Below are 72,089 nucleotides of genomic sequence, written 5' to 3'. Positions count from 1 at the left end.
CTTTCATTTGATATCTTATTGGCAACCTAACTAATCATGTACTGAAATTCATGGTCGTTTAATGTTGGCCCAAAACTCATACTTAACATAACTTTGCCAAATTTCACATTTACATTTTTTCCAAAAATGGTTCTTTCTAATTCTAGATCTTCAAAATAGCGGGGTGTTACAATATCTCCCCTTTGGAACATTTGTCCTCTAAGTAGAGTAAGGGTGTAACATCTAACATTCAGCTCAAACACCCAACAAGAAAATCTGACACATTCAGTATATCAATTAAAGAGTATTAAGAAGAGAATTAGTACCTTGATCTGGAATGTCTTCAGACTCAAAGAGATGTGCATATCTCTTCTTCATGTCTTCCTCAGCCTCCCATATAGCTTCCTCAACAAATTGATTTCTTTATAAGACCTTGACTGATGCTACCTCCTTGGTTCTCAATTTGTTATCTTGGCGGTCTAGAATCTGAACATGAATCTCCTCATAAGACAAGCTATCCTAAATACCAATATATTTAGTTGATATGATAAGTGAAGGATCGTCCATACACTTTTCCAACATAGAAATGTGAAACACTAGATGAACTGTTGCTAAGTCTTGCGGTAGCTCCAACTCATAAGCTGCATTACCAATCCTCTTGGATATTCTGTGAGGACCAATATACCTGGGACTAAGTTTCCCCTTCTTACCAAATCTCATAACACCCTTCATGGGTGAAACTTTCATGTATACCCAATCATCTACTTCAAACCCTAAGTCTTTTCTCCTAACATCTGTATAGGATTTGTGATGAGTCTGGGTTGTTTTTAACCTTTCTTGAATAACCATTACTTTCTCCATAGCGTGATGAACTAAGTCTGGTCCTATCAACCCAGCTTCACCAATCCCAAACCATCCAATAGGTGATTTGAATCTTTTCCCATTAAGAGGTTCATAAGGAGCAATCTGGATGCTAGAATGATAACTATTGTTACAAGCAAACTTAAAAAGAAGTACGTGATCATCCTAATAACCCTTGAAATCAATCACACAATACCACAATATATCTTCCAAAGTCTAAATAGTGTGCTCTGCTTGACCATCTATGTGAGGATGAAAAGTAGTACTTAAGTTCACCTTCGAACCCAAACGTTTCTAGAAAGACGTCAAGAATTGTGCAGTAAATCATTCATCTCTATCTGAAAGAATCAAAAATTGAACTCCATGAAGTCTTACTACCTCTTGAATATATATCTCGGCATAATCCTCTACTGAATGAGTAGTCTTTACTGGCAAGAAGTGGGCTGATTTGGTCATTCGATCTACAATCGCCCAAATGGAATCATGTTGCCCGCGAGACTGCGGAAAGCTAGTAATAAAGTCCATATTTATCATCTCCCACTTCCATTTTGGAATCTCTATATTCTGAGCCATACCATCGGGTCTTTTGTGCTCTACTTTTACTTGTTGACAATTCTGGCACTTAGCAACGAACTATGCGATACCTTTCTTCATACTATTCCACCAATATACTTCTCTCAAGTCAGGATACATCTTTGTGCAACCCAGATGGATAAAATATCTGGAACTATGAGCTTCCTCCATTATCATCTCTTGGAGTTCATTCACCCTTGGTACACACAACCTACCTTGATACCTCAATAAACCATCTCCTCCTTGTTCAAAAGCCATTACTTTTTACATATGAACATTTACCTTCAACTCAAACAAAATAGGATCTTGGTATTGTTTCTTTTTCACTTTTGACAATAATGATGATTTAGCCTCATTCATCACCACCACTCCTCCTTCGGTGGAATCCATTAGTCGAACTCCTAATATTTCAAGTATGTGCACATCTTTTGCTAAATCACTCTTTTCTTCCTCAACATGGGCGGTACTACCCATGGACAACTTACTCAAAGCAACATAAACAACATTAGGCTTACCTGGGTGATATAGAATACTCATGTCATAATCCTTGAGTAACTCCAACAACCTCCTTTGTCTGAGATTAAGCTCTTTCTGATTAAACACATACTGAAGGCTCTTGTGATCGGTGAACACATCTAGATGAACACCATAAAAATAGTGACGCCATATTTTCAAAGCAAATACTACGACACCCAACTCTAGATCATGGGTTGCGTAATTCTTCTCGTGAACTTTCTGTAAGTTTACCATTCTTCACCAACACAAAACCTAATCCAACTTTGGACGCATCACAATATACCACAGAACCTTTCTTACCTTCTGGTAAGGTCAATATTGGGGCAGTAGTCAACCGCTTATTGAATTTCATGAAAGCTCTTCTCACAAGCTTCAGACCATTGAAACTTCACTATTTTCTGAGTCATCTTACTCAATGGGGATGAAATAGATGAAAATCCCTCAACGAACCTTCTATAATATCCAGTCAACCCCAAGAAACTCCTAATATCAGTTTGAGACTTGGGTCTAGGCCAATTCTACACTGCCTCTATTTTTTGAGTGTCAACTCGAATTCCATCACCGGAAATAATGTGACCTAAGAATGCCACAAACTGAAGCCAAAATTCACACTTAGAGAATTTAGCATACAACTCTTTGCCCTTGAGATTTTTGGAGAACTATTCTAAGATGGTTAGCATGATCTTCGTAATTCCTCGAATATATTAGAATGTCATCAATGTATACGATAACAAACATATCTAAATAAGGCTTGAATACTCTATTCATAAGGTCTATGAATGTTGCAGGAGCATTACTCAAACCAAACGACATGACCAAAAACTCATAATGACCATAACGGGTCCTCAATGTTGTCTTAAGAATATCACTTTCTCTTACTCTTAACTGATGATAGTCATATCTGAGGTCTATGTTAGAAAAAACAAGTGGAACCCTGAAGTTGATCGAAGAGATCATCTATTCTTGGAAGAGGATAGAGTAACCTTGTTCAACTGATGGTAATCTATACACATTCTAAGAGAACAATTCTTCTTCCTCACAAATAAGACTTGAGCACCCCAAGGTGAGACACTTGGTTGAATAAAACCCTTCTCAAGGAGATCTTTCAACTGCTCTTTTAACTCTTTCAACTCTGTTGGTACCATTCTATATGGTGAAATATAGATAAGAAGATTAACATGAAGAGTATTTATACTAAAGTCTATTTCTCTCTCAGGAGGGAGTCCGGGAACATCATCTAGACAGACTTCTTGGAAACTCTTTTACTACTGGAACTGACTGAATAGGTGGTGTCTCAACACTAGAGTCATTAACTCAGATGAAGTGATAGATGCACCCCTGTGAAACTACTTTCTCACCTTAACATACGAAATAAAATGACCCTTAGGCACTGCTAAACTACTCTTCAACTCTTTAACTGGCTTATTAGGAAACTGGAACTTAACAACTTGAGTTCTACAATCGACAAAGCCATAACAATCATGAAGCCAGTCCATACCTAAAATGACATAAAAATCTACAATATCGAACTAAACTAAGTCAACCATGGTGCTTTTGTGATTGACGGAAATGGTACAATCACGATAGACTTTCTCAGCTACAATAAACTCACCAACAGCTGTAGAAACATTGAAAGGCTCAAGAAGTTGCTCCGGAAGGACATCAAAATTCATCGCAACATAAGGAGTCACAAAAGATAAACTCGCTCCGGGATCTAGCAAAGAATAAACATCAAAATTAAAGACTTTGATCATACCAGTGACAACATTTGGAGAATTCTCTTGTTCTTGGCGATTGGTAATAGCATATAGACGGTTTGCCCTTCCGCCGGTCCCTGAAGTAGCTCCCCTCGGTGCAAATCTGTCTTGTGCAGTAACTGAAGAAGATTGGGCTCTAGTTTCCCTATTTCCACCGCCCTGTCTGTTCTTAGGACACTCTTTCATGAAGTGACCCGGTTGACCACACTCGAAACAACCAGTGGAGCCATCGCAACACATTCTTGGGTGGTTCCTACAACACTTAGCACATGTAGGAGCCCAATTACCTCCTTGTGACACACTACCTTGAGACTATGTAGGCTTAGCTCTTAAATTATGCAAACTCTGATTGTTTAACTCACCTTGAGACTATGCATGTCCTTATGTCGCATTACTCTTTTGCTCCCCGGATTCGTTCCTTGTCTTAGCTTTCTTGCTCCTAAACTCTTCTCTATCCCTCAGCTTGTCCTCCTTAACCTACTACACGTGGATCATCAACCTCGCTATGTCCATATCTCTTATTAGTATTGTTGCCTTGCCCTCCTTACTTGACAGACGAGACAACCCAGCAAGAAACAAACTCATCCTGCTTCTCATGTCAGTATATATCTCCGGAGCATACCGGGAAAGTTTAGTGAACTTAAGATTGTACTCATGAACACTCATAGATTCCTGCTTAAGTTTGAGGAATTCTCGTACTTTTTTTTCTTAGTTCACAGGGAAAGAAACGCCACATGAAAAGATTCTTGAACATAGCCCAGCTCAAAATGGGTTCACCCTCAACTATACCCTTTTTCCATTGGTCAAACCAAATCCTAGCAACACTCTTCACTTGATAGGCAACTAGTTCCACTAGCTCTACATCGACAACGTACATAACCTCAAACACTTTCTGTAGTTCCTTTACAAAGTTTTCTGGATCCTCAGAGACACTTGAACCAGTGAAGCTTGGAGGATTCATCCTGAAGAACTCAAGGATCCTTGAAGTATCAGACACTTCTTGTCGATTCTCTCTCTATCCAACTTAATTGGTCACAGCTCGACTCAACATCCGGATAGCTACCCAGAACTCAGCATTGGTGACCTCTCCTGGGGGTTGTACTTCAGGTGCATTAGTTACCCCTTGTTCCTCAACATTCCTCCTAGCTGGATGACCTCGAACAACTCTTCGTGGAGGCATGATTTGAAAGATACATGACAACACAAATTAGAAGAAACTTTTTAAAGATAAACTTTATCACATGAAATGAGTATGAAAGAAGTGAGATAGTTCCTAAATGTTGCAGCCTCCTAATTATAGATGTGGCGGGCTTCACACTGATAACTAGGACTGTACAAACACGGCTTCATAGACTCGCTAGAAATCTTGAACTCAGTGCTATGATACCAAGTTTGTTATTCCCCGAGCCTACACCCTGGGTGGGACTGGCACTCGAGAACCAATGCTGGCCCCGAAAGAACACTTGGCCTGGCTACACTCTCAGCAGAAGACTATAAGCTTTAATAAAATAACAAAAATGTAACTTTACTGAACTGTCTCAAAATAACTTAGAATGTTTTAGAATTAAACTTCCAACTAGCCAAAGTGGCCACTCAAGTTTTATAACAAAACAACTAAAATACAAAGACTAAAGAACTATAACTATCTGCCTATGAAGCCTCTAATACTATAAGGGATGTCAGGAAAAGATCCCCGATCATCCTAACAACTAAAATGATAAAGAAACAATAAAGGGATCCTCCGGAAAGCAATGAGGCTCACCAAATGACTCTGAAATGTTGAAATGGATCAACCTGTAACACCCCATAAATTTTAAAATGTATACGACTAAGTTAATACTGATGAAACTATTTAGACTCGAGAAGTAAGGTGGTTATTAAGCTTAAATTTCAGAGTTGAGTGTTAACTTTAAATTAAAAGATTAGAATTTGGAAAATGAGATAAAATAGGTGAGGTGTTTGCTTGACTAAATTAAGCTAGTAGGTAACAAGTAGGTGCATCACCTACTTAGACTTTTTGAAAAACTTAATAAGTGTAAGTAGCTGCATCACCTGCCATACCTAAAGATTTAATAAGAAGAAGTAGCTGCATCACCTAGTTTGACATTTGAGCAGCTTAAAAATGGCCAAGTAGGTGGATTACCTACTTGGCAATTTGTGGACAAAAATGAAGAAGATAGAGGCGGTGGAGTGCCAACAATTATAGGCCATATTTGGCTCATTTATATCTTAATTCTTGCATAGGAAAAAAGGAATTTATGTCCAGCACTCTCTCTTTCCCTCAATGATTATCACAGCTATATCAAAAAATACTCCATGGGTTCTTAAAGAAACCCTCCTAATTTCCAGCTAAGGTAAGTTCTCCCTGTTGAATGGCTTGGTCTCCCCGGCCGGAATTTTAAACCTTATGGTTTAGCTTGATTGTCCCATGAGATTTCATGTTTTTCATGTTAAAATATGGTGCAGACCTTTCCCTAAGTTTTCTGCTCATGTTTTCTTTGTTATTAAGAGAGTTTCTCTTCTTATTTTGTTCAAGTGTGAAGGGTGATTAAAACTGTTGAAGGAGTACAAGTTAAGAGAACAATTTTCCATAATATGAGGTAAGGTTACTGCCCCATTTTGTCTCACTATAGATATCAGATTGGGTGAGATTTCCCTACGTGTTTTACTACAAATTCATGAAAAAATTATCGGAAGCAGTGAATCAAAGTTTTATTGATTATTTTAGAAAGGTTTGGGGCTCTCTATACGTGGTGAAGTTTGGAAAAGCACTGAGTGGATGGTTGGCTCTATTAGTGGTAAAAGGCATGGTTTTATTCCTATATATGGTAGTGAGAATGTTGTTTGTAAGTATAAGGTCGTTGGGTGTTGAAACACCATTTATGAACTGTAGAGCTTTATGCCTACTAGGTGTTCGACATAATGTCGTAGTGGTCCATTACATGACCTATTGACCCGATTGTGATGTAATCGATATATTTTGTAGATTATCATTTGTAATATTTGCTAACCTTAAGAGAAATTCATGTAAAATTATTTAGGGAAGAAATGAAGATATACCATTTGAATTGTGGGTTGTGTGGGCATACAACCCCTTAGGTGTGTATTTACTGTTCTGGATGTTGTAAATCCCAGGTAGTGTCGGATGACCTCATGGGAAGGTCATAAATGGTGTAAACACGGTGATAAAGGAATTAATGAAAAGAATACCCATTAGTAGAGGGGTTTTGAGCTTGCTACCAAACTACAGTTTTGGTAAGTCGAAGTGATCCTACCTAGTTTATTAGCTGCTAATATTAGCTCTATTACTTGCTATTAATGCAGAGTAAGGCCTCAAGGAAAAGGTTGATTCATGGTATCACATAGTATTGGTCGGGATACAAGGTATGTAAGGCTATTTGATCTCATGTCTTTCGGCATGAAGTCCTATATTCTGTGTACCAACAAATTGAGATCTCTAATTTATCCTCATGGTAAAAGATACAAGGCGAGGGTGTACAATCTCCAATGTAGCTAATGGTCTTCCTTATACAGTCCAAGTTCTCAAAATATGTCAGACTACTTCTATACATGTTCATTTTCCAATATTGGTGTGTTTTTTCTTCCAAGTACTAGTTGACAAAGGTACTTTAAACATTAAGTTTCATGAGTTATCCACCAAGTCAAATGAAGTTCATTAAGTCAATTAGATCCTAAATTATACATGCTACAAGTTTTTATATGTCAGATGCATATTATGTCAATTGTTCATTTTATGTCCCCTTACATGGAATGTACAACCCTTATTTGGGTTCTGTCACGGGCTTCATTAGTTTGGATGTTTATGCACTCTTTAATTTGATATCGTATGCTAAGTGTTTAGCTATCATATCATCCTATATAGTCCATGTCTCTACATTCGAGAAGTTACAGTCTCTACTAAGTTCTAAGTTATAGTATGCCCCATGCGAAATGTCCAAAGGTGTTTTAAATGAACCATCTTGTGAGAAGAATTACTTCCTAAACTACTATACATCTAAAGGAATCATTTACTTCTTGTAAGGTAGTTGCCACACACCTTCGTAGATCCTCTGTATATGTTCTTTGTGCCCAAATAAAGTTCACGAGTCATATAAGTTCCTCAGTAGCACAACAAAGTTACATTTTTTTCCTATATTATCCTTTTCTGCCTCAATTAATTTATCCACATGTCCACATTACTAGTATATTGGCCTAAATCGCAAAAGATTCATGAATATCAAAAGAACAATCTCAAAGATTAAAAAGACAAGGTAAAGTGAATTTATAAAATTATGGGTGGCAGCTCAGGGGTTAAAATACCTAGCATGGGCCGATCCTAATTCTTATGCTTAAGGGTGGTAGCTCAGGGGTGGTAATACCTAGCATGGGCCGATCCCAATCTATATAATTATGGGTGGCAGCTCAACGGTTAAAATACCTATCATGGGCCGATCCTAATCTATATTATTATGGGTGGCAGCCCAGGGGATAAAAGCCTAGCATGGGTCGATCCCGATTTGTATATTTATGAGGACCGCATCCCATGGGTTAAAATGCCTAGCATGGGTCATCCTCTCCTACCACTGATCAGCTGGTCATTGTGTCACATGCTACAAAGTCTATAAAGAAAAGATGAGTAAACTTAAAGCCAAGAATTTAATGTACATGATTCCCAAGTATAACCAAAGAATGTAATGTACATAATTTCACAAGTATAAGAAAAGGTGAATGTAATGTACATGATTCCTCAAGTATAAGAAGAGTTGAATGTAAGGTATGTGATTCCACAAAGTATATTCAAAGGTTGTCTCTTATCTTATCTGTACAGAATATTTGTGCATTGTACCTGATTTCAGTTGAGCTCTTATTTTACATATGATTACTTTATACTTCACATATTCAGTACATTCTTTTGCATTGATGTCCCTTCTGGGGGATGTTGTTTTCATGCCACAGGGACATGTACTCAAGCTAATAAAATCTCTCAATATAAGCATAGGATACTCAACTATCTTTGGTGAGCTCCAGGTTGCTTCAAGCTTTGTCGAGTCTCTAGTATATTTTTGAGATTATATATTAGTTAAGGGGTATGATGGGGTCCTGTCCCGTTATAAGCTAAGTGTCTATCTTTTAGAGGCTTTGTAGAACATTGTCAAAGTGAATTGTGATTATGTCTTGTTTCCTAGTAATTAAGGCCTCAACGACCAATCAAGTATATCTATTTTGGGCCTATCTATGTTGGTATTTTATCAGGGTATTTTACGTTTACTCATCAAAGATTTATACTTCATTTGTTGCATGTATGATAAGCAAGGGTTATATGTTGGTTCTCTCAAACGTTTGGGGCATTGGGTGCCTGTCGGTCTCAATGGGACTTGGGGCATGACAAAAGTGGTATCAGAGCAGGTTATCCTAAGGTGTCTACAAAGCCATGACTAGCAGAGCCTTACTGAAAAATGTGTTGCGCGCCACATTTTTAATTAGGGGGCTGCTTAGACATTTAGGAAATGTGATCTTGTTTTATATTCTAGATCGTGCGATTGAATTAAGTCAAGTATTATATTCTTAGTACTATGATCTATGGCATCAAGATTACACCTGCTACGATTAAGTTAAAGGTGGTCAAGGGGTAGTATATGTTTAGACACAACCTTCAGAGGAACATTTCATGTTATCAAATTTTAGAGAAAGGCTTTTAGAGGTTTCTACGTTACTTATACCTACAGTTGTAATAGTACCACTTGTAATATCTTGCTTTTTATGAGCAAGATATAGCATGGTCAATAAATGGTTACATAGTCATATAGATGGGCTGCATCATTTCCTAATAAAGATTTTTAGAATAATGTGATTGGTACTTGAGTCTGTAATTTCCTCAAATATGACTCCTTCTTCAGTGATTATAGTATCTAATCCTATGAAGTACATTCAGTATTTTGTCAGTAATATACATAGAACTTTTAGGATTATGTATGTATTAGAAATAGAATTGGTTGAGCTGGATTTGTATTATTTAAAATGTGGCATTATCATAGTTCGGTAAGACATAACAATTCTATTTGCAATAGATACTCTTATTGGGCCAATAGATCCCATATTTTTATTTATCATCATGTGTATTTTAGGCTTGAATTTTAAGATACGCATATAACAGGTTAAATTAAATGACTCATTGGGTTGTAAAAAAATTAGAGGATAAGTATTTCAATTGCTTTGTATAAAAGTATATGTGCCCCACCATTATTATGTGTTGGTCATATAGGAACACATGAGTAAGGATTTAGGTTGAAAATATTGAGGGGTTAGCCAGTAGTTATGATTTATTAGGTTATTCAGAGTACATGAAGGCATAGATTAATAATAAGTAGGAGAATAATTGGTTATATATGAAATAAAGGAGAAAAATATTTGAGTACTACAGAATAGTAAAGTTCTTGGGTAGTATAAGAAGGGAACATATGTGAATATTAGAAGAAACATTGACATAGATTGTGCCCTTATTACAGAGGATGTTTATCAAGTATTGACGTAAGAAAGAAATATCGATTCTTTAATTTTAACCAGCTCCAATGGCATACCTAAAGATATTCTCTGAAAAACTTTTCAATTTTTTTTAATTAGAGAGAATTCATTTTTTATTGACATTGAATTTTGGCAAGAATAGAGAGTGCGATCAAAAGGACACTTCTGTAGGAGATAAATTTCACCTTGTATGGTTCCCTTAAATACACTTGCATCATTCGTATGAAAGAAAGATGGTTTCTTACCTTAGATTATTATCAACTTAGAAAGGAGGAAGTTCTGACGCTTGGAATAATGTGTCAGCACTGGAAGATGGCATGGGAACAATTGCATATGCTTTATGATGAGTAAAGAAACACAAGTAGAACTACACCATCAATGAGTTAGAACTAGCAATAGTGTCCTTGCACTTAAGATTTGATAGAATCTTTCTATATGATGTCTCTTTGTTTGCAAAGGCTCTATTGCTTATATGGTTGTACATGTTACATGTCCTATGCCTTATTATGGATTATTTTTCCCATTTGTTACATATTATTTTTTGGATTACTTGCATGTAGGTGTTATTTGCTTCATAAAGCCTCACTTTTGTTATATATTTCATATGACCTTGTTCTAGTTCACCAATTACGTGCTACAAATCACTTGTTCATATTTTATTAGCATCATATATTGTGTTTAATATTTTATCGACATTATAAATTACTAGCTCATGAATCACATGTACCATAAGTCACTTGTCTACATATTATATGCTTCATAGACCATATATGCCACATGGATCATAGCCTATTTGTTTACAATACCGGGGTAGTTTATTTGTCCATGTAGATGGATGGAAAAACATGGTGCCCTGTCAAGATGCGAGGAGCATAAGATAGAGTATTGCATTGGCAATCATGTATTTTTACAAAGTACGTCTATTATAGGCTTCATGTGATTTGGGCAGAAAGGAAGTTGTGCTCTTGATGTGTTGGACCTTAACATACACAGAACTGACCAAAAAAACCTAAGGTAGAGCTACTTCAAGATTTATATGTCATACACCTACTATTTCACATTCTATGAAGTGTTAACATTTAGGGGACCCATAACTTATCGTAATATTGAAGTCATAGAGCACTTGTCACTAGAGAAAGTTCTAATGTCTATCCTTCACTAATATATTATAAAGTTCAAACTTAAGAATTCAGTCTCCATTAGAGTGTTGTGTAAGAGTCAAAGAGATTAAAAGGGCCACTTAAGAATTGAAAAACTCTACATAGTTCAAGAATCCATGTTGTTCCAAAAATTTCATGAGATTTTGATATCATTTATCCTCTTTACCTGATTATAAGGTTCACATGCATATATTCACTTGTTAATAGGATCACCTGATTACTTGTTAACATCAGTTCATTTGATATTTTAGCCATCCGTCATAAGTTCAAATGTGTAGATCATACTTGGGATTGCCTACGCAAAAAAGTTCCACATCAAGCTAGTGCATAAGTAAAAAGATATAAAGGCAGGTCATACCATATAGAATTGTTTCACCTGAAAGTATCTCGCAGGGAGGAGCCTTACATTTTATTTTTGACTATTAAGTATGCTTCAGTTGTTTAAATGTCGTGCAAGGCTTATTCGTTTACAAAGGAAAATTTGAAAACCTTTTTACAAATATGCTAGAGTACACATTATTTTGAGCTATACCACTTATTCGAGGACGAATGATCCAAATGGGGGGATGATGTAACACTCCATACATTTCAACATGTATAATACTAAGTTAATACTGATTAAAGTATTTAAACTCGAGAAGTGAGGTGGTTATTAATCTTAAATTTTGGGGTTGAGTGTTAACTTTAAATTAAAAGATTAGAATTTGGAAAATGAGATAAAATAAGTGAGGTGCTTACTTGACTAGATTAAGCTAGTAGGTGACAAGTAGGTGCATCACCTACTTAGACTTTTTGACCAACTTAATAAGAGTAAGTAGCTGCATCACCTGCCATAGCTATAGATTTAATAAGAAGAAGTAGCTGCATCACCTAGTTTGACATTTGAGTAGCTTAAAAATGGCCAAGTAGGTGGATCACCTACTTGGCAATTTGTGGACAAAATTGATGAAGATAGAGGCGGTGGAGTGCCAACAATTATAGGGTCATATTTAGCTCATTTATATCTTAATTCTTGCATAGGAAAAAAGTAATTTATCTCCAACACTCTCTCTTTCCCTCAATGATTATCACAGCTACCTCAAAAATACTTCCTGGGTTCTTCAAGAAACCCTCTTAATTTCAAGCAAAGATAAGTAGAAACCTTATGGTTTAGCTTGACTGTCCCATGAGATTTCATGTTTTTCATGTTGAAATATGGTGGAGACCTTTCCCTAAGTTTTCTACTCATGTTTTCTTTGTTATTAAGAGAGTTTCTCTTCTTATTTTGTTCAAGTGTGAAGGGTGATTAAAACTATTGAAGGAGTACAAGTTAAGAGAACAATTTTCTATAATTTGAGGTAAGGTTACTGCCCCATTTTGTCTCACTATAGATATCAGATTGGGTGAGATTTCTCTACGTGATTTACTACAAATTCATGAAAAAATAATCGGAAGCAGTGAGTCAAAGTTTTATTGATTATTTTAGAAAGGTTTGGGGTTGTCTATACGTGGTGAAGTTTGGAGAAGTACTGGGTGGATAGTTGGGTTTATTAGTGGAAAAACACATGATTTTATTCCTATATATGGTAGTGAGAGTTATGTTTGTTTATATGAGGCCGTTGGGTGTTGAAACACCATTTATGAATTGTAGAGCTTTATGCCCGCTAGGTGTTCGACATAATGTCGTAGTGGTCCATTACTTGACTTATTGACCCGATTGTGATGTAATCGATATATTTTGTAGATTATTATTTGTAATATTAGCTAGCCTTAAGAAAAAGTCATGTGAAATGTTTTAGGGAAGAAAGGAAGATACACTATTTGAATTGTGGGTTGTGTGGGCGTGCTGCCCCTTAGGTGTGTATTTACTGTTTTGGAAGTTGTAAATCCCAGGTATTATCAGATGACCTCATGGGAAGGTCATAAATGGTGTAAACATGGTGATAAATGAATTAATGAAAAGACCACCCATTAGTAGAGGGGTTTCGAGCTTGCTGCCCGACTACAATTTTGGTAAGTCGAAGTGATCCAACCTTGTTTTTAGCTGTTAATATTAGCTCTATTACTTGCCATTAATGAAGAGTAACGCCTCAAAGGAAAGGCCGATTCATTGTACCACATAATATTGGTCGGGAGACAAGGTATCTAAGGCTATTTGATCTCATATCTTTTGGCATGAAGTCCTATATTCTGTGTACCAACAAATCGAGATCTCTAAGTTATCCTCATGGTAAAAGATACAATGTGAGGGTGTACAATCTCCAATGTAGCTAATGGTCTTCCTTATACAGTCCAAGTTCTCAAAATATGTCAGACTACTTCTATACATGTTAATTCTTCAATATTGTTGTGTTTATTCTTCCAAGTACTAGTTGACAAAGGTACTTTAAACATTAAGTGTCATGAGTTATCCACCAAGTCAAATGAAGTTCATTGAGTCAATTAGATCCTACATTATACATGGTACAGGTTTTTATATGTCAGATGCATATTATGTCAATTGTTCATTTTATGTCCCCTTATGTGGAATGTACAACCATTATTTGGGTTCTGTCACGGGCTTCATTAGTTTGGATGTTTATGCACTCTTTCATTTGATATCGTATACTAATTGTTTAGCTATCATATCATCTTATATAGTCCTTGCCTATACATTTACAGTCTCTACTAAGTGCTAAGTAATCGTATGCCCCCATGCAAAATGTCCAAACGTGTTTTAAATGAAGCATCTTGTAAGAAGAATTACTTGCTCAACTGCTATAAATCTTGACGAATCATTTACTACTTGTAAGGTAGTTGCCACACACCTTCATGGATCATCTGTATATGTTCTTTGTGACTAAATGAAGTTCACGAGTCATATAAGTTCCTAAGTAGCATAACAAAGTTACATTCTCTTCCTATAGTATTGTTTTCTGCCTCAATTAATTTATCCACATGTCCACATCACTAGTATATAGTCCTAAATCTCAAAACATTCATGAACATCAAAAGAACAATCTCAAAGATTAAGAAGACAAGGTAAAGTGAATCTATATAATTATGGGTGGCAGCTCAGGGGTTAAAATACCTAGCATGGGCCGATCCTAATTCTTGTGCTTAAGGGTGGCAACTCAGGGAACTACAACAAAGTGGAGATACAACGACATTTTCTAAATATCATATTATGATGTTTAAATGTCACAAATTTGTTTACCGACATTTATTTTACATTTGGACCAAATGTCATATATTTTTGTGTCGGGGATTTTTCCAACATTTAGGTAATTGTCGGGAAGAATTTGTGACATTTATTTTGTGACATTTAGGTAAATGTTGAAAAGAATTTGCGTCATTTACTTTGCAACATATATGTAAATGTTGGTAAGATTATTAGGACAATTACTTTTTGACATTTATGTGAATGTCGATAAGAAATATATGACATTTATTTTTGACATTTAGGTGAATGTCATTATGAGATATATGACATTTATTTTTGACATTTAGGTAAATGTGAGTATGAGATATATGACATTTATTTTCGACATTTAGGTAAATGTCGGTATGAGATATATATGACATTTATTTTCAATAATTAGGTAAATGGTGGTATGAGATAGATGACACTTATTTTTGACATTTACGTAAATGTCGGTATGAAATATATGACATTTATTTTTGACATTTAAGTAAATGTCGATATGAGATATATGACATTTATTTTTTTGACAGTTATGAAATGTCACTTAAACTTTCTGACATTTAGATTAAATGTTGGTAAAACAAATTTCAAGACACTTACTTGTGATATTTATAAAATGTCACATTCAAATTTCCAACACTTTAGTTAATGTCAACAAATGCTATTATTGAATGTCATATAATTTGGTGATATTATTTTATATTTTGTTAAATGTCATATTAATATTTTAATGTCGCTACCAAATTTCTTTAAACATACCAAAAAATTCTATATATAGTTTTTCTCAAGACACAAATACATACAAACAATCCATGCATTCAAAACTATCTTCTTCATGATAAGCAAGAAATATCATATAATGCAAATGTTTTATAATATTATAATCAAAGAACAAAATAGCAATATAATAAGTTTTCTGTAAAAGTAAACAATGTCTAAACAAATTATCTTTTTTATCTCAAGTAAAATTGAGATCCAACTAAATGTAATAATCTCAACATCAAACCAACTAATTAACTCCTAATTCAAATGGAATTAAAATCTCCAGTAAATTTGTAATAAATCTTTATGAAATCATCAATCCAAAAGTCGAGTATGTTGAAGTCGATACTTGACCTCAATTTCCTTAAAAAATTCTGCACAAGAAATGCACATAAGAAAATTTAGAACTATATAATAATAGAAATTAGATACCCATTAACTCGAACAACATCTGATCTAGAGAATTAAGCCTTTCTAGTCGGACAACTGGACTGGTTTTGGTCCCCTAGCTTCCTAGTGGCCAAACTTTGGATAACATTCAGATCAAGGATAAATAGGTGGAACAATGAGATGCTACAAAATATTTGTTCCTACAAATCCAGCACTACATCAACCATATCCGAATAGGAAAAACATCAATGACACTCACAAAAGACTTCCTTTTTAGATTGGAGGATCATAACCAAGAGAGTCCCCCCAGATGATACCATTGTGAAGTATCAAAAGAATAACGTTAATAATGGATTTCAACAACAAATATGCAGTCCTAGCTTTCAACATCAGACTCCAAACTGCACATGTTTTCCCACTCCTAATCTTTTTCTGGAAAAGATATATTCCAATAAGGTATGGTCTTTCTTTGCCAACTCTCTAGGAATACTTCATCAAAATCATAGTAGCCTCATATTGAGTTGGTGGGATATCAAAAATTACTAATTGATTTTTTCTAAAAAACAAACATATTAAGGAATTGACGCAAAAGCAGTAATTATTTATATACATGAAATTTTCCTCCTTTTGAAAGAAAAGAAAGATTTTGTAGTTTTTTCAAACATACCCACTTCTTTTTATTTGTCCCAACTACGGTAGTTCCAGTCTTCTTGATCATGTTAGCCTGAAAAAAATATTAAATTGATTATTTTGATACTTTACGAAATACAAAACTTAACATTTCATTGAATACATAAGTGTGCCAATTTTTCTAGAAGGAAAATAAAAAAGGAAGATATATGATTTCTTCAACAAAACAAACATATCTTTAAGAGTCAAAGCAACACAATACCAGAATTTTGGTATCCTGCTTGATACTTACCCATAGGAAAGAGACATGACTTTCCTAGTTACTCTGTAGCAGTTCAAACATTAAAAGCAGAACAACAATAGAAGTTATGTAAACATTATAGTCCAAAGAAATTGTTTATAGTCTGGTTCAGACTTGAATCTTTAACAGAAATCTCAATAAGAGTACATCCAACAATCCAATAATCCTCTCCTAGGTCGAGTCATTTTAAATATCTATTGTACCACTTACGAGATCTTTGCTTGGGCTTGGCATCAAGAAACGTCACAACATCATATGAAGAAGTTTATATGAAAGTTCAAAACTTCCTCTGATGCTTCTTCTAACTTATCCATGTCCATTTCCGAGAAAATCATCAGTTTTTCCAACCCAAAAATGATGGCATTCTAACAAGAGAAACATGTATGCTTATGAAGGCACATACACAGACATCATCCTACCCTCTTTGCTTTCAATTAAATACAGAGGGGGGGGGGGAGAAAAAAGATGATGGGAGAAACACTAAATTTCAAGTTTACTTGACCACCCCAATGAATCTAGCTGGTTAATATAAGAAAAGAAGCAGCTTTTAGCCACCGAACAGAACGCATTATAATGGTCAGCAAGTAGAAAGTTTCTCACATTCCTTTTTTGTAATGATCTTATCTAAGTAAATTTCCTTTTATTTCTTTTTAAGTATTTCTGATAGTTGAAAGACTCATGTCCCAAAAAAAACTTGCAGTTCCCAAAAAAAGCAGAAACCATAAACTACTTAATGAAACAATATTTTCATTATTGTAAGAACCCATTCCCCGACCCCACTTGTGGGATCACACTATGTATGTTATTATTTATTGTAAGAACTCATCTTAAAATAAGCTAAAAATTCCAGCAAACAGATTATATAGCACACAATAAACAATATAAGACCTTATCAGATTTACATATTCAGTTAAATTATTTCCTCTTCCAGAAGGAAATGACCCAATCTCTAGAACTAACCACCTCTTTCAGTCGCATGCAACAAGTTCATAGAACTAAATTCATATTCTAGTACATTATTACCAACATCTGCATTGGTACTGCATGAGTTTCAAATATACTTGAACTAATCTTAAAATTATGTTAGCACACATCAAACAATATAAGACATCCAGAACAAGGTCCCAAATCTAATGTAAGCAGATCCAGACTGCATAGACATATCTATAATCCGTTCCAGTGATAACTTGACAACGACAGATTCAGTAACAACATTTAGAGAGTTCAGTGTCACATTTTTGTTGCCGCACATTATTAATAAATCGATATTTAGACTGGGTCTATTCAGACAAAAAAAAACAAACCTGGAAACATCTGAACAAAACTACATCCAGAATTATCTGGTAATAAATAAATACGGAGGAATCATGCTATTTTCTTCGACTAATTTCCTGGACAAGTCAACAAGAGAATCTACAAATTAATTGAAACAAGCTAACTATTTTAGAGAAACAGGACAAATGTGAAGCAGCGTAGCAATGTGCAGGAGGTGCAAACCCATAATCAGCAAAATAATGCCAAAAATAAGGTAATCCCAGAGCTTGCACCTTATACTGTGATACAATCTTTTGTGGTTAAATTGAGGCATAATGAGGATTCAAACATGGACTCTAGGCAGAAAAAATGAACAAAAATAAGGATGATCAAGTAAGAACTGAACAGCAGAATATGTAGTCGAGTGACAGGAAAAATAATACAACATCACAGATAGACTCAAGGCAACGTCATTACCAAGAAGAAGAGCCAAATTAGCAAGAAGTACAGTGGCAAACTCAAAAAAAAGAAGTATAACAAAAACAATACAAATAATGAGGAGAGACCTAAGACACCTCAAGAACAGATGGATCAGGCCAATTCCCAGAAAAGTCAGTCATACTAGTAAAAATATTATTACTCATAACTCTTATATTGATCATGTTGAACCAGATCTGCTAAACAGTCCAGGTACAGGCAAAAATCATCATGTAGAGAAGGCACCGGCTGGGAAAACACAGGCCAAACTAGGGGAAGATTCTGTGTTACCAACCCCTATATCCCAAAATCCTCCCTCTATGCCTAATGTACTTGCAGGTATGGACAAAGAAGGAAATACAAAGGCCTCTAAGATCAAAGGTATTGACTCAATGCTCCTATTACCCCTCACCCCTTTAGATATTTGTTTAATTGTTCTGGAAGTTGTTGGAGTGTTGGATGGAGGGTTGGAGGAGAACATTACTAAATTGCAGGAAGGGGTATCCAAAGGGGGGGTTTTTGCATCATGAGAATTTACCCACTGACCCTAAGAAAGACCCTAGAGATTCTGCTACCACTTCTCATCAGACCACACAAGAGAACCAGCACAATCATCTCATCAATCAGGGAAAGGTTTCCGGTCAGGGACACACTAAACAGAATGATCAACAAGGTAATCTTAATACTTCTCATAACACTCAAAAAAAGAATCAGAAAAAAGAATGTTCATTAGAGAGAATAGGAACAAAACTTACAAGACAGTAGGGGCACAAACCAAGGGCAAACTATCAACAATAAATCTCAGGGAAAACTAAGCAAAAAGAAGAGAGAGGCCATCAAAAGAAGGCAACAACAAGTAGCAGGGGCAGAAGAGAATAAGGGGCAAGAGCTACAGGTTCAAGTTGGTCAAAATGAACATAGCAACATCAGAAATACAGATTATGAAATGATACATTCTGAGGATAAGTATGATTAGGACACAGTCTTTGATGCAAGTTTTTCAATTTTGGAGGCTTAATGCATGAAAGAGTTGACTAGTGTCAACATCCGAAGATTCTGATGTCGGATCAAAATTCCGTCAGTTCCATCAGCTACGGATGGGTCCTTTTGGTTTAATGTGATGTTTGGTTCAGGTTTCGAGGCTTCTATTTGGAGTGTGTACGATTAGGCATTTTAGCTTTTGTGGTGAAAACTAGAAATAATATGATAAATTAACACAGTTTATAATTTCACTATACCAACTGAAAAACAACAACAACAACAAGAACCAAAAGAAAAAGATGATCAGTTTGACTGTTTATTTGTGCATAGCGCGCAATTAATAGTTTGTCGATTAATCCATATTAAACAAGAAAGAGGAATTAGATGATCTCGTGATCATATAAATGTTAGGATTTACGCAATTAAAATAAAATTCAAAATTTTAATGAAATTTTCTCTAACCTTTCCTGTGTGAACACCTAAAACAAGTGATGATGGTTGTTGACAATCTTCAAGTGGGTTATCAGGAACCTGTGAGCAACACAATTATTTCACCTGCTCGGATTTTAAATTTGCATCAATATTAATTCCCAAAGACTCTACATATGCTTGTATTCCTTCCTTCACTTTATCCGCTATAATTTCTTCCATATCCATTTTTGCTTCCGATAATTTTCTCTCCATCACTTCGTTATTCTCTTTTGCTTCCTCTTTCGCTTCTAACAACTTTTTATCCATCGCTTCCATCTCTTTTTTTGCTTCATACATCTTCTCTGTCATCTCAATTTTCATAGCTGAGGTAGCATTTTGAACTTCCATCTCAACCCTTGTATCAAAATCTCTTTTTTCAGCCTGAGATCGTGTATAAACGGAGTCATTTACTAAGCTAGGAGATGCTTCTTTTCCTAGAGTTCGGACAATTCCATGAGTGTCTGATCCAATTACTTGGGAGTACACATCATTCGGATCACTTCCAGGGACATTCAACTCATGATACACCTCGGCAAGATCATCCATTTGTTTCTTTTTTAAAGAAAGGTAAAGTAATGAGAAGTTTTTAAACAAAATTGTAATAGAAAGAAAGTACCTATATATTTTTAAAGAGTAATAGTTTACCATAACTTCACCAGCTATCTCATTTACTGGTTGTTTATTTGCTCTAATGTGAAATTGTTTTAACACCTCAATACGAGTTGGCTTTACACCATTATTCATCTTTGTCATTTGTTTGAATAGTAAGAGATTGACATTGAATATTCACGATAAGTATTATTTAATATATAAAGTATAGAAAATAAATAGTGATTACTTCGTACATCGTCTATAATTTGAGAATGACTTTTTCTCCCTGATGTGTGTGGCATAGTCAAATTTTTTCGTCTTTCTTTGTTTCTCTCACTCTTTTCGTAGAAATTTGAACACAACAATATATAAGAGGACATTCGCAATCTTGAATATATCAAAGAAATAGCCAAGAAAAATATAAAAATGCCGCATAGTTGAGTTTCACAAATTGCAATCAATTTCAATACAAGAACATTTTGTGCAGGTTGGAAAACTGAACATGTACAACAACATTATTTCTGCCAATTACAAGAAAGGGACAAATCAGAAAGAACTTCTAGTTGTTCTACAATAAGAAGTATAATCAAGGAAACACGACTTTAATAATTTATGACAACTTCTATGAAATTCTCATTTAGTAGAGCAAATGCAGAAATAGAAATCTAGCACATACCTTTGCTTCTTTTGAGCTCCAATAATGAATTAATGAATACCACTGATCTTCTTCAACTCTATCTGGATAATGAGCGAAACGCTCAATATCAGTGTTATATGGGTCATATTCAATGGTTTTTGCTTCATGCTTTGATTCTTTCCATTTATATCCAAATGACATCATCAGTATGCGCTTCATGTCATCAGTTGCGTCAATATTTTCCTGTACATATATTTAATACACAACTCATTTATAAATAAAATATAAAACAAAACATCTTAGTATATAGGTTTTGTGTATACTAAGAACCTTTGATATGAGCCCATATTATATCCTTGTACATACTAGGTACAAGCCTCCAATCTTTATGATTCAGTGGCGCTAGGATGCCATTTAGTGCTAGGACACCAAGTTTTGAACTCAATCTAGTTCCTTCTAACCCAATAACTTGACCATGTTCATTCAATTCAATATTTAAATTTCCACCATCTTTCCCCCATCCCGAGTGCATCATAGTGGGACCCCTAGTTCGCTTAGATTGCTCTTCACTCTCATTAGAATCTATAAATAATCAAAGATAAAAAAAAGGCAAATTTATTATTTATATAAAAAATTATCTAAATACTTTATACTATGAAAGGAATAATAAATATCATGAGATTTAATAGTTGGAAGATTTTTGTATCATGTGATTCATCTCTTTCATTTTGTGGCCAATTTTGGGGCGCTTGAGGCATTGACTTACTTCCAATTTGTTGTTTTTGCTGCTCAGAATCTAGAAATAATCAAAGATAAAAAGAGGAAAATTTATTATTTATATAAAAATTATGTAAGTACTTCATACAATGAAAGGCGGAATAAATATCATGATATTTAATACCTGGAAGATTTTTTGTATCATGTGATTCATCTCTTTCATTTTGTGGCGAATTTTGGGGCAGTTCAGGCATTGACATATTTCCAATTTGTTGTTTTTGTTGCTCCGAAGAATCATATAAAAGATCACCTTGACTAGAATTTCTGTCTTTCTCTTGCAATTTCAACAAAGTTCCTCAACAGTTATGAATCCTGCCGAATTTAAAGTAGTTTCTACTATACAAAAGTATAAAATAATATCTAACTATCATATCAAATAATAAGACATATAAACATATGAGATTTTAACAGCTGAATGAAGAGTAAAAATATCAAAGTCATTATTGTTCAACAATCAATTGTACTGAAATAGTGATTATACTACTATAGTAACAAAAACTAAGATATACTTTCCAAAGTTTCTGGGTCAATTTCTAATCTTGGTACTCCTTCTCTAACCCATTCAATGTCTTCTTCAGTTTCAAATGTTGTGTCATCCAATTGTTGTTCAGGCCACAACTCCATATGTCCTTCCTTATGCTCAATTGTTGGTGTGTCATCACCTAAATCATAAAAACCTCTTGGCTTAAGTTTAACAACCATTCGCCACTCCTTTTCCATAGGATGATCGACATAAAACACTTGTTAAGCTTGAGAAGCAAAGACGAATGGTTCATCTGATAACTGATGTCTTGTATAGAGTAGATGATTAAAATTCACAAGAGTAAATCCATAATCATCTTTCTCAATATGCCCCTTGTTATTGTTTACCCATTTACATTTAAACAATACAAACTTGAGATTCTTGGAATAATATAACTCAATTATGTCTGTGAGGATTCCTTAAAAAGAAACCTCTGCCAATATGGGATTTTTATCCTTTGTGCTTGCATAGCTTTGAGTGATAGCCTTTAACATGATACCACTATTTTGAGTTTTTCTCTTAACATCACGAGACTCTGTTAATTATCTAACTCCATCACATATATAGCCAGTCATTCTTTTTGCTTGTATTAATGGGCCAATAGCTAAAGTTTGAATATCCTCACATATATTTTCACCAGCCATATGCATCTTGTCGACCTAGCATTCAAAAATAAAGATGTGATCTAAAAGTTATAAATACTTATATAGTAATATATGGGCCAATATTTTAGCTAGTTGAAACTTACATGATTTCTAAACCATAGTTGAAATCTTTCATTATGAATTCGATCCACATTATGTCTTGATAGACGAGGATTTTCCTTCTTGATTTCTTTTATATGTTCACTACGGAAGTAAAACACATAACTATTTAATAAAAATTGAAAGAAAATTATTTAATAATTAATTACTAAGTATAAATTATGATTGAATACTTACTCGCGATATGAAGTTATGGAGGTAGAATTAAATAAAACATATATGTGGGCTTGAGCACGTGTAATGTCATCAAGCTTAAATCATTTCTCTCTACTTGATCGAAGACCCTCTTGGTCTGTTGTTTCATTAGATAAAACATCATTTCCTATAGGTGGATTAGACATAGTCTCGACGTCATCTAAATACCATGAGCAAAACGTCATTAACTCATCTATACAACGTCCCACTTCAATCGCACCTTCTGGATAACGTTTATTCTAGTTTTTTAAGACAAAGCAAGAACCTAAAATAGACAATTTTAAGAATACAAATACAATTTCTTGTAAGTATGATAAAAAAAATAACAAAATGATACCGTTCGATAAACCACATTAAGCGATATTGTGAAGGTCCTCCCAACATTGCTTCTTCAGCTAAATGGATAAGTAGATGTTCCATGAAATCAAAGAAAGATGGAGGAAATATTCTCTCCAAATGACATAGAGTTAATGCAACTCGATCTTGGAGTTTTTCTAAGTCATATATCTTCAGATCTTTTGAACAAATGCCCTTAAAGAAATTACTTAATTCAATCAATGGCTTAAGTACATTCACTGGTAGGAGATTCCGCAAGGCAATAGGAAGGAGTTGTTGCATTAAAATATGGCAGTCATGACTCTTCAACCCATGCATTGTGCGTTGCTTGAGATCAACACAACTTGAGATATTTGAAGCATATCCGTCTGGCACTTTCACATCTTTTAACACTTGTAATAGATGTATTTTTGTGTGCTACTCAATGTGAAACATGCAGGAGGAAGATAATATTTTCCATTAGCCTTTTTCTTAGGATGCAAAGCTTTACGGATACCCATCTCTTGTAAATCTAAACGGGAATTTAAATTATCCTTTCCTTTTCCATCAACATTCAATAATGTCCATAACATATTGTCAAAGACATTCTTTTCAATATGCATCGTATCAAGATTATGACGAATCATATTGTCTTTCCAATATTCCAACTCAAAAATATGCTCGTTTTGTTCCATATATTTTGCACCAAATTATCAACATCATCCCATTTCCTTTTACGAGATTTGGCCATTAGATCTTTACCAAATTTATTTTTAATATTATTAAATTGCTTAAGAATCTCAATTCCCGTCAACCATTTAGGTGCTCCATCTAACTCCACAAGGCCATTGAATGCAACTTTATCTTTTCAAAACTTGTGTCCATCAGATAACCATCGCCTATGAGACATGAAACAATATTTTCGCCCATTTTTCAATCTTGTAGATTTAGTTTTGGAAAGACAACATGCACAAGCATATCTAGTTTTCACACCATATCCTGATAAGTTACCTAACGCTGGAAAATCACTAATTGCCCAAAGCAATGCTGCACGCATTTGAAACATGTGATTGTTTGATGCATCATAAGTGGCAACACCAACCCACAATTCTTGTAACTCATCAACTAAGGGTTGTAGATAGACATCAATATCCTTACCTGGTGCACGAAGACCATCAATAATAGTTGATAATATCATATATGGTTGTTTCATGCACAACCATGATGGCAAATTATATGGAATCAAGATAACAGGCCATGTGCTATGTGAGATAGACATAGACTTATATGGACTAAAGCCATCTGAATCCAATCCAAGTCTAACATTTCGAGGAACTCAAGAAAAAATTGTATGCGCTTCATCAAATTTCCTCCAAGCAATATTGTCTGCAAGATATCGCATTACCCTATCTCTAGTGCGGCCTTCAGCATGCCATCTCATTTGAGTAGATGTTTTAGCTAACATAAATAGTCTTTGAAGTCGTGGTATTAATGGAAAATATCTAAACACCTTTAATGGAATTTTTGATGTTTCTGAAATGGAATTAGTTGATGCACCTTTGAACTGTTTGTATCTTGGAGCTTTGCAAAACTTACTAGACGTTCTATCTTTCGTCTCATTCCAATAAATCATACAATCATTTGGACATGCATGTATCTTTTTATATTCAAGTCCTAAATCTTTAATAATCTTCTTTGAATCATAGAAGGACTGGGACAATGTTTCACCTTCTGGAAGAACATCTTTTAACAACTCTAATAGCATGGAAAATGATGTGTTACTCCATCCATTGAGACACTTTAAGTGTAATAGATGAACAAGGAACGCAAGTAGTGAATACTTGCTTCCAGGATATAACTCACGTTCAGCTTCTTTCAGTAAGCGAAAGAATTCTTCATTCTTCTTATCAAAACCCATGTTATGTTGATTTGACCCATCAAATCCTTCAGCACTAGTGTCCATATCAACAAAATTAGATGTAGGAGGAATTCCAAATGCTTCATGTAACATGTCTTGCATCTCATCACCTTTATCTAACTGATTGACCAATTTTGATGAAAATAGCTCCTCACCATGATATATCCAACTAGTGTAACTAGTTAGAAATCCATCAACCATAATATGTTCAACAATCAAATCTTTTCGAACAAATTTCATATTACGACACTTTCGACATGGATACAATATTGCAGATGCATCTGGCCTATCTAATGATGCAAAATGAAGAAACTCTTTGGCTCCATTCTCATATAAAGGATCAAGCCTATTCAATATATTTATCCAACTTTTATCCATTAAGTATATAACCTATACATATAGCAAACAAGAATTATACCATCATACTATTAAAGACTAATACCTCCATACTATTAAAGAAAACAACAAAACACATACTAACCTGCAAAGTCCACACAAAGAGTCCTGAAATTGATATGCAGTCGACTGACAGGAAAAAATAATACAACATCACAGATAGAGTTAAGGCAGCATCATTACCAAGAAGAAGAGCCAAATCAACAGGAAGAACAGTGGCAAACTAAAAAAAAGCAAAATAACAAAAACAATACAAACAATGAGGAGAGACCTAAGACACCTCAAGAACAGATGGATCAGGTAGATTCCCAGAAAAGTCACAGTCATATAGGTAAAAATATTATTACTCATAACTCTTATACTTATCTTGTAAAACCAAATTAGTCCAACAGTCAACGTACATGCAAACATCATCATGAAGAAAGGCACCGGCTAGGAAAACATGATCTGTCTGAAAAGGAAATTCAAAGGCTTCGAAGATCACAAGTATTGACTCAATGCTCCTATTACCCCTCACCCCTTTAGATAATTGTTTAAATCTTGTGAAAGTTGTTGGAGTGTTGGATGGAGGGTTGGAGGAGAATATTACTAACTTGCTGATGGTGATTTTTCCCCTGTTCTCAGGGAAGGCCAAAGTTTGTACCTTTCAATGATGAATTGATCGAATCCACTATGCAGATATACAAAACTTGTTTTGCTTTTAGGAATAGGTAATGTAGTTTTGGTGGATTATCTTAAAATAATGCTTGGCAAATTGCAATGTCGTTTTTGTCATATGTGTTGTCTTTTTCCATATTTGTTCTTTGTACTATCTTAGTGGGGCTGATTCAGGAAAAGAAAATGTTCATTATTCTTGTTTTTTACCGTCAAGCCACAATACTTCGACATCGTCTTGGACATGAATTAATTTTGGTTTTCACCTAATATGTTCATCTCATCTGCAGTACTAAATGTCACAACTTTCTTTTATTGGTTGTCTCATACTATTTTCTTATATTAGTATAGTTAGTACTGGTAATTAATTGAGTTCTGTTGTAACTATTCTTATTTTCAATTATTGTCATTTTTGCAGAGAATTCCCAATTGAGAATGGGAAGGCATTGCAGTTCATTTACAGCAGCAAGCAGTTCAAGACAAAGGGAGGTTTGGCAGCTGGAAGTGCAACTACCAACGTATATCGTAACACACATTTCAAGAAGACAATGAAGGCAATGCAAACCCCTTAGGAAAGATAACCATTAGCTTAATGACATCCTAATATCTTACTCTTTGGATACCTTTAAGAAAAGATAACCATTCTTAAAGCATGTCTCTAGCACACATAGCAGCAAATGGAAAAGAACAGAATACCTTAATGTAATTTCTAAATTATAAACATAAAAAGAAACTACTTAATAAACATGAATGTTTTTCAGTGAACTTCAACACTAGGTTCCTATTGATATGATTTTTATGTCAATCTAGTTCTAAATTTAATAGAATAGGCCAAAAGTGATAATTTTTCTTGACACTAGTAAACTTATAGCCATTAAGTAACACGAAGAAGAAAAACAATTCGACACCAAGCTAATTCAAGGCCCTATTCAAAACTGAATACATGAAGAGTATATAAACTATAAAGGAAGCAGACTGTATATGGTACCAAAAATCTCTACAACGTCGAGTTCTAGAACACTGAATCTAAATCCGCGATATCAACAAGAAACAGATTTTTCGGCATATAACAAAAAGCAACTATAGCTATTAATTTGGACAGAGAACTAAAGAAAAACAAGATAATATTTACGCAGAAGTAAGACGAGCAGTAAAGATTAATCACATACTTGACAAGTCAGTAGTTCTTTTTCTGATATTATTAGCTTCCTTAACCCTTTACATGTTGATGCTAACGGTAGCCATCAAGATCACAACACGTGAAAATTAATATCCAGAACCAAAAGAAAACATGAATGCTTTAAAAATAATATAAAAAGAAAGGAGTTGAGAAGAGCAGTTTCTGAACTCCATTGGTTTTTCTTTCTTTGCTTTTCATCCCTCCATTGATTCTAAGGAAAGTCATGCTCAATCAAAGGAGGAATAATCAATCACATGAGTCCCCAAACCGAATAAAACAAGCCTATTATAGCAGCAAACAATCGATTAACAAATAGAAAAGGTGCATCTATTAACAATTTTCCAGTGCATCCATCAACTGTAGTAGTCAATTTGCTTGGTATAAGAGGAGGGGAACTCATTAAGAACCATTACATTAATAACCACATCATCATTGACTATATCCTTTAAATGAGCTATCTTTTCCATATCTATTACTTCTCCAATAACAAGATCAAGTCTTACAACTTTCTCAACTAGGAAATATGCAAAGGCTGCTTATGGTAGAGCATCCAAAAATTTAACCAGTACGTTTGTATTACTATTAGTGCTAATAAAGAGTCTTGTTTGAATTTAAGGCATCGATGAGGTCTTGTAAGGCTTCATAAACATGGTTATATATGATTTCTAGGCAGCATTGGTGATGATTTCTTAAGAAACAAAGCCACGAGTTTAGAGTCACTGTTTAAACCACAAACTCAACAATGCAGACCAATTTAATTGGTATTTTTTTTCTCTACAAAAGAGCAAAGTTCAAAAGATCAAAACCATCACATAAAATTCCTAAACATAAAAGAAGCAAAAGAATAGTGAACCCCACGATTTGAACACAAGCAGAAAACAATGGATTATGAAACTAGAAAGGAAAATCGATTATGAGCATGCTAAAACTAGAAAAGAAAAAAATTATAGTAACTTGTTCACATATTCGTTCACAGTACCGTAACTCAATGAAAATTGAAACTAAAACCCTATGCACTCAAAATTATTGAAATTAAAACCCTAAAGAGGAAGGAGAAATTACAGTACCTCGTTCACAAATTCCTTCACAGATTCAAATGCTAAGAGGGACGACGGCAGTATCCAGTAACTCTGAGAGAGACGACGCCAATATCCTCTCAGAGAGACACGCTAGTAACCTCTGCTGAGCCCAAAGTGATTTAATAAAATCACAAATCGTCACAATTATTAAAATACCTGGGAATCAAAATATTTGTAGGATGAGATTAATCCAGTAAAACCTACAAGACAATATAAATTAAGAACTAAATTGTGAAACCTTGAAACATCACATGGTTCCGAAAGTCAATACCTTTTCAATTAGTTAACAGAACTTGACCCCAAAATCCCAAAATCCTACCTGATCAAAGATTTGTTTCAGTAAGACCATAAGTTTGTATGAAATAAAAACCTTAGGATTACCTGTGGATGGAGATGGCTACCATGAATTTCTTTGCTTGAGCAATGTGTTGAGGGCGTGAGGCAATAAACAAATAACTCTAGACTTTAAGCAGGAGTAGGGTTTTTATTTTTAAAGTATCTTATTACTAATAGCAGGGAATATTTTATCGTAGTAGAAAAATTAGAGGGAAAAGTTAATAAATTTTCTTTTACTTTAATAAACTTAAAATGAAAGTTTTATTTTTAAGCCAATTATTTCAACTTAAACTATAAACTTTCACTTAAAAGCTGGAAAAAATCTATAAAATTCAATCACTACAACTCAAACTATAAAGTTGCTCTAGGACTACATAAAATCCACTTACTTCCACTCAAACTATAAGCTTTCACTCAGAAATTGCATAAAATATACAAAGTTAAATTGTTTCCGCTGAAACTACACATTTCGCCACAAACTGCATATAATCTATAAAATCCCACTATTTTCACCGAAAAATCTAATTACTACAAAATTCAACATTATTTTTGCTGAAACTACAAAATTAATTTCACTAGAAGCTGCATATATAATCGACAAAATCAAACTACTATCAATCAAATTCAACTGATCTTCTCACTAATAAATTAGGTTTAAAATGGATCGAAATGTGTACCGTCACGTTTGAGGGTTTTAGAGTGAACGAGAGCGCTTTGGATCAATTCATTCTTTACCAATTTGGCCACTCATCGCAGACCCTTTCATTTCTCCCTTGGGGTTCACAATCACACCAGCATTATCTTCAAAGTACATGAAGACACCGTCCTTTCGGCGCCATGGCTTGCGCTGACGAACAATGACACCATCATTAGTTTTGTATACAATGCTATTTAGTTTTGTGAAATGAATTTAGAATTTTATTAGTTATATATTGTAATTTTAAATTAGCTTAAAATTCTACATCCTTCAAAATCAAAAGGAAAATGCATTTTCCTATCCTTTGAATTATACACAAATGAACTTATTTGTTTGGATAGAAAATTTCCTGATGTAAATAAACGTGATTTAATTTTAGTTATATCCTCTTTTTGTGAGTTTGCATCTATCCATTTTAAAATACATATTATTATTATTATTATGATCATCATTGTTATTATTATATTTATTATTATTATGATCATCATCATCATCATCATCATCATTATTATTATTATTATTATTAGTTAACAATTTTCCTTTTACATTTAAACTGTATTACTAAAGAGGAAATTTTAAAATTCAAATTAAAAACAATAACAAAATTTTAATTTTAGGAAGAAAAAAAAGAAACTTAAATTATTTAGTTTATTACTCTTTTTTTATTCTTTTTGGTTAATTTAAAAATCATGTTCAGACGATTTTAAAATTATTTAGAAACATAGAACAGATGTATCATTTGCTATGACAATCAACAAGAGTTAAGGAAAGTCTTTATCTCATGTGGGCTTATTTCTTAAGAAGCCAGTGTTTACACGTGGACAATTTTATGTTGCTCTTTCCAGAGTGACAAAGAGAAAAGGATTAAAAATACTAACTTTCGATGAAGATGGGAAAATAAGTAATCAAGCTACAAATGTAGTATATAAAGAAGTATTCCAGAATTTAATTTGACATAAATTGTATATTTGGATGTTTGTATATATACTGCAATTTTTTGTGTTTGTTACAAAAACTGTTAAAGATTTGCATATATAAGTACAAAAATATTCATAGTTACGTATTATTTTAACTATTTATAACTTTGTATAACTGTAATAATTCTATACGTTCATTGAATTAACATATTTTTATATTTAAATTAACTGATTTGCTGGTTTTACTTATTATATTAATGTATTCTATAGCATATGGAAGTAAGTATCGTTACAAAGTGTACTTTCTAATAAAAATGCATCACAGTTAATATAAAGACCCAATACAATGAAATCATTTTAAGTTCTAATCTTAATCTCTACGTTTCCATTATTCATTTACAATTACTATGTTTTATAAGGGTTTAGAATTATACTAACTAATAATACTATAATCAAATTAATAATGATGACTATATTTTTGACAATTACACGAAATACAAATGATCTTTTGAGCTTTTGGATTGAAATCGATGGTAATAAGATTGTGTATAAATGGAGAGATACAATACACTTACACATATGATGGACAATTTCACGGTTTAATAATTTAGCATTTTTTTAAACATATTATCAGGCTATTTAATTATGTGAAATGGAACCACATTTTAACATTAGTTATTTGATATTACCTATTTTCTATATATAAACAGTGGAAGGATTTGTTTTAGGTTCTTTCAAACTTTAGTATTCAATCTTTTAACATGTTCTATGTTCTTTATGTTGGTGATCATTGTTAATGCTAAATGATACAACACTACTCATTCCCCAAAATACAATTTTCTACCACTTTCCATTTTTCACAATTATAAACTTTACTCAATAAGAAATAGTATTTTCATTTATATCATAGTATTATGTGTTTTGATGTTTCCTTACCGGTGTATGGTTGTCTTTATGTGTAAAAGTTATTAAAATTTTGTTTACCATACCAACAGCTCACTATTACAATACATTAAAAGCTACATCAGCTCAATGTATATCTAATTAAGTTCAAATAAAGTTATTTAATCAGAGATACTTAAACTCTTTCGTATGTAAATATGTCATTACAATGTCTTAACTTTTAGAAATATAATCTATAACATATACATATACTCATAATATTATTCTTTTAAGTTTCTAATACTTATGTATTGTAACCTATTAGGTTAACATTAAACAGATACAACTTAATAAACAGATAGCAAAAAAAAGGTAAAATTTAACTTAGAAATATATATGCAATAGTACATAGGTACTAACCTTAAGTAGCTCACTATAATAACTGAACTTTGCTATCAATAAACTTGCAGATACAATTTCTTCCCATAAACACCTTCTACACCCATCTACAAAACTGAATTACAAAACATTCAACAAATTAGTATAAAAATTTTACACCAAAATAATATTTTTATTTACAATATATAGATTGGTGAGAAAGAAACGGATATATACGAAAATTGAATATCTTACTTACATGTTGGTTTATTAAAGATATATCTTCCCAAATTAAAATATTTAAATAATCATTTACCTTTTTATGTAACATACTCAAATTTATCATCATCAACTCTCACTTTAATGCTCAAACATACAAAGATGAGAAAAGTACAGACATCACCTGACATTGCAAAGAAAATTTAAAAATTATATAATAAAAGAAGAGAACAATCACCAATATAAATAACAAAATTTGCTTCAACATAAGCTTATTAACACTATTTTATTGTATGCATGTAGTAATTTATTATATATTTTTATTTTTAAATATTATACAGCACCTTACCATATTCCCAAATAATTTAAGATCTACAAAAAATATATCTACAGGAGATGGCATAAGAAAAATCTCACCAAAATTACTCCACAACAATAATTAGTTGCAATCAAATAAAAGTCACTCAGATTTATCATTTTTCATGGTGAATTTAAAAAAAAATAAAAAAAATATAATCACCATTGCAAAAAATATTCAATGGTTGACTAAACGAGCCTAGATCTGAATACCGAAACGAAGCTAGATCTGACTATAACTATGCTCAAAATCATATATTCCATATCCATTAACCATAGGCTGCTTTAAAAATTCTCTCTTAAGAATTTTCTAAATTTGTTGTTCACACGATGAGTTGGGAAAAATTTATACCAAATTTATTATGATGTATTCATATTAAAGAGAATTCCTAATCCATTAAACTTCAAATCAGCATGAAACCTTTTGCAACACCAAAAAATTGCATAGAACCCAAATGATAATTCCAATCGAAAAATTATAAAAAAAAACAAAAAATAAAAACACCTACACTTGTTAAAATCCACATAGAAGCCTATAGAAGCCCTATAATAACTTTGTCCATCCACACTCGGAATATGGAACTCACCTTCCAAATTTGGAAAATTATCTTCTATCAGTTCATGTTTTGGTCTCCTTCTAGAGATATCCATTTTGTTTTTTATTTTTTAGTTTGTTCTTTTTACTTTTTACTTTTCAACTAGACCAATATTTTCCTTTTTGTCCATACATTTTTGTACTTTGGTGGGTTGTCCAAAAGTATATTATATTTTTTTTTCCAAATGCACTGATATTGCCAGATTTTAATAAAACAAATAAATACATATAGAAACGCGTACAAACATAAATGACTTAAAATAAATGAATACTGAAGGCACTCGCATCAATATTCCTAAGAAGTGGTTTCTTTGTCACATATTACTTTATTTCATTATTAAATTAATAAATTATTTATTAATTATTTTTAAAATTACACTTGCTATTAATATTTTTTTTTTTCACATTTGTTTTTCTATCAAGTATATTATAATATTTTCGTATATTTAAGTTGTGCATTATTTTAATTTATAAAACTTTCAACGTACCTTTAATTTATAAAACTTTTATCATACTTTTAATGTAGCATGGATTGCTTTCTTTCAAACGTCCTAAATAATGTGACGCAAAGCAAATTTTAAATATTCAATCAAAGTTTTATCTATCTTTCATATATTTTAAAAAAAATTATAGTACTTTATCCTAATTATTTTTGTAATATATATTCCTTATCTTAAATATTTAATTAATCTTTTTATATTAAATTAAAAAATTACATTTAAATTTTACCTTTTTATCATTTTATAATATCCACGCAACGCGCGGGTACTTATACTAGTTTATAATATTAAGACAGAGGCATTTTCTCCTCTTCTCTCCAATTTTCCTAATTAACATTTTAGGGTTTCTGGATTGCGATTGTTGGAGAAGAAACAATGGCGTCGGTGTCAATTGGAATCACCAGCCTAGAAGTCCGAGACATCGTCAACTACATTGGCAACTCCATCGGCGATGGCATCAGTATGTATTGAGTGTGCTAGACCAATAATTTTGTTGCCGAAGAAAGTAAGTATAACTACCTCAAGGTCACTTAGAACACCTCTCTAATTACCCGTCCATAGTTGTCCTTTTCTTAGTTTCAATTTTGTTGAAAATTTGGTACAAATTTATTAAAATATTTGCTTTTGTAGGTTTGTCGGTAACAATTTTTTTATCCTGTAAATTGCAACTGTAGGAGAGGATCATAAAAAATTATTATTTGGTGCAAATTGCAACTCAATGAGTCGAAGTTTCTATTATCATTTCTAGACTGAATTTTCCAATCCTAGTATCCAATAAAGTTCTGAATGTTGACTGAATTTGAAGGATCTGGATATTGTTATGTGCAATTGTAGTACCATCGTGTTATATATCTATTCTAGATTATATAAATATAAATTTGTTCTACTAGAGTGGTTTTCGATAGATCCTCGGCTCTAATGTTAAAGACTCTCGGCACTAGGTGGAATAGGGGGAGGGGGATGTCCAAGTAATGAAGAAACAATTGTATGGTTTGGGTTTGTATACTCTCTACCCTTTCTAGATCTCACTCGTTGGATTACACCGAGTATGTTGTTGTAGTTGGCTAGTTGCAATAACGTATGGAACAAATACTGCTGCAATGTTGCTTTCAATTATGACATTGGTTCTGTAGTCTGCTTATGCATTTTTTGTCCAAGAAATGAAAGTTGTATTATTCTGAGTCTATTCTTGTTATAGAAAGACCTTAGTGTTTTGGTCTTTTCTTCTTCTTGGAGGCAGAAACACTACTAGGATACTAGGACTAACTCCACTCTTTTTCTTCACGTTATTGGAGGGGCTGGCGAAGTTTTTTCTCCCAAAACACTGTTTATTTGTCAATAGGCTATTTAGCTTTTTTCAGCTGCATACTATCAGTTAATTTCATCTTTTATAGTTTTGTATCTTAGATTAGTCCTTGTTATGTTAACTTAAATTTTTTTCTGAAAATTAAAAATGTCGTCTACAATAGTCGGAAGATCACCTAATAGTTAATTAATTAGTTATTACGACAACCCTAGTCGGCGTTATTAAATTAATAAATTATTATTTAATAAGTATTCCGACTACAGTAGTCAGTAGTATTTAAATTAATAAAATATTATTTTACTACCGTTCTGACTACAATATATAGTCAGCAGTTCAGGTACTTTAATGGTCGGGTTTTAATTTATATGTAGTGACTATGGTAGTCGGCAAGTATTTTCCGACGCTCAGTCTGCCGACTACTCAAAAGTAGTCGGAAAGTCATCGGAAAACTGTGTTTTCCAACTACATTCCGACCAATTTTGAAGTCAGCAAACAACAAAAATCAATGTCGCTAAAATCAATGACATTTTACAACAAATGTCACTATTTTAGTGATATTTTTCTAAATGTCACTAAAATCAATGACATTTTGCAGTAAATGTCATAATATATTCAACATTTACATTAAATGTCACTATTTAAGCGATATTTTCCTAAATGTCACTAAAACCAATGACATTTCGTAATAAATGTCATATTATATTCAACATTTGTAGCAAATGTCATCATTTAAATGACATTTTCGCTAAATGTCGCTAAAAACGACATTTTGCAATAAATGTAATTATTTTAGTGACTTTTTTTCTAAATGTCACTATAATCAATGACATTTTGCAGTTAAAGTCATAATATATTCGACATTTATATTAAATGTCACTATTTAAGCGATATTTTTCTAAATGCCACTAAAACTAATGACATTTTGTAATAAATGTCATATTATATTTGACATTTGTAGCAAATGTCATCATTTAAATGACATTTTCGCTAAATGTCGCTAAAAACAACGACATTTTGCAATAAATGTCATTATCATAGTGACATTGTGGACCAAATGTCATTATATTTACGATATTTTGATACCAAATGTCATTATTTTTACGACATTTGACATCAAATGTCATTGTTTTATGACATTTTGTTCTTAAATGTTGTGAAATTCTCTATTTTCCGACATTTGTTTCAAATGTCACCAAATTAATGTCGTCGTACGTAGCATGGCTCGATCCCAATCTATATAATTATGGATGGCAGCTCATGGGTTAAAATATCTAGCATGGCCCGATCCCAATCTATATAATTATGGGTGGCTGCTCAGGGTTAAAATACCTAGCATGGGTTGATCCCAATCTATATTATTATGGGTGGCAGCTGAGGGGATAAAAGCCTGGCATGGGTCGATCCCGATTTGTATATTTATGAGGACCACATCCAGGGGTTAAAATGCCTAGCATGGGTCATCCTCTCCTACCACTGATCAACTGGTCATTGTGTCACATGCTACAAAGTTTATAAAGAAAAGATGAGTAAACTTAAAGCCAAGAATGTAATGTACATGATTCCCCAAGTATAACCAAAGAATGTAATGTACATGATTTCACAAGTATAAGCAAAGGTGAATGTAATGTACATGATTCCTAAAGAATAAGCAGAGGTGAATGTAAGGTATGCGATTCCACACGTATAATCAAAGGTTGTCTCTTATCCTATCTATACATAATATTTGTGCATTGTACCTGATTTAAGTTGAGCTCTTATTTTACATATGGTTACTTTATGCTTCACATATTCAGTACATTCTTTTGTACTGACGTCCCTTCTGGGGGATGTTGTTTTAATGCCACAGGTACAGGTACTCACGCTAATAAAATCTCTCAATATAAGCATATGATACTCAACTACCTTTGGTGAGCTCCAGGTTGCTTCAAGGCTTTGCCAAGTCTCTAGTATATTTTTGAGATTATATATTAGTTAAGGGGTATGATGGGGTCTTGTCCCGTTATAAGCTAAGTGTCTATCTTTTAGAGGCTTTGTAGACCAATGTCAAAGTGAAGCGTGATTATGTCTTGTTTTCTAGTAATTAAGGCCTCAACATCCAATCAAGTATATCTATTTTGGGCCTATCTATGTTGGTATTTTATTATGGTATTTTACGTTTACTCATCAAAGATTTATAACTTCATTTGTTGCATGTATGATAAGCAAGAGTTATAGGTTAGTTCTCTCGGGCCTTTAGGGCATCGGGTGCCTATCCGTCTCAATGGGACTTGGGGTGTGACACAACGTAGTGTTGGATGTTGATCATGGTTACTTGTATCTGCAAAATAAAATGATGCACGCCAAATGGCATCAGTACATTGAATGTACGAGCATGCAAGGGGAATTGTAAACAAAGCGTAAGCTTGATTGGAATTTGAAAGAAATACTTACCTCAACTTTAATCAACTCATGGAAACTCAACTCAATGAAGAAATAGAACAGCAATAAAGATATAGTTTATATAAAGCATTTAAACTGTAGATAACATCTTCAAGTATTGCAAAATACCATAATATCTCAGTTGTATATAAGAATACAAAAAAATAAACAATGTTTGGGAGATTTTCTAATCGACATTTATCACTATGAGCTATGTGATGCTACAACGTCTTGCCCACGCTACTAGAACTGTCTTATAACTTGACGGGATATAGAACGCCTCAACTAAATGGATCCACTAAGCTATGCTTAAAAGCATTAAGGAATCATCTAAAAAGAATGCTCTTATCTACCCACGTTGGCAACATGGTTTATGGAGACTTGAGTTATCATGAACTCGTCCCCATTTCGATGCTCAATACTACTCCCAAAATATACTAAGCTCATATGTTTAAAAACGTAACTCTTTTTCTGTGGTTTGAGATTATTACTCAAAAACTAGCTCAAAAGCTCTCTTGGAAAATCGGTGTTTTCTTTCTTGTTTAAATGTAAAAACATTTACTCTTTGGAAATACTTTGTTCCCATATAATCTTTTAAAGAAAATGAACTTCGCCCTTACTCAACTCAATGCTCAAGTCTTAAAACAACTTTAGAAACATTTGTAAAAGACGTTTGAAAAGAATCTAAGAACTCTCTAGACTTGGCTCTTAACATTCCTTGAATTTAATTTATGGATTCAAGGTTATGATTCATGTTAATGGATGATTTCTAGATTTTTTGAAGTCATTTAGAGTAGTTAGAATTGATAGGAAGTGTTAGTACACTTTAGAAGGACTCAAACAGGCTAAATGATGAAAAACGGGTGAGGGCAGACGTCCCAAATGAACTGCTGGCGCGGGGCGCCAGACCCTAAAGTTCAGAGACACAAATTTGGCGCACTTCTGGAACGCCTCCCTAGGACTTCTAGCGCATCGGGGTGCAACGCCCTAGACCTTTTGGTGCATCGGGGGTGCGTCGCCTTAGCCTCTCCCAAGACCTTTCCAATGAATTTTTCATCTCATTTTCTTATCTTAATTCAATTAAATTTGATTCTTCTTTCTCAATTTCTCTTTAGATTCAAATACTTAAACCATGTACACAAGAATCTAACTCAAAACAACTCTAATAATCAACAAAGTTATCTCAAGAAACTCATCAATCTCATTCCAATTCAAGAATGAAACAAATTTAAGAACATCAAACTTTCAACTCTTTAGGTAGAATTCCCACTGAAATAAACATGTTTGCATGTGGATGAATGAACCAAATGCTATGTCAACTCACATACCTCTTTAGGGATCAACCCTTGGTGAAATCCGCACGAAACCTTCAAGAACTTGACTAAATCTTTACCCTTTCTCCTCCTTTCTCCTCTAGAGTTCTTTTCTCTAAAACCCTAGTGAGAAATTTGAGTGTGTAAACTGAAAAAATTCAGATTAGACCCCAAATGAATTACTCAAATGAAATAACTTAATTGGGTAAGGAAAAGAAGAAAATACCCCTCTTAATTCCAGGTAACTTTCCTTAATTAGATAGCCCAACTTTAAACAATTATATCTTCCTCATACGAGCTTGAAAATTGGCTTAACTTGGTGGCGTTGGAAATAGGATTACAAGACCTTTCATTTGATATCTTATTGACCACCTAACTCATTATGTACTGAAAGTTATGGTCGTTTGAAGTTGACTGAAAACTCATACATAACATAACTTCGCCAAATTTCAGATCTTCATTCTTTCCAAAAATGGTTCTTTCTAATTCTAGCGCTTTCAAATAACGGGGTGTTACAATATCTCCCTTTTGGGAACATTTGTCCTCGAATGAGATCACTCTAAGTAGACTAAGATTGTAAGATCTAACATTCAGCTCAAACACCCAACAAGCAAATCTAACACATTCAGTATATCAATTAAAGAGTACTAACAAGAGAATTAGTACCTTGATCTGGAATGTCTCTGGATTCAAAGAGATGTGGATATCTCTTCTTCATGACCTCCTCAGTCTCCCATGTAGCTTCCTCAACAAACTGATTTCTCCATAAGACCTTGACTAGTGCTACATCCTTGGTTCTCAAATTGCGAACCTGGCGGTCTAGAATCTGATCACGAAACTCCTCATAAGAAAAGCTATCCTAAATACCAATATCTTCAGTGGGTATGATATGTGAAGGCTCGCCCATACACTTTTTCAACATAGAAATGTGAAACACTAGATACATTGCATCTAACTCTTGCGGTAGCTCCAACTCATAAGCTACATTATCAATCCTCTTGGATATTCTGTAACGACCAATATACCGGGTACTAAGTTTCCCCTTCTTACCAAATCTCATAACACCCTTCATGGGTGAAACCTTCAAGTATACTCAATCATCTACTTCAAACTCTAAGTCTCTTCTCCTACTATTTGTATAGGATTTCAGACAACTCTGGGATGTTTTCAACCTCTCTTGAATAACTTTTACTTTCTCCATAGCTTGATGAACTAAGTCTGGTCTTATCATGTCAAGCGCGGTAGATGCAATAAAAAAATAGCGTACATGCTCAAAATATGCCTAAAGCTTTTAGCTTTGATCATTCGATGCCGAGTGAAAGGGTTCCTCGCTAAATAAAACCAAAGTTCAACAATCTCTTACCTACCCCAGCCCATCCCTTCACCCGAATAATGACCACTTAAGCACCTCTGGAAGCGAACAGAAAGAGATGGCAGAGTCCGCCTCGTCCTTATACGACTTTCTTTCCATGTGTTCTATAACTCACGGATGCCCTACCCAAGGAAGAAATCAGAACCAGGGCAGTCACATGTATGTTAGGTAGCCTCCTCACTAAACACAAGTAAGAGCTAGCTTGCATTGAGAATGAGGGCCCTCATAAGGACTTTATTTTAGCTCCTTACTTACAGATAAGAGTCAAAGTTCAAACAGCCCACTTTGCTCCGTTGCTCCGCTCGCTCTAATGATTCTACATACCGGCCGTAAAGAGAGAGCGCAGTGCGATTGGCTCTATAATGGAAATAATGGATCTGCTCTATCGTAGAGCATCGCTAGCAGTGTCGAACTTCGCTCGCGATTCAACCGGAACTAAGGACCTGAACTGAATGGAATTTTAGAGCTCTCGCGCGGCTATCTAAAGAATGAAGAACTGCTATTGAACAAGAGCGAGTGCAGTGAGTAAGCACTGAACGAGCTAAATAGAAGTTGTAGCAATGAGTTACTAAGGAATGACTATGTTGAAGTTTCAACGTAGAGCTCGGTACTTTCAATTTCATGATTGTATTCCAGGCTGAGCACAACATCTTTATGCACCCATTTCACATCTTAGGCCTAGCTGGTGTAAAAGGCGGCTCCCTATTCAGTGTTATGCATGCTTCCTTGGTAACCTCTAGTTTGATCAAGAAAAGTACAGAAGATGAATCTGCTAATGAATGTTACAGATTCGGTCAAGAGGAAGAAACTTAGAATATCGTAGCCGCTCATGCTTATTTTGGCCGATTGATCTTCCAATATGCTAGTTTTAACAACTCTTGTTCGTACACATCTTCTCTTTGTTTTCCGTTCCTCTAATGAGTTAGAGACAGAGTTCGAAAAGGTCAAATCTTTGATGATTCCATCATCTATGATTGAGTTGCAAAAACTTCTGGATAGGTATCCTCCATCTGAACCGAATTCTTTCTGGTTAAAGAATCCCTTTCTAGTAGCTCTAATGTCCGTAGCATCAATCCTCACCAATTAATTACTAAAAATAATATAACTTAATTTGGTAAGGAAAAGACCAAAATACCCTTCTTTAATCCGGGTAACTTTCCCTAATTGGACAATCCAACTTTAAACATGCATATCTCCCTCATACGAGTATGAAAATTACCAAACTCGGTGGCGTTTGAAAGAGGATTCCAAGACCTTTCATTTGATATCTTATTCGCCACCTAACTCATCATGTACTGAATGTTATGGTCCTTTGAAGTTGACTCAAAACTCATACTTAACATAACTTTGTCAAATTTCAGATATTTATTCTTTTCAAAAATGGTTCTTTCTAATTCTAGCTCTTTCTAATTGCGGGGTTTTACAAAATCCTTCGATTTTGGGGCAGAAATTATAAGCAAAACATCTCTTTCTACTCTTTTTCCTCTAAGTTTGGATGATTTTTGATGAATAAAGATTTTGGTTAGGTTGTGACTAGATTATTAGGCTTAAACTTAGTAAAACGACGTAGTTTAGGTAATAAACAGTATAGTTTAGGTGCCTAATGCATAGGAAAAAAGACCAAAATGACCCTAACTTAAAAGATGATGAGGCTCTTCCACAGAGCCAATGACAGACCGTCATAGGGACCACGACCCGTCAAGTTGGTCTTCATTCACGGGCCATTTCTATTGCTTTCTGGTACCCCCGACCCCCTACGATCCACTCCACGGACTGTATGAAGGACCACAGATCGTGAAGACCACTGTGGTTCTTCACTTGGGGATACGGTCTCTTGGTGCAGGTTGAAGAGCCACACCACGGCTCGTGAAGGGCTCCGTAGTCCACCACTTCTGGGTGGCTGTAAAGCACGTTGAGGCTGATAGGTCGTGGTCCTGATCATGGCCCGTGAACCCCTGCATGGTTCACCTTTTTCTGATGAATAGTCCAAGTTTGATTACTGAGGTGTAACAATATCTCCCCATTAGGATCATTCATCCTCGAATGAAGTCTAAACTAGCTGAGTATGGAGGGAAGGAGCTGCAACCCTACCATTAAGTACTAGAAATTGATATCTAACTGAACTTAGTTCCAAGAACATGCAAATATACTGAAATGCAAGAACAATTGAAGGAACAAGATAGTGAGACTGAATTTACGCAAAAGTAAACTGAAAGACTAGAGAGGAATTATTACGTGAAGTTGAAATGGAATCGAAAGGAAAGAGGTGAGGATATTTGGCCTTCATGGTTGCTTCTGCTTCGCAAGTAGCTCTCTCTACGGAGTGACTCCTCCACAAAACCTTCACTGAAGCAACTTCTTTATTTCTCAACCTACGAACCTCACGGTCCGAACTTCTTCATAAGTGAGACTATATTTAACAGCCACACTTTCTAATGGTACTATTGATGTTGGATCATCCACACACTTCTTCAACAAGGAAATGTGAAAGTCTGGATGAACTGTTGCTAATTCTGCTGGCCACTCTAACTCATAGACCACATTATCAACCCTTTTTAGGATTCTGTAAGGACCTACATATCTAGGACTAAGCTTCCCTCTGTTGTAAAATATTATCACCCCCTTCATAGGTGATACCTTCAGGAAAACCCAATCATCGATTTCAAATTCTAAGTCCCCATCTCCTCACATCTGCATAGGACTTCTGACGACTCTGAGTTGTCTTTAGTCTATCTCTTATTAGTTGAACTTTTTCCATAACTTCATGAACCGAATCTGTCCCAATCAAGGCTGCTTCACCTACTTCAAACCAAACAATCGGGGACATGCATCTACTCCCATATAGTGCATCATACGGGGCCATATGGATGCTATAATGGAAGCTATTATTATAAGCAAACTCTATGAGAGGTAAGTGATCATCCCAACTACCATTGAAATCGATCACGCAAGCTCTTAAGATGTCCTCTAAGGTTTGAATGGTACGTTCTGCCTGACCATCCGTCTGTGGATGAAATGTTGTGCTGAGATTTACCTAGGTATCAAGACCTTTCTGACACAATTTCCAGAAATAAGAGGTAAATTGAGGACCTCTATTGAGATTATAGACAAGGGAACCCCATGCAACCTGACTATCTCATGGATGTAGAGTTTGGCATAGTCCTTCGCTTAATCTGTATTATTGAAATGCAAGTAGTGAGCAGACTTAGTAACTCTATCCACTATTACCCAAATGGAGGCATATTGTCTACGAGTACGAGTTAAACACATAATGAAGTCCATGTTTATCACTTCCCACTTCCATGTAGGAATGTTAATCTCCCGAGACGTATCTCCTTGTTTTTTATGTTGTACCTTATCCTGTTGATAATTTGGACACTTAGCCACAAAGTCTTCTATGTCCCTCTTCATGTTCATCCACCAAAAGGCTTCCTGTAGATCACGGTACATCTTAGTGGCATCTGGATGAATAGAATACCTGGAGTTATGAGCTTTCGTAAGGATCTGCTACCTCAACTCACCCACATTAGGAACACATAAGTGATCTTGGTACAGAAGTTGACCATCTCCCCTTGGGAGAAAACCTTAACTTTTTGTTGATGAACTGCACCTTTCAACTGAAGTAATATAGGATCACTATCTTGTTTTTCCTTAAAATCTGTTGCCAACGAAGATTATGATCCATTCTAAATTGTCACCCCACTCTCTGATGTGTCCGTAAGGAAAATCCTAAGAGAGCATGCTGGTGAACATCTTTGGTTTGCTCTTTCCTTTCTACCTCAACATGTGTTACACTACCCATGGAAACCCTATTGGGAGCTTCAACCACTACATTGGCCTTACCCGGATGGTACATCACATTCATGTCATAGTCTTTGAGGAATTTAAGCCATCTCCTCTGACGAAGATTCAACTCTTCCTGGGCGAACACATACTGGAGGCTCTTATGATCTATGAATTCATCAATATGAACACCATACAAATTGTGTCTCAAAATCTTTAGGGCAAATATTGCAGCTGCAAGCTCGAGGTTAAGAGTCGAGTAGTTCTCCTAATGAACCTTAAGTTGTCTAGAAGCATAAGCTATGACCTTACCTCCCTGCATCAACACACAACATAGGACGACCCTTGATGCATCACAATAAATCACATAACCATCTGAACCATCTGGTAAAGTCAAGACCAGAGTTGTAGTCAACCTAGTCTTCAGTTCTGAGAAGCTTTTGTCACACTCATCTGACAAATGAAATTTGACCTTCTTCTTAGTCAACTTGGTCAATAGGAAAGCTATGGATGAAATTCCTTAAACAAATCTCCTGTAATAACCGACCAAACCTCTCCTGTAATAACTGACCAAACCCAAGAAATTTCTGATATATGTTAGGGAGGTGGGTCTGGTCCAATGTTGTACTGCCTCATTTTTTTGTGAATCTACTCGGATCCCTTAGCTAGATACCACAAGACCAAGGAAAGCAACAGACTGTAACCAAATTTCACATTTGCTGAACTTAGCGAATAACTAGCGATCTTTGAAAGTTTTAAGAACAACTCTTAGATGAGTCACATTCTCCTCCTCATTTCGAGAATCAATGAGGATATCATCACTAAAGACGATAATGAACAAGTCCAAATACTATTTGAAGACCATGTTCATCAAATCCATGAATGTTGCAAGAGCATTTGTTAGTCCAAAAGACATAACTACAAATTCATAATGACCATACTGAGTTCAGAAAGCTGTCTTTGGAATGTCACTATCTCTGATTCTGAGCTGATGATAGCCGGAACTGAGGTCTATCTTAGAAAAGTAACTAGCACCCTGAAGTTAGTCGAACAAGTCATCAATCCTGGGGATGGGATACTTATTCTTGATTGTGACTTCGTTCAATTGCTGATATTCAATGCACATTCTGAGAGAACCATCTTTATTTTTTATGAGCAACACTAGAGCACTCTATGGAGAGATACTAGGTCTAATAAAGCCCTTATCTAGAAGGTCTTTATACTGCTCTTTTAATTTCTTAAGATCGGCTGGAGCCATTCTGTAAGGAGGAATCGAAATGGTCTGGGTATCCGTAAGGACATCTATTCTGAAGTCGATGTCCCTTTTAGGAGGAACTCTGAGAGGATCATCTGGAAATATTTCTAGAAACTCATTTACTACTGGACTTAGTCACGAGTTGGGGTTTCAGAGTTTGAATCCTTAACCTGAACAAGATGCTAGATATACCCTTTGGAAATTATTTTTCTAGCCTTAAGGTAAGAGACGAATCGACCCATAAGCACTAAGCTACTACCCTTCCACTCTATGACTGGCTCGTTTGGAAATTAAAACTGAACGATCCTAGTTATACAATCGACTGAGGCATAACAAGAATGTAACAAATCCATGCCTAGAAAGATATCAAAATCTACCATTTCTAACTCTACAATATCTGTTGAGGTGACTTTCTGAGAGACTGTGATAGGGCACTTTTTGTATACATGTCTACCTATAATTGGTAACCAAATGGAGTAGAGACTGAGAAGGGTTTTGAATGAGTTTTTGAACTGACATAAAAGTTTACTTCTATATAAAGAGTTATAAAACACAGTGTAGCCCCTGGATCTAACAATGCATAAACATGTAATAAAAGACTCGTAACGTACAAGTGACCACCTCAAGAGAATTTTCCTGGTCCTGGCGACCCTGGAGAGCATATAACGTGTTCTGGTGCTGACCGCCACTTGTACTAAACAAATCACCTTGCTGAGTTGGGCGACCTGTTGGTGCTGCTGGAGCTGTAGACTGAGCCCTATTATTGTTATCTCCTTGCCCATGCGTGGTAGATGGGAAATCCTTCAACCTATGGCTAAACTGACAATACCTAAAACACCCTTCCTTGGCTGCAATCCACTCGCCCGGATGGTTCTTACCACATTTTTGACAAGTTGGGAAGGTCATGTTTCCTGAAGCACTCCACTGAGACGTAGAGCCTGATTTGCTACATTTCTGATCTAGTCGGGACCTGGGGGATGGAGAACTAGGTGATGAAGGTGCTGGGGTTGTAGACTTCTGATGAAATTGTGATTAATTCCCACCGTCCGACTTTTGTTGTGAGTATTCATAGTTTTCTGTTCTGGCCTTTTTGTTATCCTTAGCCAATTCCCTAAGCTTATCTCCCTCAACCTGCTGAAGATGAGTCATTAGTCTGGAGATATATCCATATCCCCTAGAAACATATCATTCCAGCACTCAATCTTTACCAGATCGGACACCCCAAATAATAACTTACTCATTTGTGCCCTAGGATCGGCAACCATGTGTGGAGCATACCTGGAGAGCTGGGTGAACTTCATCCCGTACTCTTGGACAAACATAGAACCCTGCTTCATGCTCGTAAACTCTTGTGCCTTAGCTTCTCTCAATTCCCTTGGGAATAACCTTCCTAGGATAGTTCCAGTAAAACAATGCCAAGTCATAGGAGCTGCATCTGCACCACTGTTATCTTTCTACAGAGTGAACCAGATATGAACCACGTCTTTCAATTGAGAGGATATTGCTAGCTCAACACTCTCAATTTGTGTCACGTGCATTACTCTAAGGATTTTCTTAACCTCATGAATGAAGTTTTGTGGGTCCTCACCAACCTTTGACCCTAGAAACTCAGTCGGATTCATCCAAACAAAATCTCAAACCCTAGATGCTGCTGATCCACCATTTGTGTTAGTAGGAACTCAGACCTGCTGATTATTCTGATTGGCCACACTCTGAGCCAAGAGCAGGATCACATTCCAAAATTCTGCATTCGTAACCTCTTGGTTCGAGACTAGAGGAATTGTGTTAGCATTGCGTGCATTAGCATTATGTGTGTTAGATCTACGAGGAGGAATGATCTGAAACACATAATGACAGATTAGAAAGAGGAAGTTGGATCATACCCACACACGATAAAAATAACAAAGAAAGTGAAGTTTTTCTAAAAACACTTTGTAGCCTCCCACTTATAGATGTGGTGCACTTCACACCCATGAAAAAGACTCTACTTAGTGCGGGTTTCAGACATCTTAGGACTCTTGAACCAAATGCTCTGACACAAAGTTTTTCACGCTCTGATACTACCCCATTGACGTAACACGGGACCTAGGATCACGAGTGACCCCAAGCTAACCCTGGCATATATCAAGCATACTGAGAATAACTGAGTAAGATTTGTACTATGCGGAAGCACAAACAATGGATAACTTAAAGTGGGAAAAAACCCAACGAGTCTAAATATATACATAGTAAGAGTAATTTAGCGATAACTGAAACAATCGCTTAAAAACTCAAGCTGAATATACTAATGTGTCTGAAAATCCTCTAACTCAGTTGAGTTGCTAGGAGATGCCCCCAGCTAACTCTAAAAAAACTAAAAAACTGAAAAACTAAAAGTAAAGAATAAAATGAAAGCATGTCTACTATCCTCGGATTATGAGGACCCACCATTGAAGTTGTTGAATGCGGACCGAGAATAGATATAAGCGTGGAGTGGATGTTGAGTACCTGAACTACATCATGAAAAGATGTAGCGCAGAGTATGCGTCAGTACTTGGAATGTACTAAGCATGCAGGATATAGATACTAAGCGGAACAAATATATATAAGTTGACGAAGCATAATTGAGCAATGACATAAATTGAGCAGGAATGTAAATACTGAAACATAACTGAAAAGCTAAGTTGAATGCAATGACACAGTACTAATCATGAAAATAACATGATGAGCTGAATGATATAGTATATACAGAAAACCTGGTCAAATGCACTGAGATTTTGACTGTGGGAGCAACTATTAACCGACATAAAACTACGCGAGCTAAGGGTGGATTCTGGTATACACGCCCCATCGAGAGGACCGAATATACCTTGTAAGGGGTACCGCAGCATGACTGGTGTGATCACTAAATCTAATGCCCAACAAAGGGGACTTATACTCCTATGGGGGCATGTAGTTCTGGTACTATGAGGGTATGCTGAACCCTAGTCCAACTCGGTTCAAAGTCTATTCCAAACTTAATATGTATATGACACAAATGTAACTGAAATGTTGAATTACTGAATAGCTCAAAATACTGACATGCAATCTGAGAATGCAACATTTATATATTGATAATGTAACATTCGAAAATTGGAGCATGATTATCTGTTTAACTGACCTAGCAAGTGTAATTCATGAACTAGAGAATCTACACAACTAGGGTTCGAAGTTTCATACAAGGAACTAAACAAGATTTCCAAGAAACATGCTATTTCGATTAAGGATACTACAATAATAAAATACAGTAAATATCCATGTTTTTAGAAACCCTAGGTCTAACAAAGATATAGAGAATCAAAGAACTGACTGAACTATACAGACCTAGTGGATGAGAGGAACCCACTAATAAAATCCTACATACCTTGTGACAAAATCTACGAAGAAATCCTTTGACTTCAGGGCTAAAACTTGATGCAAACCTTCTGACTGTTCTTGGAAAACTGGCACCTCTTTCTTGTCTTTTTCCTCTAAGTTTGGATGATTTTTGGTGAATAAATGTTTTGTTTAGCTTTTGACTAGATTAATAGGTTTAAACTGAGTAAAACGACGTTTTTTTATCAAAATTCATCAATGCTACCTTATAGTAATCAAATTAATAGTAATGAAAGAAGTGTAGTTTTCTAACATCTTATAGCCTCTAATTCATAAATGCGGTGTGATTCACACTATGAACAAGACTCTACTAGACGTCGCTTATGAGACATCAACCTAAAACAATCCCAAAATCTTGTGCTTAGATACAATGTTTCTCACGACCCAAGCATAAACCCTGGACGTGACATGGCGTACGAGACTTCGAAAAGCCTCATAAAAGCCTCATAGCATTCATAACATAAGATAAAAGAAATGATGCGGAATTTAAAAACTTTTATCCATACAATCAAAAACTATATAAAAGCAAGCGGAAGTCTAACTTGTCTCATTCAGCCATCTAATACAATCTTTGAATCAACAATGGGGTCACAACCCATTAACATAATCTGAAACATGAAATGACAAGAAAGAAACTACTAGTGACTCATACGTCCTCGAATCTTGAGGACTCACCAAAAGCTAGGAAAATAGTCGATCCAAGCTTTAACCAATAGAAGATCACCTTAAGAACCGGAACCTACACTTTGCGAAAAATGTAGAAAATATGGGTTAGTACAAAAATGCACTAAGTATGATAGCCATGCAACAACCATGTTAAAAATGACATTTTAGTTGAAAACCATGCATTTAACAAGTTTGACAATCAACATTCACTTTTAGTATAAAAACATAAGTCACAAGCATAATCATCATATAAATCATCATAACATAATAGAACCATCTCTTAGGTAACCCTAAGTTATACTTGTGCAATGCATGAATGGCATCCCATAATACCACTCATACTAAGTATACCTTTTAGGACACCATAGACATGTTTACCATTTCTTTGATCCCATCTTTAATTAATACTCAAAAACAAGGAACATTGTCATTTATTAAGTCATGTCAAGGAAGGTAACTCATAATAACAATCCAAGTTAATCATGCATCATTACATTTAGCCTTCATGTCAACTTTATCAATAGCATCATTATAGGCATATTCATTTCATAAGACATTATAACATTTGAGGAACACAATATAGCCACTCTCAAAGCCTACTCGTGTAATGCATAGACGAAGTCCCATACCCCCACCCATACTTCATAGAATTCCTTGAGTAGCCATAGTACATAACTCACATGATATGAATAGGCCCTAATCGACATAGACCATGTGAGTAAACCATGGAATCCGGTGTCTATCCCACACCGAAAAGGGTATGTCTACTTTCCTAAGGTAGACCGGTAACACTTTAGCTTAGGTGGATCCACTAAATAATAACCTATGTGAGCACATAGTTATGGGATAACGAGGTTGTTACTAGAAACCCGGCCTAACATGGGGAGAGCTTCCACCTAACAATATCAACTCGGTGCTAAGTATTAAATTCCCATGGAGTAGTTAATTCTCTTTTAATATTCTTACACATGAGAGGGATTCTATTGGGCTATCGACCCAAGGTATATTTTTACACACATGAAAGGGTGCCATTAGCCTACCGATTGAAGGTACATCATTAGAATAGCTCACTGAATCCTTATGAAAGGGATACCATTGGTCTACCGATTCATGCTTCATCATTATCATAGTTCATTGACTCATCATGAAAGAGATACCATTGGTCTACCGATTCAAGATAAAGCCTTAGAATACTTCATTAATCATTCATGAAAGGGATGCCATTGGCCTATCGATTCATGGTCCATTAAGATTACTTTTATTCTCATATGAAGGGGATGCCATTGGCCTACAGATTCATTTAGGTGAGGAAAGTCTTTCACATCATGTCATCATCATTCACAAGTGTATAATTGAGAATAGACTTTTAACAACACAACAATTACATTATAGTCATGATCACATTACTTTCCAAGTACTCATAAAGCTTGTACATAAACATCGTAATCATGATTCATCAACCCATATAGGATTACTATATTAGACATGTCAAACAAAATGATTCACATAGTTCAATTACTACAAGTGCATTCTCATGATAATTATCTTTCTATAATTCACCCACATCACATTTCATAAATTGGGGAAATGGGGATTACATGGTTTATTTGGGGATATTCAATATAATCAACCATATAAATTCCTCAATTAATACATAACATTCATAATTCGATAGCATTCTACCTCATATCAATCAACACCCACACTTTAAGATTCAATTTGGAAGAATTGGGAGAATTCATGGATTCTTGAGGAATTTATCTTAAAAACAGTAGATAATCATAAATTTGATCATAGTATAAATCAATTAAACCATTAGAAACATTTTTGAAGTGAATCCATGACTTTGAGTAAAACCCTAGCTTTTGGGGTAAAGTTACAAGTTTGAAATTGAGTTTGGAGGGACTCTATGGGTGAAATCTACCCATAGATGAAAAGCTACCATACCTTCATGGAGTTTTTCCACTAATTTGAGAAGAAAAATCTTGAATCTTCAAGCCCTAGCTTCTCTTCAAGCCCTAGCTTCCACTTCTTCTTCTTTTTCTGTTGAAATTCTCGAGAGATAAATTTTGGAGAAGATGAACTCTTTAGGGTTTGATTTTGGGTTTTTTGGGAACAATGTAGGAAATGGGGTGTTTAATGACTTAAAAACACTTATATAGGTGAAATAAAACAATATAAATCGACCCCATTTAATAACTACCTAATTATGAATTTACCAAAACACTCCTAACTAGGCAGCCCATTCCAAAGTACCACGACTGGGAACCACGACCGGTCAAGGGTACCACGGCTCGTGGAGATTCCCGTGATCCCTTTACCAGTGGCCTCCCCAACTTAACAAGTCTGCCATGAGGTGAAGGCAACCCCACTAGCCTTCCCACGGTCTGTGGTCTTCACCACGAGCGGTGAAGTGGCTCATGAAGGGGAGCCTTTTCTTGGCAGCCTTGGGGGCTTACTGCCTCACCAACCACGGGTGGCACCACGACTCGTGAAGGCCCTCGTGGTCATGGTGGGCAGTGGCCAGGTTCTTTCTTGGCAGCCTTGGCCCCCTTGCCATGACCCTCAGAAAAAAACCTTGGCCTTTACCCTTAACCCTCATATTTAGGCTCTAGTTTAACCTACTAATTTCTGAGGTGTTACAGATTCATCGTTTCCATCAATCAAGCCTAAAACGATGTCTGAAAGTAGTTGTGATTCAATTTACTAACTCCATGATGATGACATGTTTTGGTGGTGAAATGGATCGTTGTTTCACTCAAAGGACTCAATTGAACCTCGGAAGAAGATTTTATAGATGTTCTAAATCGAAGAAACATTTTTCATTAATTGAAAACTTATATGTTATTTCTTGTTGTATTTCATATGATTATGAGTTATTCTCTATCTTTCTAAATCAGATTGAAAATTGTGGATTATGGAGGTGGAAAGATAGTTCTCCAGTAAATCTTTCCAGTGAAGTAAATTTATTGAAGTCTAAATTGGAAGTTGCTACATTTATAATGGAGAATTTGAGAGAGTCGTTGAATGTGATTAAGATTGAAACAGACAACCTAACTTTTTTTGGAGAATTTAGAGAGTTTAAACTACTTCGAGGTGAACAAATAAATTAATTTGGAAGCGAAAGTGTCGAAGTTGAAGATCTTGTGTATATTTTCATTTACTGCGTTTGTGGTAAATGTTGTTGCATTTTTCATGTGACTTAGTTTAGTGATTTAGATTTTTGTAAGCATAAGGAAGAAATGTTCTTGAATGTAATTTTGAAGTGTTAGTTATTTTGAAGTCTTCCTTCATAGTAGAGAATCTTATCTTTGAATGATTTGAAGTGTTAGTATATTTTTTATTTTTCCCTTTGTGATTTAGATGCTCCTTAATCATAAAGAAGATGTTTCTTGATTGTAATTTTCAAGTGTTATTTATTTTCTAGTATTCATTTGTTTTAGATAATCTTAACTTTTGAATTGTCTTAATGTATATTTGTGATTTAGATGTTATTTAAGCATAACGATGTTTGTTCTTCAATGTAATTTTCAAGTGTTAGTTATTTTCAACTATATTTTGAATCGGTAATTGTCAATTAGTGTTAATTGGTTCACAAATTAATGTAACTATTATATTACACTACTAGCTAATATGCTCACAAGTGAATGTAACTATTTTATTAGAGTTAGAGTCAATTTTGCACAAACTCTACATGACTTGCATAGAGGCCTAATAAAGTCACTATTAAACTTACACAAAGGCTAAACAAAGACTCTATTAAACTTGCACAAAGGCTAAACAAAGACTCTATTAAACTTGCACAAAGGCTAAACAAAGACACTATTAAACTTGCACAAAGACACTATACAAACATACGCTGGTCATATAATGGCAAAGGTCACTTACAAAACAATAGTAACATTAGCAACAATAGGAACAAGTTATATTTATACAATTTCAAATAAATAGAAAATAAAAATTGATTACTCAATCATGAATAAATGCAGGTATTCACTCGGAATTCTTCCGTTTCATCGATTTTATCCGGATCCCACCCTTCTTCCGAAAAAAGTGAACTGATATGAATCATTTGAAAAATAAAAGTATTTGTTCTATAAAAGATCTTTTACAAGATCAATCCAGATTGGCTCTAGTTCGTTTAGAAAATGTGGTTCGGGGGACTATATATGGAGCAATTCGGCATAAATTGATACTAACACCTCATAATTTGGTAACCTCACCTCCATTAACAACTACTTATGAATCCTTTTTCGGTTTAAACCTATTATCTCAAGTTTCGGATCGAACTAATCCATTGACCCAAAAAGTTAATGGGAGAAAATTAAATCATTTGGGCCCGGGAAGATTGACAGGCCGCACCACTAGATTTCAAAACTATTAAACTTTTCATACTTTACTTAGTTTAGCTGATACACTCAGCCTATACAAAATAGTAGTACCAAAATAAACTACCAGTTAGTCTAGCAAAAACACAAGTTTAACCTTAACATCATTTAAGGCACCAGCGTATAAAAGATAGTAGTACCAAAACATAGACTACCAGTTAATCTAGCAAAAATACAAGTTTAGCCTTAGCATCATTAAAGGCACCAACATGTACAAAATAGTAGTACCAACACAGTATCATCCTCCCCTTCTTGGCCTCAACTTTTGAATCATCGTCACTTGTAGCTAGTTTGTAGTAATTGCATCCTTTCCCTTCCAAATTAAGACAATTGGTGTCATGGGAAGTTTTGTAGTTTCACTAACACCAAAATTTTCACCTTCGAAGCTTATTAGTCTACTTCCAATTAGTTCTTGTGGATTCTATCTCTTTCAAAATCTTGTCAAATAAGCTTCTTAAGAAATTGGTTTTGGCCTTAGCCGCGGGTCTTGATCGTCATCCTCAGCTACTAGAATATAGCTGTTAGAAGCAACATGAAATGCATACTGACTTTCTTGTGTTGGTTGTGGGGTTGTGTGATGAGTCCATAAATTGGACTCATTTAGGGCAATATTTTGATAGAATTAGTGTCCTTAAATGCATATTTTGTCTCAATATCTGAAGAAAACCCTTAAGTTTCAGGTATTTGGAGTTTGAGGCAAAGAATGGACACTACTTGGCAAGAAGGAACAAGGCGGCTGAAAAGAACGAAGAAATGAAGGCCTGAAGATCGCCGAGCCCAGTTGGCGAGTCACCGATCGGCCTGGAGATCGCCTTTTGTTTCAGTATGCTGAGCTCTGAAGGGAAAGATCAAGTTGGCGATGAAATGGAGCAGTCGGCATCTCGTTTAGTATTTCTGCGAAGCAATACTATATCGCCCAACGACTCAAGGCGTAAAGATGCTGAAGGCTAAAGCAAGAAGGTGATGAAATCGGCCAAAAGGCGGATCGCCGAGTGTATCGGCGATCCCGACTAACTGCGCCGAGTGATCCACTGCAGCACAAATTTTCAAACACTATATATACTTGTTTAAATTGATAACTTCAAAAAGTTATAGACAATTATTATTCAGACTTAGAATATTTTCAGTTCCAAGTTTTAGAGGATTTTGGAGACTTAGTTCTAAGACCTTGAAGATTCAAAGGGTATGAACTTCAAGAAATTGGACGTTTTCTCTCTAATACTCTTCACTCTTGACGTGTTTTAAGACTTCATTTTCCATACCCAGTTGATGGAAATTGATATTGCTATTGATTTTTGCCTCTTTTACATGTCTAGCTAAAACCCAAATTCTTGGGATGTAATTTTGTGAATATGGGTTAGATTATCTGTTAGGTCTTTCTTGTTGATGGTTTATTTGTTGTTTAAATGTGATTTCGTTTAGTAGTTGTGTATGAACTTAATGGGAGTGTAGTTGCAAATACGATTTCATCTTAGTGGTTTTGGCTTGCTCGAGAGAGAGGTCGTAAAACTAAGACTACTAAATTGATAGCCGGTGGTAGTGGGTCAACATGGGTTCAACTCGAGAGAGTGAATCCTAGTCCTTTTCCCACACATTCAACTCGAGAGAGTGAATGGGCTAAGGCGGAGGCTGTGCTTAATATGGCAATTTGGTGTTCGAGAGAAATCTAGTTGATTCAGGGTAAGTTGTTCGAGAGAGAATTTACCCCCACTATAGTCTAGCCTAGTCACAAATGTTCAACAATCTACCATCAAAAGAATGTACCCGATAGTCTAGTTTATCCCGTATTCCTATCACATCCCAAGAATCCCGTCTCCATATCTCGATTTCTTATATTTTTGTTTGTTTTTGTTTATTAGCTTAATAGAAATCCCTATTGATAATTGATGGTTGCGTCACCCCATTAGACTTAATATGTTTATATTCAATAATGTTTATAGCTATGACTAATTAGAACTAGATTTTATTTTTCTATTAATTCTCAAAAGTACTCCTTGTGGGAACGATCCCAACCCTCGGTTGGGTTATATCACTACACGCGATCGTATGGCACATGAACTGAAATATTGTCAGTTGATTACGTCCTTAAACATTAAAATGGCGCCGCTGCCGGGGAGTGGTGTTATTTGAGAATTCATAGTTTAGTAAGATTTTTGTTCTTCTTAATCATAGTTTACTTACCTAATTTTTAGTTTTGTTTTGCTTGTCGGTACTTTATAGTAGAAGAGGTGAGTATATCAAACAGTACTTTCGAGCTAATGGAGTTTCCTCCATTAAAATTAATGATGTTTCGGGATCGCATCCTAACCTTCAACCAATTGGAAGGTGAGCGGATCCATAAATCATGGGAAAAGTTTAAAGAACTGATAACTCAATGCCCAACTCATGACATTCCCGACATAGCGCTCCTTGACTATTTCTATAGAAGTCTAGGTCCCGGAAACAAAGCGTTGGTCGACCAACTCATTCAGGGAGGAATTGCAAAACAACCATATGTGATAGCAGCCCAACTGCTTGATGAAATGGCTGAAACGAACCAAGAAGTAGAACAGGACTTCATGCTGGCCGCATAATGACTCAGATGGATGAGTTGGCCAAAAAGATGGTGGAGATCGAAGTCCAATGCAAAAAGAAGGATAAATACATCTTTCCTCATAAGCGCAGAAGGCTAAAGGACAATGAGGTTAAAGGCATTAAGGGAATGCTCTCACTCATTCTCCACAAGGAGACGGAGCATCATAAAGAGTTAGAAGAAATGCAGAAGAGCATCAAAGTGATGAAGCAAATGATTGGTTCTCATTCTAGATCTGTCCAGGTGCTCGAGAACCTTATGGGTCAGGCGTTGACCTATCTCTAATCACATCAAAATAGGGGGTTGCCTAGTGTTACTATGGCTAACCCCAAAAATAAGGTTTGAGTGTTGACTTATGTCGTGCCACGATGTTAACTAAGGCGCTGTTTGGGAGGCAACCCTAAACACTTAAATGCTTTAGTTTTGTTTTTTTGTAAATAATGGACTGTTGGTTGTGCAGGTTTAAATGTGGAATGTGTTTGGTGAATGCAAATTGGTGAGCAAATGGTCCAGTCGGTGTATGGCCGAAGAGGTCGACTTACCCAATTTGATTCGTTTTTTGGCTCAACACAATTTTAATTCAGAGCCTATATAACTCGGTGAGCTCAAGAGCAGTTCAACGAATCGCTGACCAGGTCAGTGACCACGATTAAGACTGTCATTTTAACCCCCAAGACAATGAAGGTCCTCTAGAAATCGACGGGGTAAGTAACCATTTGGCGCGTCGCCGAGTGGATCGGTGGACGCAATTAACATCACCGAATGGACACAAACTGGACGGTTATATATTGCCAAAGGTTTTAAAGTTTCAAACTCTTCACTTTCCCTCGCTTTCAACTTCACAAACTCACACCAAGTTAGTATTTTCAGTATTCTTGCTTTCAATAAGTATGTTGGTTAATGATTGGTGATCGGAACTAGGATTTTCTTTGCAGCCTAGCATTTCAATCCTATTTTAATCAGCATCTAAGGTTGGTTTCTAAATCCTAAGTTTACTTTCAAAAAATTTGTGCTCATTTGCAATGATCATATCGCCTTGCCGTGTGTAGGGCCTCTCTGATAGGATTAGATTGTTTAAATGCCAATTTTAAGTTAAGAATCTAGCCCGTATTGTTTTGATCGTCAAATGCCTGTCAATTTGTTCTTTTAGACGAATGAAATTTTACGAGGTTGTGCTTGCGTGTTTTTCAGATTGGTTGGGTGAAGTCTAAGTAGCTCGTGTTTGTGCTAATTGACGTATATTGCTCAATGATAGAACGAGTGACACCCTTCTTAAGGGCAATTGTCATCAAATGGCCAAATTTGGCAAAACCAGAAGAAGTCTGATTATTTTGGGGTGATGGATGCTACGGGTCTGAGCCTAATTTAGCTAATGCATGTTTTGATTTTGTTTTCGGGGATTGCGAGGTTGAATTCGAGAAGGTGGATTGAAAACTGGCACGTTGGGCCGATTGGCGAGTTGGGTCAAGCTCGCCGAACCACTCAGCAGTTCGCCAAATCACCCCCTATCACCTTAAATTTCATGCTATATGTGCTGTTTGATTCTGTAACTTTCGGCGAGAAGCCTGAGGTCGCCAAAAGTACTCGGCAACTCACCAAAAGTATTCTTGATCCCCCTTTATCTGCACCCCTGAACCCTTTTCTGCACTGTAACTTTCGGCGGACAAACTTTTGATCACCGAAAGTAGTTGGTAATTTGCTGAAAGGGCCTTCCCATCTCTGACTTGCAATCATTTTTGAACCAATCCCTTCGGCGAGTTTTCCTGAAATCAATTTCCTATGCTTCAATGTGATTATTATCTAACCTACTTTTAATGCTTTTCAGATATGGTTCGAACTAATCTAGGGGGATCAGGTCCTCCAAAGAAGAGAAGGCAAGAACTCACACCGAGAGACAAAGGCAAAAGAAAGAAGAACATAGCTAAGAAAGTAGCCGCTGACAACCAGGGTCAGTTGTCCGAACCGGAAGAAGAGCAGCCCTTGATTTCCCGAAGGGATGAGATTCAGGCTAAATCTCAAACCGCGTCCACTAGAGTCCATTTAGATGCCATTCCTCTGGCAACAGACTTAGTGCCAGCTCAGGCACCTCCTGTGATCCTCATGCCTCCTGTCGTCCCTCATCCTAGGCTCCTAAACAGATTAAAAGATGATGGTTTATGAACCATCCTTGAGGAAAAACTACTTTCAACGGAAGGGTTAGATGGGAAATATTCAAAAGTGAGTGAGACCCTCCACTACCATGAGTTTGAGAAGTTTACCAGGCTCCGAGGCCTTTACATTCCTACCTTGGTCCGAGAATTCTATACAACTTATGGGGAGTTGGTGCCCAAGAGGAAGAAAAAGGCGAGCGAATTCAGACCGGTGAAGGCGGTCATGGTCAAAGGTAAGAAAGTTGGGTGCGGCAGTGAATATATTAACATTGTTTTGAATAGACCGCTGCACTCAGCACTTTCTTACGAGGGGTTGCCCATTGCTCAGTCCCTGGATGACTTGAAGGGTTGGTTGGCTCCTCTAATTTCTGACACCACCCCGAGGTGGATTGATGTAAGGAACCCCATAGAGAAGAAGGACTTGAGCATTGCTGCTAGGTTCTGGTTTGGCTTTATCAGCAGCACCATAATGCCATCCCAGAACAAATCCATTTTGCGCCATCCGAAAATAGCTTGCCTTGGTTCTATCATGTCTAGGAGACGCATCGACCTGGGACTACTGACTTCACAGGAGATGACCATGAGAGCCAAATAGAAACATACTTCTTTGCCATTCCCAGTCCTGATCACTAAGTTGTGTCAGCATGCTGGAGTACCCCTGGACACTGCGAGAGATATTGAGGTCACCCACCCCTTTATCCTCCACTGACATACGGTGTATTGAGGCCGAGTAAACATGAGAGGAGGTGGATAGAAGGAGAGCAGCTCCGGCAGACATTTCTCCAGATGTTAATGTTGACTCGTTACCTGCAGGGGCATCTTCTCCTACTCCGGCCTCTAGGCCTTCAGGTACATCCGCTCATTCCTCTTCTTCACAGGCCCCAGGTTTTTCCTCCTCCTCCCATCCTCCCAGGATTACTCAGGCCATGATCCTAAAGATGGGGAATTTGGCCCAATCAGCTAATATGCAGGTGACTCGACTCGAGAGATCCGTCCCTGGGTTGTTAGAGAGAGACATACTTGTTGCACTCACCCCCTTCCAAACTTCTGTTAATGAGTTGACTGTGAGAGTCACAGCTTGTGAGAGCAAATATGGGGAGGCCTTTGAGGTGACGGCTTTGAAAGCTGAAGTAGCATATCTGAGGAAGGATGTAGACTATATAAAGTCTATGGACTTCAATTCATTAATAGGGGCTGCTGATGATGAAGATACCCTAGAGACTTCAGTGATTCCTCCGGCTACCACAGGATAAGTACAGAGGGATGGCACATCAGATGAGGAGTCGGATGCAGAGACCGACATGGAGCAGATGGCGGTGCATGATGATGAGATGATAGAGAGCCAAGAGGAGAGCATATTTAGAGATTTGCAAGATCTGGTGGAGACGATTGTGCAGCCGGTGATCCATATATCGCCGACTGAGACGTCCACAATAGCTCCTAGTGGATCTGGCACTGCTTTTCCATATGAGGTTACTATGGGAACTGAAGCCCAACTCCAGATTGATACACCGGGCACTGAAGCCCCGACAGATGGAGCGACTGTATAGACAGGATCCCCTCTTTACCTCCCTCTGTGTCTTACTTCATTTTGACTTTTGGATTTTGTGTTATTGCATTTGAGAACAAATGATTTTTGTTTGTGGTGGGGTGCGGCCCACCTTTGTGCATATTTGTTTTGTTATTTTTGGGTTGAAATTTATAATTATGCTATACACTGTATTTTGCGGACGTTTGAGTTTGTGGCTCCTTCTGTTTTCATTACATATGATTTTGACCCTTCCGAAATTTTTGCCACCTCTTGTATGCACTTCAATATGGTTGTTCCTTGGCAAATTTGAGCCTTTGTTTCGATCAATACCGATGACTTGAATAGTGCTCATAATCGAACGAACATGAATGTGTGTCTACGATGACGCCAATTGAAGTCGCATACACAATATGTGAACTCTTTGCATCTCGTTCTGACTAGCCAATTATCAAATTGATTCTCTTACAATGAACGTTGCACACTAGCAAAAGTGTGGAGTCTTGTTTAACTTTAGTGTCGATGCCTTGTCTGATGAGCTTACTGTGAACCATGCATGATAACGCCTAGAATTTTCCCCGTTGGTCCGGTCGACTAAGTAAGACTATCTCTTGATATGATCTTAGGTAACTTCGAAGAGTGTGAGCCAATTTAACATATACCTCTTTTGTGACCTACCTTGTGAGTGTGCGAACCTTTATTTACTACCCCTTTAGCCTTATCTTTCTTTGGAAGAAACTTGATGAAAACTAGACCTCTCTTAATCCACTACCTATAATCCTCTTGATTTGTGGTTGATTGAATAGCCAACTTAGGCCAAAAGCCTTAGTTGGGGGTTTGGTGAAAAGATAAGGGCAAGTCTAGAAGTGCAAGGAAAGTCTCCTTTAACCCATGGTGTTGAGAAAAATGGAACCCTTCCACACAAAAAAAAAGAAAAGAGGAAAAGAGAAGAAAAGAATGAAAATGAAAAGTTGTGGAATAAAATACAAAGCAAATGGGGTTCCCGAACAATCCATGGAAGTGAATAATAGGAAGACTATGAGCACTAAACAAAATGATGAAGGAAGAGGAAAGTAAGTGTTGTGAGCACCACATTTGAAGCAAGTATTGTGAGCTTGAGAATCATTGGTAACGGTGTGTCACAACTTGAATCTTTGGGTACACAATTGATCCTTACATGAGTACATTGAGTTTTGTTATGTATATTCATAATCGAGTCTTGTGTAGCACTATTTGAGACATCCTTTTTGAACTGCTGAACTTGAGTTTTACTTGAGGACAAGCAAAAGTGTAAGTTGGGGGTGTTGATGAGTTCACAAATTGGACTCATTTATTTATTTTGATAGAATTAGTGTCCTCAAATGCATAATTTGTCTCAATATCTAATGAAAACCCTTAAGTTTCAGGTATTTGGATTTTGAGGCAAATCATGGACACTACTTGGCAAGAAGGAACAAGGCGGCTGAAAATAACGAAGAAATGAAGGACTGAAGATCGCCGAGCCCAGTTGGCGAGTCACCGATCGGCCTGGAGATCGCCGTTTGTTCCAGCGTGTTGAGCTCTAAAGGGAAAGATCAAGTTGGCGATGAAATGGAGCAGTCGACATCTCATTGAGTATTTCTGCGAAGCAATACTATATCGCCCAACGACTCATAGCGCAAAGATGTTGAAGGCTAAATCAAGAAGGCGATGAAATCGGCCAAAAGGCGGATCGCCGAGTGTATCGGCGATCCCGACTAACTGCGCCGAGTGATCCACTGCAGAACAAATTTTCAAACACTATAAATACTTGTTTAAATTGATAACTTCAAAAAGTTATAGAGAATTATTATTCGGACTTAGAATATTTCCAGTTCCAAGTTTTAGAGGATTTTGGAGACTTAGTTCTAAGACCTTGAAAATTCGAAGGGTTTGAACTTCAAGAAATTGGACATTTGCTCTCTAATACTCTTCACTCTTGACGTGATTTAAGACTTCATTCTCCATACCCAGTTGATGGAAACTGATATTGGTATTGATTTTTACCTCTTTTACATGTCTAGATAAAACCCCAATTCTTAGGATGTAATTTTATGAATATAGGTTAGATTATCTGTTGGGTCTTGGTTGTTGATGGTTTATTTGTTGTTTAAATGTGATTTCGTTAAGTAGTTGTGTATGAACATAATGGGATTGTAGTTGCAAATACGATTTCATCTTAGTGTTTTTGGCTTGCTCGAGAGAGAGGTCATAAAACTAAGACTACTAAATTGATAGCCAGTGGTATTCGGTCGACATGGGTTAAGCTCGAGAGAGTGAATCCTAGTCCTTTTTCCACACATTCAGCTCGAGAGAGTGAATCCTAGTCCTTTTTCCACACATTCAGCTCGAGAGAGTGAATCCTAGTCCTTTTTCCACACATTCAGCTCGAGAGAGTGAATGGGCTAAGGCGGAGGTTGTGCTTAATGCGGCAATTCAGTGTTCGAGGGAAACCGAGTTGATTCGGGGTAAGTTGCTCGAGAGAAAATTTACCCCCACTATAGTCTAGCCTAGTCACAAATGTTCAACAATCTACCATCAAAAGCATGTACCCAATAGTCTAGTTTATTCCGTATTCCTATCACATCCCAAGAATCCCGTCTCCATATCTCGATTTCTTATATTTTTGTTTGTTTTTGTTTATTAGCTTAATACAAACCCCCATTGATAATTGACGCTTGCGTCACCTCATTAGATTTAATATGTTTATATTGAATAATGTCTATAGCTATGACTAATTAGAACTAGATTTTATTTTTCTATTAATTCTCAAAACCACTCCCTTGCTCGAGAGAAAATTTACCCCCACTATAGTCTAGCCTAGTCACAAATGTTCAACAATCTACCATCAAAAGCATGTACCCAATAGTCTAGTTTATTCCGTATTCCTATCACATCCCAAGAATCCCGTCTCCATATCTCGATTTCTTATATTTTTGTTTGTTTTTGTTTATTAGCTTAATACAAACCCCCATTGATAATTGACGCTTGCGTCACCTCATTAGATTTAATATGTTTATATTGAATAATGTCTATAGCTATGACTAATTAGAACTAGATTTTATTTTTCTATTAATTCTCAAAATCACTCCTTGTGGGAATGATCCCAACCCTTGGTTGGGTTATATCACTACACGCGATCGTATGGCGCTTGAACCGAAATAGTGTCAGTTGATTACGTCCTTAAACATCATTGTGCAGTTGATGTCTTCCTCAAAAGATTCCTCTTCATCCAATTTTTGTGGTTTAATGGCATGCAAAGGATCATATTTCCATAATGGTTCTCCCCTAACAAATTGTAAATTTTGTTTGCAAACTGCCAAGGTTGTCCCCTTACTGTATTACCAATCAATTTCATTCTTGTGTATAGTTTTCCGGTGCTCCATGGCTTTAATTGTATGTGGACATGAAATTCCAATGAGGTCCCATGTTCTGCATATGTATTTTTTCTCTCTGAAATTGACAATGTGTCTATGAGAACCTTCTGTGACCTCATAGCCATTATCCCCATTTCCACTCACATTAAAAACTTTGGATATCTGTAAATACTCAATAAACAACAACTTACTTTTGGGACTAAACTAGTCATTTTTTCACTTCCTCACAACAACCTCTTTTACTGCCAACCTTTCCATTATTTTTACCCTAATGTCTCCCAACATTCGAATATTTGGCTTATATCTTGCTTCAAGCATCCAAGCATTGAAGGACTCTGTAAAGTTATTATCTACAACCCGATTTTAGCACATTGTATCTATATAGGCCTTGCACCATGTTTTTGGAGGATATTTGGTTTTTAAATCTTGTCCAACCTCTTGATCAACTTTCTTGATCTCTTGAAGTTAGTGCTCAAACTCCTCTGAAAACGAGGACCATGCAGCCCACCAAAACAACTTCTTCAGCTCACCATTACTCCATTTTTTGTACCAATTTGCCTCAATACGTCTTGCAATATTTTTGATGTGCTTCAGGTAAAACAGCCCTTACTACATCATACAGTCCATAAGTATCAAGGAGAAACAACTAAATTAATAAAAGAATAGTATTGAACAAAGGTAAGTAAATTGCAACTTAGTAGTATAATATTACCTTGTGCATATCTGATATGAATGTTAGCCTTTCACCATTCTGAAGTTCAAGTGAATGTTGCATAAACCATGTCCAAGTCCTTTTAATCTATTTATCTACCACAACCCAAGTGACAAGGTAGAAAGAGTTATTACTGTCTTGACCAATAGCAACCAATACTTGTCCCTTCGCTTTTCCTTTAAGGAATCTACCATCTAACCCAATAAATGGTCTTAACCTAGACTTAAAACCCAACTTCATTGCCTTGAAGCATATATACATCCTAAAAAAAATTCTCTTACCATTAGATAGTGCCTCTTTATACAATATATCAATATGTCAGACCCTGGATTACAACTTCTCAATTCAATAGCATAACCCTCTAGTTTATTGTAAGAGTCTACAAAGCAACTATCCAGAGTCTGTATTATATACCTTTTGTCTCTCTTGCACTTTGCTTCATTTCTTTGACCTTGAACTTAGGGTAACTTTGCAATTTCTCCTTAAAATAAAGAGCTATTGTTGAGTAATCCACTAAAGATTTGTCATATTCTATTTCACACTCTATATGGACAACCTTCCGTACGACATTTATATCTCAATTTTGTTTATTACTCTTCACCACACCCATTTCTACCTTCTTAACCATATCATAAAGGTCGCAAAATTGTTTTTCCTCAGCTATGTCCTTGAAGGTTATACCCTTAATAATCTCCTTATAATCTTGCAAATTATCAGTTATATTCCTCGTTTTTTAGTAACTAAATTTTCCAATTCATCAGTATCATAAACTGAAAAAGTAAACAACATTCCATTATCAATGTCACTTTCACTTTCACTACAGTTTGTGCCTTCATTAACAATTGGGAAAAGTAAAATGATCTATCATGCATGAAAATATCAAGTCGATCAACAGATTATTCACAATCATCAATAGCAAACAAATGAATGGATTCTTTAAAAGATTCTAAGTTCCTAACTCCTTCATCACCTACTATTTCAAAATATTTCCCAAAAGGAGCAAGTACAATAAGTAGTTACATACCAACAAAACCTAACTTTTCTGTGTACTTATTGACTAAGCCAAAAAGAAGATATAAGATCAGGATCATACCCACTCCAATAATGAACCCATCTTTTATCATTATGTAGTTCTGAACTAGTAAGCAACTCACCACCATGATGAAAGTATATGACAACTTTAACCATGTTACTAGCCTACCAAGATTTAATAAATAACATAAGTCATTCACACTACTAAGTCACATAGGTAAGTTACATTACGAAATAAGTAAGTTAGTAAGTTAGTTATTAAGTCACATAAGTTAGCTAGCTAATAAGTAACATAAGTCAGTCCAGTTAGCTAGTAAGTAACATAAGTCAGTTACATTAGTAAGTCACAAAAGTAAGTTATGTTAGGAAATAAGTAAGTTAGCTAATTAGTTATTAAATCACATAAACAGTTAGCTAGTAAGTAACATAAGTCAGTCACATTAGTAAGTCATAAGTCAGTGACATAAGTTAGCTAGCTAGTAAGTAACATAAGACAGTCACATTTGTAAGCTCAGTCAATTATTTAAGTCTTAAAGTACTCATATTAAGAAACAAGAATAAAATATGAAAAGGGATAGTCGCATGAAGCATTTAACAGATAAGCTAAGTGAACTATTTAAGTCTTAAAGCATAAGATTAATTAGTTAATTTGTAAGTACTCATATTAGCAATCATAATTACCTCAGTCAGTCACATTAGTAAGCATAATTAAGTTTTAAAGAATTTAACAAGTCACATTAGATTAGTTAATAGTCACATTAGGAATAAGTGACAAAATAATAAAAAGTGGCAGTCAAACAAACAAGGTAAATTTAAGTCTCTTCAAGTCACATTACATAGTTATTAAGTTTGGAAAATGAAAGAAAAAATGAAAAGTGACATGTCAAAGAATGCATTTAACAGATAGGTCAAGTGAATTATTGAAGTCTCAAAGCATAAGGTTGTTTAGTTAGTTAGTAAGTACTCAAATTAGTAAGTTAGCAAGTCCACATTACATTAGTTAAGTTAGTAAATGCTCACATTAGTAAGCATAGGTAACATTAAATTAGTTATTAGTCACATTAGGAATATGGAAGAAAAAATACAAAGTGACAGTCAAACAAACAAGGTATATTTAAGTCTTTCCAAGTCACATTACATAGTTAGTAACTTAAAAATTACATGTCCAAGAAAGCATTTAACAGATAGGCCAAGTGAATTATTTAAGTCTTAAATCATAAGGTTGTGTAGTTAGTTAGTAAGTCCACATTACATTAGTTAAGTTAGTAAGTACTCACATTATTAAGCATAAGTCATAGTACAAAAGTTAGTACTCACATTAGGAATAAAGGAGAAAAAATAAAAAGTGATAGTCAAACAAGGAAGATTTAAGTATGTTTAGTATTTGAGTTAATTACATAATACCAATTAACAGATGACCTAAGTAAGATAATATTAAACAAGTGGTCCCTATTTAGTATTTGAACTAATTACATAGTACTAATTAACCAATAAGCTATGTAAATTATAATTAAACAAGTGGTCTCACCTAACTGTGTAGAATGTAAATAATATCAACTATCAATTATATTGTAACGACTAGGTTCCGTCGTTATAGAAAAGCCAATGAGAAAAAAATTGGGCTGAAAAACTTTTTCGTAGTAACTTGAAATTTTTCAACCTAATCCAGGTTTGGGCGAAATCAGAGTCATTTAGGTGTAGGGAAATCTGGTAACAATCGGGTGATTTATTTATTGTTTTGATTGCATGAGTAATTAGATTAGTCATTAAGGAATTTGTATGACTTTACGGAATTGAATTCGGGTGAATATAACTCACGAAATCAATCTTAGCGTGAACAGTATTTTCTGAGCTGTCACGACCCAAGGGTACCCCCTAGACGTAACATGGCGTACTGGACCCCAAAGGGGTCTAATACAAGCCCTTAGCATTATGATACACATAAAGTCATAGAAATGATGTAGAAAATTTAAAACTTTTACAATCGAAGGCAAATTCTTTTTCATAAATGAAAATAAGTCTTGACCTTGTCTCAATCACCATCTAGTACAATTGAGAGTACAAATAGGGTCAAAGCCCTTTACATCAATAAAGTCTCAAAAGTAGAGAGTACAATAAAAGCTAGAAAAAGATAACATCTTGTCCTCGAACTTGTGGACACACCAAGCCTAGGGAATAGTCAACCCAAGCTTCACTTGAATGAAATAGTACGTCTCAACGACCGGAACCTACACTCAAAGATTTTAGAAAATATGGGTTAGCACAAATAATGTACTAAGTATGGAAGCCATGCACGAAAATCCTTAAAACATGCATAAAAGGGACATTTAGTTGAAATCATGCCTTTATCAAGTTTAAAAGCCATTATGCACATTTATGAAGAAACATAAGTCAAACCAACACATATAAGCAACCCAAAGCCATACTAATGCAATGCCAAGGTATGATCCCATAACCTTACCATATGTTAAGTATCACATTTAAGTCACCAACAACATACATATCTTACTTTTGCCTCATCCATAACCAACATACATAAGTAAGGAGTTATTCATATTCATAACTTGTAACAAGTAAAGTCAACCTTAACATCCATACATATCATACATACATAATCCATAAGTCTTCATAACATAAGAGAACCTCACTATAACCCCTCTTAAAGCCTACTTGGGCAATGCATAAGTGAAGTCCCATACCCCCACTCATACACAGTAGTACCTCTTAAGAAGTCATAATTAAAGTCCATGTTCTTATCATAGTTCATATTCGTATCATATTGGGAAAATAGCATTAACCGACATAGACCATGTGAGCTACATGGAATCTGGTGTTCTACCCCCACACCAAAAAGAGGTGTCTTACTTACCTAAGGTAGAACGTACATATTAGATTTTAAATGGATCCAGTAGCTAAAGACCTATGTGGGCACATAGTTATGGGATAAAGAGATTGCTTCTAAAAACCCTAACTACTAACGTGGAGGTTTCCATGTCATTAGATAACCATATTGGGAACCCAACTACTAGCATGAAGGAACCCATCTCATACTCATGTCCACAACTTGGAGGTTTCCATCTCATGAGATAACCATATTGGGAACCCAACTACTAGCGTGAAGGAACCCATCTCATAATCATATCCACTCGGTGCTAATCATAATTCCCTTTAGAATTCATATTAGTCTTTACTTAAGTTCATGGGAATAAGAGAATACACTAAGCACTCAACCAACATAAATTAGAATAGATCACAGATTGATTAGGTGAGAATGTCCTTTAAACCTTAGAATCATCAATATGTGAGTAAACCTTTCACATAACATTCATAGTGTTTCATGAGAATAGCCTTTCAATCAACACAACAAGCTTATCTTAACATACATACATACTTCATGCATAATTAAGTGTAAGGGTATAGGGAAGAAGGATATTCCATCAATACCACAATTACACAATAGTCATAGGATCATCACTATCTAAGTGAATCACATGTTCGTCTACAAATCTCATTAACACGTATAAACCCTAACAAATTTCCCTTAAAGGCTATGAATCAAAATCAAGCCTAACTTCTAGAATTATCATATTAGATAGAGAGATATCATGATTCAACAACTTAATCAATGTGAACATAATCAATTGTCAAGCTCCCACCATCAATCAAGCCATACATAGTTCACAATTTAGGAAGAAGGGGAAATCATGGGTCCAAGGGAGATTTTTATCATGAAACCTCAATACTCCATTAATCCAACCATAATTCATCATAATCAACCATAAATAAGCATTTGAAAATGTTTTAGAAGGAGACCCATGTTATAGATTGAAAACCCTAGATTTGGGGTATTTGAAAATCTTAAAAACATAGTTTGAAGGGGCTCCTTGGGTGATAGCTACCCGAGGATGAAAAGCATTCATACCTTGACTAAGAAACTTCAATAAATTTGGGGAAGAACCTTTAGAATCCACAAACCCTAGCTTCAATGGTTCATTTCTTCTTCCTTGTGTTTAGAGAGAGACATATTGAGAGAGGGGGGAGTTTTTTTATTTCAGTTGGGTGTTTGTGTGTAATGAATTATTTTAGGTGAATTTGGAATTAAAACTACTTATATATTACCCCCAAAAATACCCAAAACGACCTCACTTAAGTTGGACTAAAATAGGAATTAACTTAACTAACCTCCATTTAAAGTCCACACCTAGGTGTCATGAGCCACCTTCATGAGCCGTGGTGAGGACCACGACCCGTGGTACCTCTTGTGAAGGTGGGGCAGTAGCCATGTCTTTGGAGCTCAAGGAAAATAAGCATAAGGCATCCTCACGAGCAACTTCACGAGCCATGAAGTGGACAATGACCCGTGGTCCTACTCATGAAGGGTGAGGCAGTAGCTAGGCTACCTCATGCCCCCATGCCTAAGTCTCCTTCTCGAAGGGCACCATGAGACGTGGTCAAGACCACGAGCCGTGGTCCCTTACGTGAAGTTTAAGGCAGTGGCTAAGGTTTTGGGTGGCTTTTCTCCCTTGGCCAAGGCCGCTCCACGAGGCCTTCCATGAGCCGTGGTGGTGGACATGGAGATTGAGGCAACCTTAGCCTTTGGCCTTGGTTTTCCCCTTTTGCTTGGCACTTGTCCCTTAGGCCTTGACTCCTATAACCCCTATGTCGAGTTTAGATGGTCTACTAATCTACGGGGAGTCATTTTATAGTTTTTAATCCTTACGTTAGGCTCTAGTTTAACCTAGCATTTTCCGGGGTGTTACATTATATCCCCCTTGGGAACATTCGTCCTCGAATGACGATCTAGACACCTAACGGAAATAGAAACTCAAGATTAGCAGCCCAACATGCATGAAACATTAGAATAATGCACAATGCAAAGGAGGAAACATCAACTCCATTCTCAATAAATAAAAAATGCGACACAAGGAAGTAGGAAACTACTTCTACAACCCATTATGCACAAAACTTATCATTTCATATAAACATGGGAGGAACTACATTCTCCAACTCAAGCAAGCTCAACACAATAATATGGAGCCAACATGTCATTTCGTCAAAATCATAACTAAGCATGTTCATCAATTCACCTCATGAAGTCAAATATGCAATCATTATACTAAAATGCAAATCAACATGAGGAACATATAAATCATGAAAACTCAATTTATGCTAAACATGAATTCTCACAAGAACATGCATATCATAAGGAAATCGTAAAGAACACTTATAGAACATATGACTTCCAAAACATCAATTCAAGAAAACTACTTACCTCATGTTTGGATAGGAGTAGAAGGAAAAAGATGAGGATAGCGGGACTTTATATCGGCCTCGGCCTCCCACGTAGCACCCTCAACTAAGTGATTCCTGCATAAAACATTAATGGAAGCTACCTCTTTGTTTCTTAACCTCTTAACTTGCCGGTCTAAAATCTCCACCGGGACCTCTTCATAAGAGAGACTCTTATCAAATCCCAAACCCTCTAAAGGAATGATGGATACCGGATCACCAATACCCTTTTTGAGCATAGAAACATGAAATACCGGGTGAACCGGAGCCAATTCAATTGGAAAGTCTAATTCATAGGCACCCTTCCCAATACGCTTCATGATTTGATATGTGCCCACATACCGGGGATTGAGCTTCCCCATTTTACCAAACCTCATCACATCTTTCATAAGCGAGATTTTCAAGTAGACCCAATTACCAATCTCAAATTCTAGATCCCTCCTTCTAACACCGGCATAAGACTTTTACTGACTTTGGGCCGTGTTCAACCTCTCTCTAATGACTCAAAAATTTTCAATGGCGTCATAAACTAGTTCGGGACCAATTAGAGAAAATTCACCTACTTCAAACCAACCAAGCAGAGATCCATGGCAAAGCTTAAGTGGTAACTATTGTTGTAGGCAAACTCAATCAAAGGGATATGGTCATCCCAACTACCCTTGAAATATATGACACATGCCCTCAACATGTCATTTATGGTTTGAATGGTGCGTTCCTCTTGACCATCCGTTTGAGGGTGGAAAGCGGTAATAAGTTTAACATTGGTACTAAACCCTTTTTGGAATGCCTTACAAAAGTGTGAAGTAAATTGAGTACCCCAATCTGAGATGATAGATAAGGGAACCCCATGCAATTTCACTATCTCATTGATGTACAACTTCGCATAGTCTTCCGCCGAAAATGAAGCCTTGACGGGAATAAAGTGGGCGGACTTTTTCATTCTCTCAACAATGACCCAAATAGAATCATGTTGCCTTCGAGTACAAGGAAACCCCACAATAAAATCCATATTCACATTCTACCACTTCCAAGTGGGAATATCTATATCTTGGGACAACCCTCTGGGTGTTTGATGCTTGGCCTTAACTTGTTGACAATTCAGACATTTTGCCGCAAAACCCGCTATATTCTTTTTCATGCCATTCTACCAATACACCTCCCGCAGATCACGGTACATCTTGGTGGCTCCCGGATGAATAGAATACCGCAAACCATGAGCCTCTTCTAAAATTTTCTCTCTTAAGCCATCAACATCCGGAACACATAATCTACCTTGGTACCTAAACACCCTATCTCCCCCTTGGGAGAAGGCCTCAACGGACTTGTTGAGTACCGATTCTGTCAACTCCATTAAAGTAGGATCAAGGTGTTGTTTAGACTTCACATCAACCACAAAAGACGATTGGGAACTATGATGGACCATAACTCCACCCTTAGTGGAATCCACTAGTTGGACACCTAACCAGGCAAACATATGCACTTCACGAACCAATTCCTTCTTCTCATCTTCGACATGAGCCAATTACCCATGGACAATCGACTTAGGGCATCCGCAACTACATTAGCTTTGTTAGGGTGGTAAAGGACACTAATGTCATAATCGTTCAAAAGTTCTAACCACCTTCTTTGTCGGAGATTCAAGTCTTTTTGGCCAAACATTTATTGAAGACTCTTGTGATCGGTGAAGACATCTGCATGGACCCCATAAAGATAATGTCTCCCTATTTTCAAAGCAAACACTACCTCGCTAATTCAAGATCATGAGTTGGATAATTCTTTTCATGTACCTTGAGTTGCCTGAAAGCATAGG

At 35.7% G+C, this 72,089-nt stretch overlaps 3 protein-coding genes and 1 long non-coding RNA gene across 5 annotated transcripts; all 4 read right to left on the bottom strand.

Annotated features, from left to right (window-relative positions):
- Positions 1–16,129: 16,129 nt before the first annotated feature.
- On the bottom strand, positions 16,130–21,276 carry LOC102595912 (uncharacterized). The gene is made up of 3 exons (XM_015312206.1): positions 21,065–21,276; positions 19,789–20,349; positions 16,130–16,407 (listed from the first exon to the last, which is right to left on the bottom strand). Exons 1-2 carry the CDS (start codon positions 21,242–21,244, stop codon positions 19,873–19,875), a joined length of 657 nt encoding a protein of 218 aa, XP_015167692.1. The 5' UTR covers positions 21,245–21,276; the 3' UTR covers positions 16,130–16,407; positions 19,789–19,872.
- A 71-nt stretch (positions 21,277–21,347) lies between these two features.
- LOC102599516 (uncharacterized) lies at positions 21,348–22,303 on the bottom strand. Its single transcript, XM_006355114.2, has 2 exons — positions 21,927–22,303; positions 21,348–21,607 (listed from the first exon to the last, which is right to left on the bottom strand). The coding sequence occupies exons 1-2, from the start codon at positions 22,000–22,002 to the stop codon at positions 21,348–21,350; spliced, it is 336 nt and encodes a 111-aa protein (XP_006355176.1). The 5' UTR covers positions 22,003–22,303.
- A 105-nt stretch (positions 22,304–22,408) lies between these two features.
- LOC102596458 (uncharacterized) lies at positions 22,409–28,978 on the bottom strand. Of its 2 annotated transcripts, XM_015312205.1 has the most exons (5): positions 28,815–28,978; positions 25,999–26,042; positions 23,267–25,907; positions 23,074–23,173; positions 22,409–22,984 (listed from the first exon to the last, which is right to left on the bottom strand). In XM_015312205.1, exon 3 carries the CDS (start codon positions 25,893–25,895, stop codon positions 24,936–24,938), a length of 960 nt encoding a protein of 319 aa, XP_015167691.1. In that variant the 5' UTR covers positions 25,896–25,907; positions 25,999–26,042; positions 28,815–28,978; the 3' UTR covers positions 22,409–22,984; positions 23,074–23,173; positions 23,267–24,935. The 2 variants fall into 2 exon arrangements, with proteins under 2 accessions (XP_015167691.1, XP_015167690.1); XM_015312204.1 differs by having other exon boundaries at positions 22,409–23,173.
- A 3,106-nt stretch (positions 28,979–32,084) lies between these two features.
- On the bottom strand, positions 32,085–33,298 carry LOC102595680 (uncharacterized). Its single transcript, XR_367879.2, has 3 exons — positions 33,122–33,298; positions 32,353–32,439; positions 32,085–32,172 (listed from the first exon to the last, which is right to left on the bottom strand). It is a non-coding gene; the product is annotated as an uncharacterized lncRNA (long non-coding RNA).
- Positions 33,299–72,089: the final 38,791 nt, after the last annotated feature.

The sequence above is a fragment of the Solanum tuberosum genome, unplaced genomic scaffold (genome assembly GCF_000226075.1).
Source record: "Solanum tuberosum cultivar DM 1-3 516 R44 unplaced genomic scaffold, SolTub_3.0 scf00195, whole genome shotgun sequence".
Taxonomy (NCBI): domain Eukaryota; kingdom Viridiplantae; phylum Streptophyta; class Magnoliopsida; order Solanales; family Solanaceae; genus Solanum; species Solanum tuberosum.
This window is presented reverse-complemented; position numbering and strand designations above follow the sequence as displayed.

Bases quoted from the DNA above. Each gene is read 5' to 3' on its own strand.
- LOC102595912 (XM_015312206.1), bottom strand. From the start codon at position 21,244: ATGAAGCGCATACTGATGATGTCATTTGGATATAAATGGAAAGAATCA. The intron at 20,350-21,064 runs GTATGTGCTAGA...TCTTTAAAAAAG, and splicing joins GGAGCTCAAAAGAAGCAAAG to AAACAAATGGATGATCTTGC.
- LOC102599516 (XM_006355114.2), bottom strand. From the start codon at position 22,002: ATGTCAATGCCTGAACTGCCCCAAAATTCGCCACAAAATGAAAGAGAT. The intron at 21,608-21,926 runs GTATTAAATATC...GATTATTTATAG, and splicing joins TGATACAAAAAATCTTCCAG to ATTCTAATGAGAGTGAAGAG.
- LOC102596458 (XM_015312204.1), bottom strand. From the start codon at position 25,895: ATGGATAAAAGTTGGATAAATATATTGAATAGGCTTGATCCTTTATAT.